Below are 72,089 nucleotides of genomic sequence, written 5' to 3'. Positions count from 1 at the left end.
CCCTGTACCTGGAGGTGGAAGTGAAATGGTCCTTTACCCCATGCCCTCCGCCTGCCGTTTTTCTGTGCAAAAAAAATTAGCCTAAGTGTAAGTTTAATCAGAAAACTGAGAAAATCTAGAAAGAAACGAAAACTGTCCAACAAAACGAAATAATAATACTTTAGTCATTAAGCAAATCAAGAACATTTACTTCCTCCTCAATGGCTGAAGATAATATGCTTGTCCATGTCCTGTGATCTGTCTTGTAGATACTGAAACTTCCACCAGGAAGAAGAAGTTAACTGCATGATGACCAGACCGTAGCCATGATATAAGCTGCCACAATTCCAAGAGCTGGCCTCAGAGAAATGGGAACGAAGCGACCCTGGAACTGAAGATTAACTCTACTTAAATCAGTCAACATGAGGCTGATCAGACCCCCACATGACCAATTTCAAGACGACTGTCAGAGCTGACTCTCCTGTTTCTGCCTGTAGCCCCCTCCTTCTGCCTATAAAAGCCCTTTCCCACAGATTCTCAGTAGGGTGTGGCCTTTGGAGAGAAGTCGGTGCCCCACCCCCGGTTGCAGGCAGTCAAAATAAAGCAAACTCTCCTTTCTACCAACATTGCCTCTTTATTGGCTTTTCAGCACCGAGCAGCCGGACCCTGCTTTCCATTACACAGGGACACTCTTATCACCAGGGACGGGGAATTCAGGCCTGGAAGTCTCTATGAACAAACCTTTTTCCTTCTGTAATGACTATGCCAGCCCAAACTCTGCTTAGGTTCTTCACTAATTGCACACCAAAAGCATACGTTTCCTCCTTCTACCAATTCCTCACAAATATTGGATCTTGGTCTAAAAATATAAACGCTGCCTGCTTTGGTCACTTCTGGGTCCATTCCTATGGCACGTCCATGCCTATGGTTACAATTTTTTTCTTTTCTCCTTTTAATCTGTCTTTGTTAGTTTTATTATCAGTCCAGCCTCAGGAACTCAAGAGGGGCAGAGGAGGAGATTTCCCTCCTGACAAATCCAAGTTGTCTTCTCTTCAGCCTCACTCTGTAGAACCTCTTAGGAAACTCAGTCCTCACGGGCCACTTTCAGACTCCTGACATCACCTTGCCAGTTGTGTTCTTCTGGCATCTCTTCTTTGCATTTCCATCTCACCCTTCAATATTTCGTCCAAATCGCTGTGACATTTCAGTGTCCATTGTCTGGATGTACACGGTTTATTAGTCATTCTCTAGGAAAGGACATCTTGGTCCTTTCCAAATTTTGGCAAATATGAATAAAACTAAGTAAGCATCGTGTGCAGGGTTTTCTCTGGACTAAAGGCTTACTGTCTTTCAGGTACATACAAAAGAGCACTATTGCTGCAACATAGTTAAGAGTATGTTTAGTTTTGCAAGAAGCCACCAGAATGTCTCCAAGCATGCATCCCGTTTTGCGTCCCCACCAGCAGTGAATGGACCCCCTGCCGCTCCACATCCTCCCAGTGTTTCAGGTTCTCAGAGTCCTGACTTGATCCACTCTTGTGAGCTTTCAGGGATATGTCCTTGTTCTGATTGGCATTTCCCTGTGATAAATGTTCTCCCATAGCCTTATTTGCAAACTCTGTCTTTCTGGTCAGGTGTCTGTTAAGGACTTTAGCCCATTTTTTAATACTTTTGTTTCTTTCTATTGTTGAGTTTAAGACTTCTTGGCACATATTAGATAACAATCAGATATACTAGGTATGTCTTTTGCACATATTTTCTGCCAATCTCTAGCTTGCCTTTGGGTAAATTTTAACTGTATTTTTTATGCTTCTCAATTATTAGTTGTTGTGTTTCTATTACAATAAAAGTGGGGTTAAACGTTCACTTCCTAAGCCATGGGAATTTTATGTGGGAACATGTCACAGGACATTCAAAGGCCTCTTTCAGATACTACAATGACAGAATGGGTAAACAGAGGGGGGGCTTCTTGAGAGATGCTCTTCTGGAAAAATAGAAATGTACCAACATACCCTCCTTCCTGTCTTGCTGATGAGAACTATGCTGCGTATCCAGAGAGACACAGATCCTTGAGGAGAGAGTGAGATTTCGTCAGTTAGAATGACCGTTTTCTAACAATAAATTTTACCCATGATGGAATTGAGTTTATGAATGATTTTTACTTGAATGAATTAATGGATTTAGCAATGGTTGAAAACAAAATCAATACCTTGAATTATTATTATTAATTTTAATTTATGTGGCCCCAGAGAACAGTTTGACAATTACAATTTCAGTAACACATTTCCATAATTCTGACTTATGCCTCTTAAAATTTTAGATACCACGTTGTTTCATAATAAATGTTTCACCTACATTCCTCACATTTGAAACTGGATTCCAAGTGGACCTAGAAGACGAAATGTGAGGACAGCGAATCTCTCTACATTCAGTAACATCTAAGGCAACAAATTTAATATCACACAAGGACACTGCTGATTTCCAAGTATAGTTCCTGCTTCTTCTTTGCTCAGTGATTCCAACAAAGATACAAAATGACCTAAACCATCTGGTCTCAATGTTCCTGAAGTCCACACCTCATTCTGAGCTTATACTCTCAAGATTTTATAAGGGAAAACACAGAGACCATCAGAAGGACCTGTCCACGTGGTCACCATGAAGCCCACCACCATCAGTCCTTCTCCCTCCGATCACAATGGTCAGACCCTCTTGCTGTGACCATCACTGGTAAACTGCGAAGCAATATGACTTAAATCCCACCACTTATTTTTACCATCACCCATTGGTCATCTCTAATGGATATTCCCTCCAGCATTATAATATGATCTGGTCTCCAGGCATAATGACCTCCTATTATCTCCACAAAGGAAAAATAACATTTTTTTAGTCCTGGTGACCTAACACATTTTTCCTAGGGTTAAATAGACCCTAACAACACATCCTCAACCACTGAAACATAACGACACCTGTTATATATCCTTCTATGTTAACATGAATTTGGATGGATCTCCTCTAATCCACCAGCTCAAGAAGGGCAGGGCAGATGCTGGGGCATCTGTACAAAGGCAGCCCCTTCTTCCACCTGGTGAATAATGGGCTCACCTGGTTCTAAGTTTTAGATACCAACCCTTCCGCTCCCCTATCCCACAGCCTATCAGCTCAATTTTCAGGTCCTGACAACAGGGTCCAGACTTGTCCTGTGATTCTTGCCCATATTAATTTGGTTGGCTCTCCTATTATCGACATTCAAGCAGGAAGATTCTTTAGTATTTTATTTACTCTGCAAATAGTATTGGAAAAGCTAGAAGAAGTATAGTACTCTGTTCATGAAATAGTATGGAGTAAATATCTTCTCATAGACAGCATCCTCAACATCAGTCAGTGTACAGGTGAGATCACTGGGCTGAGGGAGAGCTGACAGGTGTGACCTCGCAGGGCAGGAATGGAACCAGTGCTACATGTACAAGGGTGTCCGTCAGAGATGGGGCCTCACATTGGTCTTTCTGGTTCCCAGGAGAGATAACATCACTGATGACACTGATGACAACATTCAACACCCCTGGCAAACGCACTATAAATTTCAGACAGACCATCACCATCGCGATCCCCAATTTACATCCTTGCAGACTGAAATGCAGATGGTGAGGCCACATCCTCAGTGCTCACAGTGAGATGGGATGGAGCTGTGCTCTGCTCTCCATCACCACTTACTTACATGACCTCAGGCACAGTTCCAGGACTCACTGACCCAGGGACTCGGGAAAGCTGCTCTCAGGTGGACTTTTCAAGGGAACCTTCTTCCTGAAGTGGGGGCTTTCCTCTGACCATGACACCCTCATACTCTGAAAGCCATTCACTGTGAAGGTTTACTTCCAAGAATCCTGCGTGTTCTCTCACCGAGTACAGTGGGAACTGTGTTCCCTGACCTCCAATGTCACTGGCAGTGACAGAGTTAGAAAGGAACACTTCTAGAAGGAGTGAGTCTGTGCACTGTGACCAGGTCACCTGCCCAGGATATTGGAGTCCTGAGGAGCTTCCCGAAGCTGTCTGTTCTTAGTCTTTGGTAGTCTTGGGGATTCCTCAATGTCCACCCTCAAGGAAGGAGTCCTGAAGCTCACTGTGTTCCTGCAGACACTCAGTTGTGCACAGGAAAAAGGCAGGGCAGGCTACTGGCCAGGTCAGCAGTGCTAGGAACCATGACCATCTCAGCAGGAATGACTACCTTCTCCACAAAATACGCTGTGTGTTTAGTTGTTATGAATAAATCCACCTCCAGAGCAACTCTTGATCATATTTAAACTGTTTCAGGTGAAGAAATGTTCACCCAAGTTAAGGGAAACACGAAGTCCGTTGTGAATTATGATAAACATTAAATTTTACTTAACTATGTCTGAATTCAATGTGATTATTACATGTATGGTTTATCTCAAATATTTACGAATCCAGCAAATAAACATGAGGTATTGCAGAAAGGAAAAAACAAGAATCTGTGTCTGATATCTTGGAGGACCCTGAATGTCTGATGGGTATTTATGTGAAATATATATATCCATGGTATTAAAGTCTATTCCCCAAATCTGCCATTAATCTATGAGCACAGCTGATTTCCTGACTAGCCCTTCAGCATCATTTCATTCCTGGACAAACGGTCACCCAGGCATCAGGAGGGGGACCCCAGGTGGGGGCTGAGTTCTCTCAGGGCACGGTCAGCACCCTGCTCACAGGGGGAGCCCCAGCTACAGGGACCTCCCTTCACTACTTGATGCTTTTTATAAAAAGGTCCCTCCTATATGCAAATATCCCCTTAGACCACAAGGTAAAAACAAAGTACCAGTTCACTTAAATACGGATTTCTCCTCATGCTTGAAGACATTTTCTGGGCTTCAAGAATATCATCTGCAAGAAGATGAATCCACTGTGGTTCTTCCTCTTTCTGGTGTCAGCTCCCAGAGGTGAGTGTCTCAGGGATTCAGCCATGAACACACGGGGAAGCTGCATCTGAGCCCATGAGTCACCGTGGTTCTCTTTGTCCACAGGTGTCCTGACCCAGGGGCAGCTGCAGGAGTCGGGACCCAGCCTGGTGAAGCCCTCACAGACCCTCTCCCTCACCTGCACTGTCTCTGGATTCTCATTAACCAGCGATGGTGTAGGCTGGGTCCGACAGGCTCCAGGAAAGGGGCTGGAGTGGGTTGGTGTGATGGATTATAGTGGAAGCGCATATTATAACCCAACTCTGAAGTCCCGGCTCAGCATCACCAGGGACACCTCCAAGAGCCAAGTCTATTTATCACTGAGCAGCCTGACAACTGAAGACACCGCCGTGTATTACTGTGCGAAAGACACAGTGAGGGGAAGTCAGTGTGAGCCCAGACACAAACCTCCCTGCACGGAGGCCCGTAACCACCAGGGGGCGCTCAGGACCCACAAAGTACAGGGCTGAGGCCTGCAGCAGGTGCAGAGAGGGGCTGGGAGGCAATTCTTGTTAGAACCTCTGCTTTCCTCTTCCTGCCCAGGAGCTCCACCAGGGACCCTGTTCTGTATCCTAATGTTTCATTGTTGCGGATTATGTTGTGTCTAGAAAATTTTGTGTGCATGTACATATTTGCTTAATTTTTATTTTTATTATAGTTGTGTATATGTATATTCACATGCCCACACACATATAATACTCAAGAATTAAGGTTGTTTTTCATTTCTTTATTTATCTTTTTCTCAAAGGAGCTCAAAAGAACCCTGCGGCGCACCATAAGGTTCAATTTGAGCCTGAAGTTCGTGAAAAATGTAAATATCCTGAGAATGCACATGAGAATTTTAAACAGTATTAATTGTTGTTTTATTTTTGTACATGTGGAAGAAAGAGACACACCCTTCTGCATTCAGCAACCTGCACAAACATTTTGAATTCTGCAGCAGGCAGTGTTATAGACTCTGATGCCAGAGTGCTCCAATACTGCACATGCAATGATCCTCACTATTCACAGATTCCATATCTGCAAATTCACCTACTTCTAGCTTTTATGAGCACCCCAAAATAAACACTGTCATTTTGTGCTCATACACGGACAGTAACAATGTGGCCGGTTGTTTGAATCACCCAACACACACACACACACTCACACACACACACACACACACACACATTTTCACCTGAGGTCAGTCAAGGTGATGCACTCTTTTCTTGTTTCAACTCCCGTCATGTAATTGAGCACTTTTTGAGGTCAAATTAGTGCCATGCTTTTCACATTTCTGGGATTCTTGGCGATTGTTTAAGGTAGTCACAGGCCTAGGGATGAAAAACAGTCTTGTGTCCCTACGCACAAATGACTGTGAGTGGGCTTAGGGAAGATATACATGAGAGATCAGCTTCATTCAGTCATGAGTTATATGTCCATGGGTGGTGAAAATGATACTTATGTTTCCAATATAAACCTCATCCAAAACATGAAAACAAAACTCAGCGCTGCGTATGGGATGCACCCTTGGAAGCTTGGCTTAATTCCAAATACAGCAGGGCAAGTGGGGGCTTATGGCCAGGAAGAGGGTGGGGTGGAGTGGACTAGATATTATTAAGAGAAGAAATACAGGCTAAGGGGATTCTGGTTACATAGACTGACAAGGATTCTTGCTAAAAGGAGACCAGGGTGATCAGCTACCGTGTGGGTGATAGGAGGTTTGATGGATTTGATCAAATACTGAGGGTGATCAGAGCTCAAGGGTGGGGGATTCTCAGTATTCTCACTTAGCAGCGGTCTTGCCAAAACCTCACCATGCAAGTATAAACGCAGAAGCACACAGGTCAAGACTAGTTGAGAAGAGCATTACAAGGAGCCTGTTGGCTAAGGGGTGGTCAAGGGTCTTTGTCACACTTAAGAAGAGTAATAATGAACATACAAGTAAACCAGGGATGCACACAGACACACAGAGAAAAGACCATCTGAGGATTCAGTAAGAAGAGATCCATCTGCAAGCAAAGGAGAAACGCCTGAGAAGGACCCAAACCTGCTGACACTGTGACCTTAGACTTCTAGCCTCCAGGCCTGAGAGGAATACATTTCTGTTGTTTAATCCACCCAGTCTGTTATTCTGTAATGGCCACACTAGCCAACTAATACACCTATAATATAGACGCAGATAGACATATATGGAAATGTAAGTATCATATTGGAAAACAAACATCACCCATTCTTCAGAGGTGACATGAAGCTGTGTCCATCCTGGATCTCAGCCAGCACCCTCCTCCAGCGCCCTAGACAAGGACCAGCCGTGACCATCTTTATATGGAAAAATGCTTCCCACCTGCACATCACACCCAGGCTCAAGGGGAAAACACAGCACCTGTGCTACTCAGAGTCAGGGTTCTCATCTTCACTGACATAACTCTCTGAAAGTCAAAGCATTAATCAAAATGAACATGAAAACCTTCTGGTCACTCCTCCTCTTGCTGGCATCTCTCAGCTGTGAGCATCTCCTGGGTCTGAGGAAGGTGGAATTATGGGGTGACATCTGCGAAGTGGGTGTCTCATTGTTTCTCCTTCCCCCGGTGTCCTGTCCCAGGTGCTGGTGCAGGAATCGGGCCCAGGTCTATTGAACACCCCCACCCTCACCTGCTCAGTCTCTGGATTCTCCATCATAAACAGTGCTGACTGCTGGGACTGGATCCCTCAGCCCCCAGGGAAAGGGCTGGAGTGACTGGGGTGCTTTGGTTCTGGGAATAGCACAGCATACAACCTGTCTCTCCAAACATGACTCTCCACCTCCAGAGAAACCTCACGAATTCAGTTTTCCCTGCAGCTCAGCTCCGTGATGCCCTACGACACAGCCCTGTGTTACTGTCCCAGGAGGCTCAGTGAGAAGTCAGGGTGAGTCCAGACACGACCCTCCCTGCAGGGGCCTCTCGAACCACCAGGGGGCGCTCGGGTTCATCAGGACACAAGAGGACCAATTTCAGGGCAGGCGCAGATGTCATGGACGGGTTTTCTCTCAGAAGCTGTGGTTTCTCCGCTGGATCATTGCCGCCCTGCACGCTCCCTCCGTAATGATTCCAGGGAGAGACTTCCCTGGTGGTCCAGTGGGTGGTAAGTCTCTGAGCTCCCAATACAGGGGGCCCGGGTTCAATCCCTGGTCTGGAAAATAAATCCCGCATGCATGTCACAACTAAGAGTTCCCATGCCGCAACTAAGAAACAATGATTCCAGGGAACTTTCTTGTCCCTAAACTTCAGACTTTTTTCATGGAGTCAGGCTTGTCTGTCTTTCCCCATCTATCCTTGGACGAGCCGCACAGAAATATTTCTTCATGAGACGTTTATTTGAAGATTAGGTGACTACTTTCTGTTCTTAGTTGTCAAGTTTTTAATCGTTTAATGACATAAATAATTTTTACTGTTGAACTTTAAATCTGCTTTCCAGTGTCAGAGGGATTTCCAATTCCTCTCATCCTGAAAATCTTCCCAGTCCTGTTTGATGCAATGCCTTTCACTTGAATAGTATGAGTCATGTTTATATTCAGAAATTGATGTCCATATAGCACTGGAGTCATTCTCTCCCCAGAAGACATTTTGAAATGTCGGGGCACAGGTTGGGCTGTAACGTGTGGGCTGTGTTGCCTGTACCTTGTTATCTAGTGTGGAGATTGTTAATAGATAATTAGATAAAATAGAGACATCGATAAAAGGGAACAGAAACAGGTGTATCCCAATCATATGGAAAATAACCATAAAAACTGACTACATAACCCATTTTTAGGGAGTGGTAAAGGCTCGAGTGTGTAAAGATGATACAAGCACCCGTATGAAGTTATTTGTATAAACATATATATTCAAACAATTTTTGTAAATACTATTCTAGCTCACTCCTCAATCCCATGGTGAGTGTCTGGTTTTCTCTCTAAGAAATCAACAAATATATTCCAATTGGCTGCCATTGGCATTCCTTCCACAAGCGGATGAGGGGACTTTCGCTCTACAGCATCCCCAATATTTGAATTTCTTATTATTTTGTGCTTTAACTGTTGTAATAAGTGAGTAGCAATATCTCATCTTCGTGTTATTTTATATTTCCTTAATGAAGAATGCTGTTAAAACCTTTTATCTCTTCTTTGTGGAAGTATCTTCAGATTACTGGCACAGTGTTCATTATTTTCATTTTTTGTTGCTGTTGTTGAGCTGTGAATTAGCTGTATATTCATGATACAAGTCCTTTATAAATATGATATTAGAAAGCACATTCTCCAAGTCTGTGCTTTAATTCCCTTATCAGTGAAGTTATTGTTGCTGTTGCTGTTGTTGTTTTCAGGACAGAATTTTTAAAGCATACAGAAATATTACACATTTATTTTATGAATGATGTTTCGGATATTATACCTAAAAATTCATCATGGAACTCAAGGACACCCATAAATTCTGCCACGTCCCTACGCCAGGCCCCATTCAGGGATGGAGGGTTAAGTCCGCCTTCTTGAAGGGAGGATGACCGTGATGAGTTACCTGACGTTATCCCTTAAGGGAGATTTATCCTACCTTCTGCATTAGACATATTTATTCAATCTCTATATAAGTATGAATCAAGGTATTTCTTTCATACCTTGTGTTAAGGTTATATATTAAGGTATTTTCTTTGCTCCTCTAATTGTTACTGCTTCTCAGCCATGGAGAGCTCTTTCAGATTGTCTCCTGTATCCTCTTTATGGGCCCCCATCCATTTGTGTGAACACTTCCTTACCTTCTGGTGCTACAAGAATCTGCAGGATAATCATGCGTATTCTCTTCTCTGGCCCTAGAATTAGCCATGCCTCAGATGAGTTGTGGATCCTTTTCTGGAGAATAGTATTAGCAACCAAAAGAGTGGGTATTGGGATAATAATCCTGGTGTCCTGTCTACTGGGGGCATTTCCTCTAGATCCTGTAAGCTAACTGACCTTGGAAATATATCTGTGTGCACTACCGCACGTATACACACACACGTCTGCAACTATCTCTGTATCTCACCTTCGGACCTGTGTTAAGGTAAATGTGAGGTCACTCTTACATCTCCGATCCTAGTGCAACATCACATGGGTAAATCCAGCCTTTCCCCCTTGCTTGTCTGTTACTTTCCATCCAACAGTGAGAAGCCTGGCTCCACCGATGCCATCCAGCTACTAACTGTTCAATTCCACAGGAACAGTAGTAAAAGAATTCCTAGCCGGTCTCCTGATGGAAATACCATTATCCACCAGGCTCTAGTGCTTATGTGCAGTGGCTTAGAACTTAGCCTTCAGACTCCACTCATTTCCAAAGTCAAGTAGGTCAAAACCTATTTTCCCACCTTCTTCAGACATGTTAATTCATAGATTCACTATGACATTAGGTATCATCTATACAGTGTGCATCGTTCCATCCTTGAGTCTCTGACTTATAAATGAAATTTATATTTATATTCAATAAGGTTCACTCTTTCTGCTATTACTTTATATATTTTGACAAGTTCATAGTGCAATGTTTCCACCACTGCAATTTCATACAGAAGAATTTCATTATCCTTAAATATTGTCCACGTTTCACTTGTCAAAGACCTTCTCCGAAATTCCTGCTAAATGCTCATCTGCTTTCTTTATATATAGACTTGCCTTTCCCAAATGGGAAATAGGTGAAATTGAACGTTTTCAGACCGATTTTTTAATTAGCAATATGCATTTAGGATTCCCTCATGTCCTTTCATGGTATAATAGTTTAATATTTCAATTGCTGAATACAATTCCACAGCATGGATACATCACGCATTGTTTATCTACTAATTTATGGAAGAACGTATTTGTTGCTTCCATTTTTTCTCAATTGTAAATGAAGAGACCACAATAATTCATGGGCAGTCTATGATGGAGCTATAAGCTTCAAGTCAGTTAGGTAAATGTTAGGAGCATGACTTCTGGCATCTTATATTAAGCTCTGTCTTGGTGTGTAAGTGACTGCCCTGAGGAAGGGCTCTGATGTGGAGACCACTCAGGTGTCCCAGTCATCCTGCTGAAAGGAAGTCAGAGCCCAAGCAATGTCCACACGAGGTGGACACAAGGCCCAGCCCTCAGACCTGGCTGAGCCCCCAGCCTACAGTCAGGGTCACCCTCCCTTACACGTGCGTGTGCATCACGGGAACAGATCCTGCAGCTGAACGTGAGCCTCTCACAGTGACCCTGCATGGGGCAGGGTGGGCTTCTCCTACAGGCCCTCCCAAAGCAGACACGGTGAACAAAATAAAGAGCTGCTGTCTGTGGAAACTGTCAAGGGTTGTGGCAGGGTTTTGTGCGTCAGTCAACACCTGAAACATTATTCGTCATTTCCGCGTGCGATCCTATTTCACCATTTCATATGTGGTAAATATGTGGCATAGTTGGACTGGATGAGGCGACAAAGATCACACTCTAAGTGGAGATGCTATGCCACAGTGCAGATCCAAGTCCAGAGCCAAGGTCTTCCTCCCCATGATACAGGAGGACCTAAGAGCTCAGCCGGGAATCCTGGGCTGTCCCAGGTAGGAAGACACACCTGTGTGAATAGAGAGGTAACACCATCTGATTCACACTTTAGCAGGACCACGCTGACACTGGTGAGGTAGTTAGTTAGGAGACATTGGGACACTATTACACCTTAACCACACTCGACCTCAAGGCATCCATTTCTAGTTTAATCTTGTAGTAGTTTTTATTCCATTCAGCAGCCTATGTCAGGATTACCCTTCTTATTCTTTGTTATTCTGTGAGCATTTGTCTCTCTCCAAGATTTAAATTTGTTGCTGTCTTAGTTCTACAATTATCTGATATATTGGTGAGATTTTGATAATGTGCCACTTGTTCCATTTTGAGGTGGTTTTAAGAACATTAAATACGAAGCATTTTCTCAGGTTCTCATCTCTCTACATCTCCAAGACGATTATCAACTTTATTGTAACACCCAGAAACTGGAAACAATTCCAATATCACACATCAGCTTAATAAATAAGCCAATCATGCTATGATCATTCTTTAAATGCCACCTGTTATTAAAACCAAGGATTCTTGATACACACAAAAACGTGATAGTATTCACAACTATTTGTGCTGAGTAACATAAGCCATAACAATAAAAATACAGATAATATGATCGCACTTTTATAAATTCTAGGAAATGAAAAGTAACCTGATTTAACAAGGGAAGATCAATGGGTATGTGGGGACAGGATGTAAGGTAAGAAGGGACAGGAAGGAGGAAACCCAGAAACTAATGAAAATAATGAGAGGAATTGATGTGTTCTCTCCTGATAATGCTGATGCCTACGTCAGTATTTATCAGAGTGCTCATTCTGAGTTTGTGCGCTTTATTATATGTCAATCACCTCATTAAAGTAATTACAGATAAAGAAATGCATGACTTGCGAGGGAAGGAGTGACGGAAAGATATTGAAACATAAGAGACTCTTGAAAATACTTCTCATGAACCCTGACCCCCTCCATGTATTTTAGGTAAACACTAGAATAGAGCAAAGTCATAAAGATCCCATTACAGGAGGGGGATCTGCAAACCTCACCCAGCAAGTCCAACTCTGTCCTGGAATAGGTTCAAGGGAGCAGGCTGGCCCAGAGCACAGGGGCAGATGCTGGATCTAACGGTCACCCCATGTTTATTCCTGGACACTCCACAAACCCTCTATCCCTCTGGGTGTAGTTTACGCCTCTAATATGAGGGTAACAATGACACAGCTATATCACAGGATGTGTGTGCATATGTAAAATGACATATGGATCCTAAATGTTTACTCTGGAAGAATCACATAATGAAAGTTATATTTCCCAAATGCTATCAACACCACAAAATCCGAGACTCTCACACCTGCTCTGAGACCCTCCCCTTTGTGAGGACATTCAATGACATAGCCTCTTATATACTAGAAGGTCATGCAAATAGGGTCCTTCCTCTGCTGATATAAAGCAGCCCCAGCCCTGACCCTGCAGCTCTGGGAGAGGAGCTCCAGCCCGGGATTCCCAGGTGCTCCCATTCGGGGTTCAGGACAGAACACTCACCATGGAGTTTGGGCTGAGCTGGGTTGTCCTTGTTGCTATTTTACAAGGCAATTTATGGACAGCAAGAGATACTGAGGATGTGAATGGATGTGAGTGAGGGAATCAGTGGATGTGTGACAGTCTCCTGACCAGGATGTCTCTGTGTTTGCAGGTGTCCAGTGTGAGGTGCAACTGGTGGAGACTGGGAGAGGCCTGATGCAGCCAGGGGGGTCTCTGAGACTCTCTTGTGCAGCGTCTGGGTTCACCTTCAGTAGCTATCCCATGCGCTCGGTCCGCCAGGCTCCAGGGAAGGGGCTGGACAGGGTCTCATTTATTATTACTAGTGGTGGTAGCACATACTATGCAGACTCTGTGAAGGGCCGATTCACCATCTCCAGAGACAACTCCAAGAACACGCTGTATCTGCAAATGAACTACCTGAGATCTGAGGACACGCCTGTGTATTACGGTGTGAAAGATACACAGAGAGGGGAAGTCAGTGTGAACCCAGACACAAACCTCCTTGCAGGGAGACAGGAGGGGGGATGCAGGGGGCACTCAGGACATACAACTGTGTGTTTCAGCCCCGGGAGCAGGTGCAGATGGTAGTTAAGGGCTGCTTTCCTGTCAGGGTCTGGGGTTTCCTCTCCATATAGCAGTTTTCCCTGGGGAACCTCTCTGTACTCATCCATGGTTCTTTACGTACACATTCAGGCTCAGAATTACAAAGACTTTTCGAAATGGCGGGGTGGGGGGGGGGAATGTCATATATGTAAGGCAGAGCCTCAAAGTTAGATATTCAGGTTTTCGCTTGTCTAAATCTTGTCTAAATTGACCTGTTTCAAAACTATCCCAGTGAATGTATAAAGAGTTGAAAAGATTCTTCCCTCCTCATTATGATACCTCAGCTCTGCCCTACTGGTAGACCAGCTGTCCCTGCCAGGATGGTGGCTCTTGAATTGCCTGCTAACCTCTTGCATGAGAAATGTAAATGAGCTGAGAAGCACCCGATCCTCACTGGGTTACAGGGAATGATGCCAGTTAGAGGGGACGTGGGTAGGGGTGTTTCTACATGTGCTCCTTGCTTCCAGGTCCAAGAGAATCCCTATATGCTTAGATAATACCTGCATCCTGTTCTACTGTGCAATTTATTTTATGTCAAATATTCACTGTCAAAGCTATTACCAATAGACGCATATGTAGTCGGTAAGGAAAGTTTATAGTCAGGTGGATAATAACATGAATATTCAGAAGCTGCTGAAAAGAAATCTATTCTCCTTTCTTCACCACAGCATCGTAGGTGAACGCTAAAATGCAGGAAAGTCACACAGGTTCTCATTCCACGAAGAGCCCTGCAGCCTCACAGGCAGACCCACCTCTGTCCAGGAACCTTTGCACCGGCGGACAGGTCCCGAGTGGAGAAGCCCAGGCCTCGAAAGGAGGTCTCACTGTACCCTGTTGTGAGTTTTTCAGCACATCACCTGCCAATTCCAGGCTGCAGTTTAGCTTCACATCTGTAAGATTCAAGTAATCCGACACCTACATCACATGCTTGGTGTGCATATGTAGAAACAAAATAATAAAAGAGGCCCTGAGTGTTGGGCCTCAGGGTAGCCCACCCCAAAATATGCCTCCAAGTGCCTTAAGACAGAGCCAATGCAGAGGGACATTCTGACCTTCCTCCCTGTCACCCTGAAGCAAGAAATAAACCTCCCACGTGAAAGGTGCTCTCCCTGTACCTGGAGGTGGAAGTGAAATGGTCCTTAACCCCATGCCATCTGCCTGCCGTTTATCTGTGCCAAAAATGTAGCCTAAGAGTAAGTTTAATCAGAGAACTGAGAAAATCTAGAAAGAAACGAAAACTGTCCAACAAAACGAAATAATAATAGTTTAGTCATTAAGCAAATCAAGAACCTTTAGTTCCGCCTCCAGGGCTATAGACAATATTCTTGTCCATGTCCCTTGAGCTCTCTTGTAGATACTGAAACTCCTACCAGAAGGAAGAAGTTAACTGCATGATGAGCAGACTGTAGCCATGACATAATGACATAAGCTGCCACAATTCCAAGAACTGGCCTCAAAGAAATGGGAATGAAGCGACCCTTGAACTGAAGATTAACTCTACTTAAAACAATCAACATGAGGCTGATCAGACCACCACATGACCAATTTCAAGACGACTGTCAGAGTTGACTCTGCTGTTGCTGTCTGTAGCCCCCTCCTTCCGCCTATAAAAGCCCTTTCCCACAGATTCTCAGTGGGGGATGGCCTTTGGAGAGAAGTCTGTCCCCCACCCCCGGTTGCAGGCAGCCAAAATAAAGCAAACTTTCCTTTCTACCAACTTTGCCTCTTTATTGGCTTTTCAGCACCGAGCAACTGGACCCTGCTTTCCATTACACAGGGACACTCTTATCACCAGGGATGGGGAATTCAGGCCTGGAAGTCTCTATGAGCAAACCTTGTTCCTTCCTTAATGACTATGCCAGCCCAAACTCTGCTTAGGTTCTTCACTAATTGCACACCAAAAGCATACATTTCCTCCTTCTACCAATTCCTCACAAATATTGGATCTTGGTCTAAAAATATAAACGCTGCCTGCTTTGGTCACTTCTGGGTCCTTTTCTATGGCACGTCTATGCCTGTGCTTACAATTTTTTTCTTTTCTCCTTTTAATCTGTCTTTGTTAGTTTTATTATCAGTCCAGCCTCAGGAACTCAAGAGGGGCAGAGGAGGAGATTTCCCTCCTGACAAATCCAAGTTGTCTTCTCTTCAGCCTCACTCTGTACAACCTCTTAGGAAACTCAGTCCTCACGGGCCACTTTCAGACTCCTGACATCACCTTGCCAGTTGTGTTCTTCTGGCATCTCTTCGTTGCATTTCCATCTCACCCTTCAATATTTTTCCAAACCGCTGTGACATTTCAGTGTCCATTGTCTGGATGTACACAGTTTATTAGTCATTCCCTAGGATAGGTCATCTTGGTCCTTTCCAAATTTTGGCAAATATGAATAAAGCTAAGTAAGAATCGTGCGCAGGGTTTTCTCTGGACTAAAGCCTTATTGTCTTTCAGGTACATACAAAAGAACACTATTGCTGCAACACAGATAAGAGTATGTTTAGTTTTGCAAGAAGCCACCAGAAGAGCTCCCAGGATGCATCCCGTTTTGCATCCCCACCTGCAGTGAATGGACCCCCTGCCGCTCCACATCCTCCCAGTGTTTAAGGTTCTCAGAGTCCTGACTTGATCCACTCTTGTATGTTTTCAGGGATATGTCCTTGTTCTGATTGACATTTCCCTGTGATAAATGTTCTCCCATAGCCTTACTTGCAAACTCTTTCTCTTTTTGGTCAGGTGTCTGTTAAGGATTTTAGCCCATTTTTTAATAGTTTTGTTTCTTTCTTATTGTTGAGTTTAAGACTTCTTGGCACATATTAGATAACAATCAGATATACTAGATATATCTTTTGCAAATATTTTCTGCCAATCTCTAGCTTGCCTTTGGGTAAATTTTAAATGTATTTTTTATGCTTCTCAATTATTAGTTGTTGTGTTTCTATTACAATGAAAAGTGGAGTTAAACATTCACTTCCTAAGCCATGGGAACTTTATGTGGGAACATGTCACAGTACACTCAAAGGCCTCTTTCAGATACTACAAGGATGGAATGGGTAAACAGAGGGGGGACTTCTTCAGAGATGCTCTTCTGGAAAAATAGAAATGTACCAACATACCCTCCTTCCTGTCTTGCTGATGAGAACTGTGCCGCGTGTCCACAGAGACACAGATCCTTGAGGAGAGAGTGAGATTTCATCAGCTAGAATGACCGTTTACTAACAATACATTTTACCCGTGATGGATCTGAGTTTATGAATGATTGTTACTTGAATGATTCAATGGATTTAGCAATGGTTGAAAACAAAATCAATACCTTGAATTATTATTATTAATTTTAATTTATGTCGCCCCAGAGAAGAGTTTGACAATTACAATTTCAGTAACACAGTTCAATAATTTTGACTTATACCTCTTAAAATTTAGATACCACGTTGTTTCATAATAAATGTTTCATCTACATCCCTCACATTTAAAACTGGATTCCAAGTGGACCTAGAAGATGAAATGTGAGGACAGCGAATCTCTCTACTTTCACTAACATCTAAGGCAACAAATCTAATATCACACGAGGACACTGCTGATTTCCAAGTATAGTTCCTGCTTCTTCTTTGCTCATTGATTCTAACAAAGATACAAAATGACCTAAACCATTTGGTCTCAATGTTCCTGAAGTCCACACCTCATTCTGAGCTTATACTCTCAATATTTTATGAGGGAAATCACAGAGACCATCAGAAGGACCTGTCCACGTGGTCACCATGAAGCCCACCACCATCAATCCTTCTGACAATGGTCAGACCCTCTTGCTGTGACCATCACTGGTAACCTGCAAAGCAATATGACTTAAATCTCACCACTTCTTTTTACCATCACCCATTGGTCATCTCTAATGGGTATTCTCTCCAGCATTATAATATGATCTAGTCTCCAGACATAATGGCCTGCAATTATCTCCACAAAGGAAAAATATCTTCTTTTTCCTCCTGGTGACCTAACACATTTCTCCTATGGTTAAATAGACCCTAACAACACATCCGCAACCACTGAAATGTAAAGAAACCTGTTATATATCCTTCTATGTTAACATGAATTTGGATGGATCTCCTCAAATCCACCAGCTCAAGAAGGGGTGGTCAGATGCTGGGGCATCTGCATAAATGCAGGCCCTTCTTCCATGTGGTGAAATATAGGCTTACCTTGTTCTAGGTTTTAGATGCCATCCCTTCCACTCCCCTATCACACAGCATATCAGCTCAATTTTTAGGTCCTGACAACAGGGTCCAGACTTTTCCTGTGATTCTTGTCCATATTACTTTGGTTGGCTCTCCTATTATCGACATTCAATCAGGAAGATTCTTTAGTATTTTATTTACTCTGCAAATAGTATTGGAAAAGCGAGAAGAAGTATAGTACTCTGTTCATGAAATAGTATGGAGTAAATATCTTCTCATAGACAGCAGCCTCGACATCAGTCAGTGTACATGTGAGATCACTGGGCTGAGGGAGAGCTGACAGGTGTGACCTCTCAGGGCAGGAGTGGAGCCAGTGCTACATGTACAAGGGTGTCCGTCAGAGATGGGGACTCACATTGGTCTTTCTTTTTACCAGGAGTGATAACATCACTGAAGACACTGATGACAACATTCAACACCCGTGGCACACCCACTATAAATTTCAGACATACCATTACCACCGTGATCCCCGATTTACATCCTTGCAGACTGAAATGCAGATGGTGAGGCCACATCCTCAGTGCCCACAGTGAGATGGGATGGAGCTGTGCTCTGCTCTCCAGCACCACTTCTTTATATGACCTCAGGCACAGTTCCAGGACTCACTGACCCAGGGACTCGGGAAAGCTGCTCTCAGGTGGACTTTTCAAAGGAAACTGCTTGCTGAGGTGGGGGCTTTCCTCTGACCATGACACCCTCATACTCTGAAAGCCATTCACTGTGAAGGTTTACTTCCAAGAATCATGCGTGTTCTCTCACCCATTGCGGTGGGAACTGTGTTCCCTGAGCTCCAATGTCACTGGCAGTGACAGAGTTAGAAAGGAACACTTCTAGAAGGAGTGAGTCTGTGCACTGTGACCAGGTCACCTGCCCAGCATATTGGAGTCCTGAGGAGACTCCCGTAGCTGTCTGTTCTTAGTCCTTGGTAGCCATGGGGATTCCTCAATGTCCACCCTCAAGGAAGGAGCCCTGAAGCTCACGGTGTTCGTGCAGACACTCAGTTGTGCTCAGGAAAAAGGCAGGGCAGGCTACTGGCCAGGTCAGCAGTACTAGGAACCATGACCATCTCAGCAAGAATGACTGCCTTGTCCACAAAATACGCTGTGTGTTTAGTTGTTATGAATAAATCCAACTCCAGAGCAACTCTTGATCATATTTAAACTGTTTCAGGTGAAGAAATGTTCACCCTAGTTAAGGGAAACACGAAGTCCATTGTGAGTTATGATTAACATTAAATTTTACCTAACTTTGTCTGAATTCAATGTGATTATTACATGTATGATTTCTCTCAAATACTTGCATATCCAGGAAATAAACATGAGATAATGCAGAAAGGGCAAAAAATACTAGTTTGTTTCAGACAACTTGGAGGACCCTGAATGTTTGATGGGTATTTATGTGAAATATATACATCCATGGGATGAAAGTCTATTCCCCAAATCTGCATTAATCCTAGAGCACATCTGATTTCCTGACTAGCCCTTCAGCATCATTTCATTCCTGGGCAAAGAGTCCCCCAGGCTTCAGGAGGGGGACCCCAGGTGGGGGCTGAGTTCTCTGAGGGCACAGTCAGCACCCTGCTCACAGGGGGAGCCCCAGGTACAGGGACCTCCCTTCACTACTTGATGCTTTTTATAAAAAGGTCCCTCCTATATGCAAATATCCCCTTAGACCACAAGGTAAAAGCAAAGTACCAGTTCACTTAAATACGGGTTTCTCCTCATGCTTGAAGACATTTTCTGGGCTTGATGAATCTCATCTGCAAGAAGATGAATCCACTGTGGTTCTTCCTCTTTCTGGTGGCAGCTCCCAGAGGTGAGTGTCTCAGGGATTCAGCCATGAACACACGGGGAAGCTGCATCTGAGCCCATGAGTCACCGTGGTTCTCTCTGTCCACAGGTGTCCTGTCCCAGGGGCAGCTGCAGGAGTCGGGACCCAGCCTGGTGAAGCCCTCCCAGACCCTCTCCCTCACCTGCACTGTCTCCGGATTCTCATTAAGCAGTTATGCTGTAGCCTGGGTCCGACAGGCTCCAGGAAAGGGGCTGGAGTATGTTGGTGCTATTAACAGTGGTGGAAGCGCATGTTATAACCCAACTCTGAAGTCCCGGCTCAGCATCACCAGGGACACCTCCAAGAGCCAAGTCTATTTATCACTGAGCAGCCTGACAACTGAAGACACCGCCGTGTATTACTGTGCGAAAGACACAGTGAGGGGAAGTCAGTGTGAGCCCAGACACAAACCTCCCTGCACGGAGGCCCGTAACCACCAGGGGGCGCTCAGGACCCACAAAGTACAGGGCTGAGGCCTGCAGCAGGTGCAGAGAGGGGCTGGGAGGCAATTCTTGTTAGAACCTCTGCTTTCCTCTTCCTGCCCAGGAGCTCCACCAGGGACCCTGTTCTGTATCCTAATGTTTCATTGTTGCGGATTATGTTGTGTCTAGAAAATTTTGTGTGCATGTACATATTTGCTTAATTTTTATTTTTATTATAGTTGTGTATATATATTTATTCATATGCACACACACATATAATATTCAAGAATTAAGGTTGTTTTTCATTTCTTTACTTATCGTTTTCTCAACGGAGCTCAAACCAAACCTGGGGCTCACCATAAGGTTCACTTTGAGGCTGAAGTTCGTGAAACTTCTAAATATCCTGAGAATGCACATGAGAATTTTAAACAGTATTAATTGTTGTTTTATTTTTGTACATGTGGAAGAAAGAGACACACCCTTCTGCATTCAGCAACCTGCACAAACATTTTGAATTCTGCAGCAGGCAGTGTTATAGACTCTGATGCCAGAGTGCTCCAATACTGCACATGCAATGATCCTCACTATTCACAGATTCCATATCTGCAAATTCACCTACTTCTAGCTTTTATGAGCACCCCAAAATAAACACTGTCATTTTGTGCTCATACACGGACAGTAACAATGTGGCCGGTTGTTTGAATCACCCAACACACACACACACACACACACACACACACACACACACACACACATTCCCAGCTGAGGTCAGTCAAGGTGATGCTCTCTTTTCTTGTTTCAACTCCCGTCATGTAATTGAGCTCTTTCTGGGGTCAAATTAGTGCCATGCTTTTCACATTTCTGGGATTCTTGGCGAATGTTTAAGGTAGTCACAGGCATAGGGCTGAAGAACAGTCTAGTGTCCCTACGTACAAATGGCTGTGAGTGGACTTAGGGAAAATATACATGAGAGATCAGCTTCATTCAGTCATGAGTTATATGGCCATGGGTGGTGAAAATGATACTCATGTTTCCAATACAAAGCTCATCAAAAACATGAAGACAAAACTCGCTGCTGCATATGGGATGCAGCCTTGGAAGCTTGGCTTAATTCCAAATACAGCAGGGCAAGTGGGGGCTTAGGGCCAAGAAGAGGGTGGGGTGGAGTGGACTGGAAATTATTAAGAGAAGAAATAAAGGCTAAGGGGATTCTGGTTACATAGACTCACAAGGATTCTTGCTAAAGAGAGACCAGGGTGATCAGATACCGTGTGAGCGGTAGGAGGTTTGATGGATTTGATCAAATACTGAGGGTGATCAGAGCTCAAGGGTGGGGGATTCTCAGTATTCTCACTTAGCAGCGGTCTTGCCAAAACCTCACCATGCAAGTATAAACGCAGAAGCCCACAGGTCAAGACTAGTTGAGAAGAGCATTACAAGGAGCCTGTTGGCTAAGGGGTGGTCAAGGGTCTTTGTCACACTTAAGAAGAGTAATAATGAACATACAAGTAAACCAGGGATGCACACAGACACACAGAGAAAAGACAATCTGAGGATTCAGTAAGAAGAGGTCCATCTGCAAGCAAAGGAGAAACGCCTGAGAAGGACCCAAACCTGCTGACACTGTGACCTTAGACTTCTAGCCTCCAGGCCTGAGAGGAATACATTTCTGTTGTTTAATCCACCCAGTCTGTTATTCTGTAATGGCCACACTAGCCAACTAATACACCTATAATATAGACGCAGATAGACATATATGGAAATGTAAGTATCATATTGGAAAACAAACATCACCCATTCTTCAGAGGTGACATGAAGCTGTGTCCACCCTGGATCTCAGCCAGCACCCTCCTCCAGCGCCCTAGACAAGGACCAGCCGTGACCATCTTTATATGGAAAAATGCTTCCCACCTGCACATCACACCCAGGCTCAAGGGGAAAACACAGCACCTGTGCTACTCAGAGTCAGGGTTCTCATCTTCACTGACATAACTCTCTGAAAGTCAAAGCATTAATCAAAATGAACATGAAAACCTTCTGGTCATACCTCCTCTTGCTGGCATCTCTGAGCTGTGAGCATCTCCTGGGTCTGAGGAAGGTGGAATTATGGGGTGACATCTGCGAAGTGGGTGTCTCATTGTTTCTCCTTCCCCCGGTGCCCTGTCCCAGGTGCTGGTGCAGGAATCGGGCCCAGGACTATTGAACACCCCCTCCCTCACCTGCTCAGTCTCTGGATTCTCCATCATAAACAGTGCTGACTGCTGTGACTGGATCCCTCAGCCCCCAGGGAAAGGGCTGGAGTGACTGGGGTGCTTTGGTTCTGGGAATAGCACAGCCTACAACCTGTCTCCCCAAACGTGACTCTCCACCTCCAGAGACCCTCAAAAATTCAGTTTTCCCTGCAGCTCAGCTCCGTGATGCCCTACGACACAGCCCTGTGTTACTGTCCCAGGAGGCTCAGTGAGAAGTCAGGGTGAGTCCAGACACGACCCTCCCTGCAGGGGCCTCTCGAACCACCAGGGGGCGCTCGGGTTCATCAGGACACAAGAGGACCAATTTCAGGGCAGGCGCAGATGTCATGGACGGGTTTTCTCTCAGAAGCTGTGGTTTCTCCGCTGGATCATTGCCGCCCTGCACGCTCCCTTCGTAATGATTCCAGGGAGAGACTTCCCTGGTGGTCCAGTGGGTGGTAAGTCTCTGAGCTCCCAATACAGGGGGCCCGGGTTCAATCCCTGGTCTGGAAAATAAATCCCGCATGCATGTCACAACTAAGAGTTCCCATGCCGTAACTAAGAAACAATGATTCCAGGGAACTTTCTTGTCCCTAAACTTCAGACTTTTTTCATGGAGTCACGCTTGTCTGTCTTTCCCCATCTATATTTGGATGAGCCGCACAGAAATATTTCTTCATGAGACGTTTATTTGAAGATTAGGTGACTACTTTCTGTTCTTAGTTGTCAAGTTTTTAATCGTTTAATGACATAAATAATTTTTACTGTTGAACTTTAAATCTGCTTTCCACCGTCAGATGGATTTCCAATTCCTCTCATCCTGAAAATCTCCCCAGTCCTGTTTGATGCAATGCCTTTCACTTGAATAATATGAGTCATGTTTATATTCAGAAATTGATGTCCATATAGCACTGCAGTCATTCTCTCCTCAGAGGACATTTTGAAATGTCGGGACACAGGTTGGGCTGTAACGTGTGGGCTGTGTTGCCTGTACCTTGTTATCTAGTGTGGAGATTGTTAATAGATAATTAGATAAAATAGAGACATCGATAAAAGGGAACAGAAACAGGTGTATCCCAATCATATGGAAAATAACCATAAAAACTGACTACATAACCCATTTTTAGGGAGTGGTAAAGGCTCGAGTGTGTAAAGATGATACAAGCACCCGTATGAAGTTATTTGTATAAACATATATATTCAAACAATTTTTGTAAATACTATTCTAGCTCACTCCTCAATCCCATGGTGAGTGTCTGGTTTTCTCTCTAAGAAATCGACAAATATATTCCAATTGGCTGCCATTGGCATTCCTTCCACAAGCGGATGAGGGGACTTTCGCTCTACAGCATCCCCAATATTTGAATTTCTTATTATTTTGTGCTTTAACTGTTGTAATAGTGAGTAGCAATATCTCATCTTCGTGTTATTTTATATTTCCTTAATAAAGAAGGCTGTTAAAACCTTTTATCTCTTCTTTGTGGAAGTATCTTCAGATTACTGGCACAGTGTTCATTATTTTCATTTTTTGTTGCTGTTGTTGAGCTGTGAATTAGCTGTATATTCATGGTACAAGTCCTTTATAAATATGATATTAGAAAGCACATTCTCCAAGTCTGTGCTTTAATTCCCTTATCAGTGAAGTTATTGTTGCTGTTGCTGTTGTTGTTTTCAGGACAGAATTTTTAAAGCATACAGAAAAATTACACATTTATTTTATGAATGATGTTTCGGATATTATACCTAAAAATTCATCATGGAACTCAAGGACACCCATAAATTCTGCCACGTCCCTACGCCAGGCCACATTCAGGGATGGAGGGTTAAGTCCGCCTTCTTGAAGGGAGGATGACCGTGATGAGTTACCTGACGTTATCCCTTAAGGGAGATTTATCCTACCTTCTGCATTAGATATATTTATTCAATCTCTATATAAGTATGAATCAAGGTATTTCTTTCATACCTTGTGTTAAGGTTATATATTAAGGTATTTTCTTTGCTCCTCTAATTGTTACTGCTTCTCAGCCATGGAGAGCTCTTTCAGATTGTCTCCTGTATCCTCTTTATGGGCCCCCATCCATTTGTGTGAACACTTCCTTACCTTCTGGTGCTACAAGAATCTGCAGGATAATCATGCGTATTCTCTTCTCTGGCCCTAGAATTAGCCATGCCTCAGATGAGTTGTGGATCCTTTTCTGGAGAATAGTATTAGCAACCAAAAGAGTGGGTATTGGGATAATAATCCTGGTGTCCTGTCTACTGGGGGCATTTCCTCTAGATCCTGTAAGCTAACAGACCTTGGAAATATATCTGTGTGCACTACCGCACGTATACACACACACGTCTGCAACTATCTCTGTATCTCACCTTCGGACCTGTGTTAAGGTAAATGTGAGGTCACTCTTACATCTCCGATCCTAGTGCAACATCACATGGGTAAATCCAGCCTTTCCCCCTTGCTTGTCTGTTACTTTCCATCCAACAGTGAGAAGCCTGGCTCCACCGATGCCATCCAGCTACTAACTGTTCAATTCCACAGGAACAGTAGTAAAAGAATTCCTAGCCGGTCTCCTGATGGAAATACCATTATCCACCAGGCTCTAGTGCTTATGTGCAGTGGCTTAGAACTTAGCCTTCAGACTCCACTCATTTCCAAAGTCAAGTAGGTCAAAACCTATTTTCCCACCTTCTTCAGACATGTTAATTCATAGATTCACTATGACATTAGGTATCATCTATACAGTGTGCATCGTACCATCCTTGAGTCTCTGACTTATAAATGAAATTTATATTTATATTCAATAAGGTTCACTCTTTCTGCTATTACTTTATATATTTTGACAAGTTCATAGTGCAATGTTTCCACCACTGCAATTTCATACAGAAGAATTTCATTATCCTTAAATATTGTCCATGTTTCACTTATCAAAGACCTTCTCCGAAATTCCTCCTAAATGCTCATCTGCTTGCTTTATATATAGACTTGCCTTTACCAAAATGGGAAATAGGTGAAATTGAACGTTTTCAGACCGATTTGATAACTAGCAGTATGCATTTAGGATTCCCTCATGTCCTTTCATGGTATAATAGTTTAATATTTCAATTGCTGAATACAATTCCACAGCATGGATACATCACACATTGTTTATCTACTAATTTATGGAAAAACGTATTTGTTGCTTCCATTTTTTCTCAATTGTAAATGAAGAGACCACAATAATTCATGGGCAGTCTATGATGGAGCTATAAGCTTCAAGTCAGTTAGGTAAATGTTAGGAGCATGACTTCTGGCATCTTATATTAAGCTCTGTCTTGGTGTGTAAGTGACTGCCCTGAGGAAGGGCTCTGATGCGGAGACCACTCAGGTGTCCCAGTCATCCTGCTGAAAGGAAGTCAGAGCCCAAGCAATGTCCACACGAGGTGGACACAAGGCCCAGCCCTCAGACCTGGCTGAGCCCCCAGCCTACAGTCAGGGTCACCCTCCCTTACACGTGCGTGTGCATCACGGGAGCAGATCCTGCAGCTGAACGTGAGCCTCTCACAGTGACCCTGCATGGGGCAGGGTGGGCTTCTCCTACAGGCCCTCCCAAAGCAGACACGGTGAACAAAATAAAGAGCTGCTGTCTGTGGAAACTGTCAAGGGTTGTGGCAGGGTTTTGTGCGTCAGTCAACACCTGAAACATTATTCGTCATTTCCGCGTGCGATCCTATTTCACCATTTCATATGTGGTAAATATGTGGCATAGTTGGACTGGATGAGGCGACAAAGATCACACTCTAAGTGGAGATGCTATGCCACAGTGCAGATCCAAGTCCAGAGCCAAGGTCTTCCTCCCCATGATACAGGAGGACCTAAGAGCTCAGGCGGGAATCCTGGGCTGTCCCAGGTAGGAAGACACACCTGTGTGAATAGAGAGGTAACACCATCTGATTCACACTTTAGCAGGACCACGCTGACCCTGGTGAGGTAGTTAGTTAGGAGACATTGGGACACTATTAAACCTTAACCACACTCGACCTCAAGGCATCCATTTCTAGTTTAATCTTGTAGTAGTTTTTATTCCATTCAGCAGCCTATGTCAGGATTACCCTTCTTATTCTTTGTTATTCTGTGAGCATTTGTCTCTCGCCAAGATTTAAATTTGTTGCTGTCTTAGTTCTACAATTATCTGATATATTGGTGAGATTTTGATAATGTGCCACTTGTTCCATTTTGAGGTTGTTTTAAGAACATTAAATACGAAGCATTTTCTCAGGTTCTCATCTCTCTACATCTCCAAGACGATTATCAGCTTTATTGTAACACCCAGAAACTGGAAACAATTCCAATATCACACATCAGCTTAATAAATAAGCCAATCATGCTATGATCATTCTTTAAACGCCACCTGTTATTAAAACCAAGGATTCTTGATACACACAAAAACGTGATAGTATTCACACCTATTTGTGCTGAGGAAAATAAGCCATAACAATAAAAATACAGATAATATGATCGCACTTTTATAAATTCTAGAAAATGAAAAGTAACCTGAAGTAACAAGGGAAGATCAATGGGTATGTGGGGACAGGATGGAAGGTAAGAAGGGACAGGAAGGAGGAAACCCAGAAACTACTGAAAATAATGAGAGGAATTGATTTGTTCTCTCCTGATAATGCTGATGCCTACGTCAGTATTTATCAGAGTGCTCATTCTGAGTTTGTGCGCTTTATTATATGTCAATCACCTCATTAAAGTAATTACAGATAAAGAAATGCATGACTTGCGAGGGAAGGAGTGACGGAAAGATATTGAAACATAAGAGACTCTTGAAAATACTTCTCATGAACCCTGACCCCCTCCATGTATTTTAGGTAAACAGTAGAATAGAGCAAAGTCATAAGGATCCCATTACAGGAGGGGGATCTGCAAACCTCACCCTGCAAGTCCAACTCTGTCCTGGAATAGGTTCAAGGAAGCAGGCTGGCCCAGAGCACAGGGGCAGATGCTGGATCTAACGGTCACCCCACGTTTATTCCTGGACACTCCACAAACCTTCTATACCTCTGGGTGTAGTTTACACCTCTACTATGAGGGTAACAATGACAGCTACCTCACAGGATGTGTGTGCATATGTAAAATGACATATGGATCCTAAATGTTTACTCTGGAAGAATCACATAATGAAAGTTATATTTCCCAAATGCTACCAACACCACGAAATCCGAGACTCTCACACCTGCTCTGAGACCCTCCCCTTTGTGAGGACATTCAATGACATAGCCTCTTATATACTAGAAGGTCATGCAAATAGGGTCCTTCCTCTGCTGATATAAAGCAGCCCCAGTCCTGACCCTGCAGCTCTGGGAGAGGAGCTCCAGCCCGGGATTCCCAGGTGCTCCCATTCGGGGTTCAGGACAGAACACTCACCATGGAGTTTGGGCTGAGCTGGGTTGTCCTTGTTGCTATTTTACAAGGCAATTTATGGAGAGCAAGAGATACTGAGGATGTGAGTGGATGTGAGTGAGGGAATCAGTGGATGTGTGACAGTCTCCTGACCAGGATGTCTCTGTGTTTGCAGGTGTCCAGTGTGAGGTGCAGCTGGTGGAGTCTGGGAGAGTCCCGATGCAGCCAGGGGGGTCTCTGAGACTCTCTTGGGCAGCGTCTGGGTTCACCTTCAGTAGCTATCCCATGAGCTGGCTCCGCCAGGCTCCAGGGAAGGGGCTGGACAGGGTCTCAGTTATTAGTAGTACTGGTGGTAGCACATACTCTGCAGACTCTGTGAAGGGCCGATTCACCATCTCCAGAGACAACTCCAAGAACACGCTGTATCTGCAAAGGAACTACCTGAGATCTGAGGACACGCCTGTGTATTACGGTGTGAAAGATACACAGATAGGGGAAGTCAGTGTGAACCCAGACACAAACCTCCTTGCAGGGAGACAGGAGGGGGGATGCAGGGGGCACTGAGCACATACAACTGTGTGTTTCAGCCCCGGGAGCAGGTGCAGATGGTAGTTAAGGGCTGCTTTCCTGTCAGGGTCTGGGGTTTCCTCTCCATATAGCAGTTTTCCCTGGGGAACCTCTCTGTACTCATCCATGGTTCTTTACGTACACATTCAGGCTCAGAATTACAAAGACTTTTCGAAATGGGGGGGGCGGAAATGTCATATATGTAAGGCAGAAACTCAAAGTTAGATATTCAGGTTTTCGCTTGTCTAAATCTTGTCTAAATTGACCTGTTTCAAAACTATCCCAGCGGATGTATAAAGAGTTGAAAAGATTCTTCCTTCCTCATTATGATACCTCAGCCCTGCCCTACTGGTAGACCAGCTGTCCCTGCCAGGATGGTGGCTCTTGACTTGCCTGCTAACCTCTTGCATGAGAAATGTAAATGAGCTGAGCAGCACCCGATCCTCACTGGGTTACAGGGAATGATGCCAGTTAGAGGGGACGTGGGTAGGGGTGTTTCTACATGTGCTCCTTGCTTCCAGGTCCAACAGAATCCCTATACGCTTAGATAATACCTGCATCCTGTTCTACTGTGCAGTTTATTTTATGTAAAATATTCACTATCAAAGCTATTACCAATAGACGCATATGTAGTCGGTAAGGAAAGTTTATACTCAGGTGGATAATAACATGAATATTCAGAAGCTGCTGAAAAGAAATCTATTCTCCTTTCTTCACCACAGCATCGTAGGTGAACGCTAAAATGCAGGAAAGTCACACAGGTTCTCATTCCACGAAGAGTCCTGCAGCCTCACAGGCAGACCCACCTCTGTCCAGGAACCATTGCAGGGGCGGCCAGGTCCAGGGTGGAGAAGCCCGGGTCTCGAAAGGAGGTCTCACTGTGCCCTGTTGTGTGTTCTTCAGCACATCACCTGCCAATTCCAGGCTGCAGTTTAGCTTCACATCTGTAAGATTCAAGTAAACCGACACCTACATCACATGCTTGGTGTGCATATGTAGAAACAAAATAATAAAAGAGGCCCTGAGTGTTGGGCCTCAGGGTAGCCCACCACAAAATATGCCTCCAGGTGCCTTAAGACAGAGTCAATGCAGAGGGACATTTTGACCTTCCTCCCTGTCACCCTGAAGCAAGAAATAAACCTCCCACGTGAAAGGTGCTCTCCCTGTACCTGGAGGTGGAAGTGAAATGGTCCTTAACCCCATGTCATCTGCCTTCTGTTTATCTGTGCCAAAAATTTAGCCTAAGAGTAAGTTTAATCAGAGAACTGAGAAAATCTAGAAAGAAATGAAAACTGTCCAACAAAACGAAATAATAAGAGTTTAGTCATTAAGCAAATCAAGAACCTTTAGTTCCGCCTCCAGGGCTATAGACAATATTCTTGTCCATGTCCCTTGAGCTGTCTTGTAGATACTGAAACTCCTACCAGAAGGAAGAAGTTAACTGCATGATGAGCAGACTGTAGCCATGACATAATGACATAAGCTGCCACAATTCCAAGAACTGGCCTCAAAGAAATGGGAACGAAGCGACCCTTGAACTGAAGATTAACTCTACTTAAAACAATCAACATGAGGCTGATCAGACCACCACATGACCAATTTCAAGACGACTGTCAGAGTTGACTCTGCTGTTTCTGTCTGTAGCCCCCTCCTTCCGCCTATAAAAGCCCTTTCCCACAGATTCTCAGTGGGGGATGGCCTTTGGAGAGAAGTCTGTCCCCCACCCCCGGTTGCAGGCAGCCAAAATAAAGCAAACTTTCCTTTCTACCAACTTTGCCTCTTTATTGGCTTTTCAGCACCGAGCAACTGGACCCTGCTTTCCATTACACAGGGACACTCTTATCACCAGGGATGGGGAATTCAGGCCTGGAAGTCTCTATGAGCAAACCTTGTTCCTTCTTTAATGACTATGCCAGCCCAAACTCTGCTTAGGTTCTTCACTAATTGCACACCAAAAGCATACATTTCCTCCTTCTACCAATTCCTCACAAATATTGGATCTTGGCCTAAAAATATAAAGGCTGCCTGCTTTGGTCACTTCTGGGTCCTTTTCTATGGCACGTCTATGCCTGTGCTTACAATTTTTTTCTTTTCTCCTTTTAATCTGTCTTTGTTAGTTTTATTATCAGTCCAGCCTCAGGAACTCAAGAGGGGCAGAGGAGGAGATTTCCCTCCTGACAAATCCAAGTTGTCTTCTCTTCAGCCTCACTCTGTACAACCTCTTAGGAACCTCAGTCCTCACGGGCCACTTTCAGACTCCTGACATCACCTTGCCAGTTGTGTTCTTCTGGCATCTCTTCTTTGCATTTCCATCTCACCCTTCAATATTTTTCCAAACCGCTGTGACATTTCAGCGTCCATTGACTGGATGTACACAGTTTATTAGTCATTCCCTAGGATAGGTCATCTTGGTCCTTTCCAAATTTTGGCAAATATGAATAAAGCTAAGTAAGCATCGTGTGCAGGGTTTTCTCTGGACTAAAGCCTTATTGTCTTTCAGGTACATACAAAAGAGCACTATTGCTGCAACACAGATAAGAGTATGTTTAGTTTTGCAAGAAGCCACCAGAATAGCTCCCAGGGTGCATCCAGTTTTGCATCCCCACCTGCAGTGAATGGACCCCCTGCCGCTCCACATCCTCCCAGTGTTTAAGGTTCTCAGAGTCCTGAGTTGATCCACTCTTGTAAGTTTTCAGGGATATGTCCTTGTTGTGATTGACATTTCCCTGTGATATATGTTCTCTCATAGCCTTATTTGCAAACTCTGTCTTTCTGGGCAGGTGTCTGTTAAGGATTTTAGCCCATTTTTTAATACTTTTGTTTCTTTCTTACTGTTGAGTTTAAGACTCGTTGGTACATATTAGATAACAATCAGATATATTAGATATTTCTTTTGCAAATATTTTCTGCCAATCTCTAGCTTGCCTTTGGGTAAATTTTAAATGTATTTTGTATGCTTCTCAATTCTTAGTTGTTGTGTTTCTATTACAATGAAAAGTGGTGTTAAACGTTCACTTGCTAAGCCATGGGAACTTTATGTGGGAACATGTCAAAGGACACTCAAAGGCCTCTTTCAGATACTACAAGGATGGAATGGGTAAACAGAGGGGGGACTTCTTCAGAGATGCTCTTCTGGAGAAATAGAAATGTACCAACATACCCTCCTTCCTGTCTTGCTGATGAGAACTGTGCCGCGTGTCCACAGAGACACAGATCCTTGAGGAGAGAGTGAGATTTCATCAGTTAGAATGACCGTTTTCTAACAATACATTTTACCCGTGATGGGTCTGAGTTTATGAATGATTGTTACTTGAATGATTCAATGGATTTAGCAATGGCTGAAAACAAAATCAATACCTTGAATTATTATTATTAATTTTAATTTATGTTGCCCACCAGAAGAGTTTGCCAATTGCAATTTCAGTAACACATTTCCATAATTTTGAATTATATCTCTTAAAATTTAGATACCACGTTGTTTCATAATAAATGTTTCACCTACATCCCTCACATCTGAAACTGGATTCCAAGTGGACCTAGAAGGTGAAATGTGAGGACAGCGAATCTCTCTACATTCAGTAACATCTAAGGCAACAAATCTAATATCACACGAGGACACTGCTGATTTCCAGGTATAGTTCCTGCTTCTTCTTTGCCCAGTGATTCCAACAAACATACAAAATGACCTAAACCATCTGGTCTCAAAGTTCCTGAAGTCCACACCTCATTCTGAGCTTATACTCTCAAGATTTTATAAGGCAAAACACAGAGACCGTACGAAGGACCTGTCCACGTGGTCACCATGAAGCCCACCACCCTCAGTCCTTCTCCCTCCGATCACAATGGTCAGGCCCTCTTGCTGTGACCATCACTGGTAACCTGCAAAGCAATATGACTTAAATCTCACCACTTCTTTTTACCATCACCCATTGATCATCTCTAATGAGTATTCTCTCCAGCAGTATAATATGATCTGGTCTCCACACATAATGGCCTCCAATTATCTCCACATAGGAAATATAATTGTTTTTTAGTCCTGGTGACCTAACACATTTTTCCTAGGGTTAAATAGACCCTAACAACACATCCCCAACCACTGAAACATAAAGACACCTGTTATATATCCTTCTATGTTAACATGAATATGGATGGATCTCCTCTAATCCACCAGCTCGAGAAGGGCAGGCCAGATGCTGGGGCATCTGTACAAATGCAGGCCCTTCTTCCACCTGGTGAATAATGGGCTCACCTGATTCTAGGTTTTAGATGCCATCCCTTCCGCTCTCTTATCCCATAGCGTATCAGCTCAATTTTCAGGTCCTGACAACAGAGTCAGACTTCTCCTGTGATTCTTGCCCATATTACTTTGGTTGGCTCTCCTATTATCGACATTCAAGCAGGCAGATTCTTTAGTATTTAATTTACTCTGCAAATGTTATTAGAAAAGCCAGAAGAAGTATAGTACTCTGTTCATGAAATAGTATGGAGTAAATATCGTCTCATAGACAACAGGCTCGACATCAGTCAGTGTACAGGTGAAATCACTGGGCTGAGGGAGAGCTGACAGGTGTGACCTCGCAGGGCAGGAGTGGACCCAGTGCTACACGTACAAGGGTGTCCGTCAGAGATGGGGCCTCACATTGGTCTTTCTGGTTCCCAGGAGAGATAACATCACTGATGACACTGATGACAACATTCAACACCCCTGGCAAACCCACTATAAATTTCAGACAGACCATCACCACCGTGATCCCCGATTTACATCCTTGCAGACTGAAATGCAGATGGTGAGGCCACATCCTCAGTGCCCACAGTGAGATGGGATGGAGCTGTGCTCTGCTTTCCAGCACCACTTACTTATATGACCTCAGGCACAGTTCCAGGACTCACTGACCCAGGGACTCAGGAAAGCTGCTCTCAGGTGGGCTTTTCAAGGGAACCTGCTTGCTGAGGTGGGGGCTTTCCTCTGACTATGACGCCCTCATATTCTGCAAGCCATTCACTGTGAAGTTTTACTTCCAAGAATCATGCATGTTCTCTCATCCATTGCAGTGGGAACTGTGTTTCCTGACCTCCAACGTCACTGGCAGTGACAGAGTTAGATAGGAACACTTCTAGAAGAAGTGAGTCTGCGCACTGTGACTAGGTCACCTGCCCAGCATGTTGGAGTACTGAGGAGCTCCCCGTAGCTGTCTGTTCTTAGTCCTTGGAAGCCTTGGGGATTCCTCAATGTCCACCCTCAAGGAAGGAGCCCTGAAGCTCACGGTGTTCCTGCAGACACTCAGTTGTGCACAGGAAAAAGGCAGGGCAGGCTACTGGCCAAGTCAGCAGTGCTAGGAACCATGACCATCTCAGCAGGAATGACTACCTTCTCCACAAAATACGCTGTGTGTTTAGTTGCTATGAATAAATCCACCTCCAGAGCAACTCTTGAAAATATTTAAATGGTTTCAGGGGAAGAAATGTTCACCCAAGTTAAGGGAAACATGAAGTCCGTTGTGAATTATGATAAACATTAAATTTTACCTAACTTTGTCTGAATTCAATGTGATTATTACATGTATGGTTTGTCTCAAATATTTACGCATCCAGGAAATAAACATGAGGTATTGCAGAAAGGAAAAAACAAGAATCTGTGTCTGATATCTTGGAGGACCCTGAATGTCTGATGGGTATTTATGGGAAATATATATATCCATGTGATTAAAGTCTATTACCCAAATCTGCCATTAATCCTTGAGCACAGCTGCTTTACTGATTAGCCCTTCAGCATCATTTCATTCCTGGACAAAGGGTCCCCCAGGAATCAGGAGGGGGACCCCAGGTGGGGGCTGAGTTCCCCGAGGGCACAGCCAACACCCTCCTCACAGGGGGAGCCCCCGCTACAGGGACCTCCCTTCACTACTTGATGCTTTTTATAAAAAGGTCCCTCCTATATGCAAATATCCCCTTAGACCACAGGGTAAAAGCAAAGTACCTGTTCACTTAAATACGGGTTTCTCCTCATGCTTGAAGAGATTTTCTGGGCTTCATGAATCTCATCTGCAAGAAGATGAATCCACTGTGGTTCTTCCTCTTTCTGGTGGCAGCTCCCAGAGGTGAGTGTCTCAGGGATTCAGCCATGAACACACGGGGAAGCTGCATCTGAGCCCATGAGTCACCGTGGTTCTCTCTGTCCACAGGCGTCCTGTCCCAGGGGCAGCTGCAGGAGTCGGGACCCAGCCTGGTGAAGCCCTCCCAGACCCTCTCCCTCACCTGCACTGTCTCCGGATTCTCATTAACCAGCTATGCTGTAGCCTGGGTCCGACAGCCTCCAGGAAAGGGGCTGGAGTGGGTTGGTGTGATGGATTATGATGGAAGCGCATGTTATAACCCAACTCTGAAGTCCCGGCTCAGCATCACCAGGGACACCTCCAAGAGCCAAGTCTATTTATCCCTGAGCAGCCTGACAACTGAAGACACAACCCTGTATTACTGTGCGAAAGACACAGTGAGGGGAAGTCAGTGTGAGCCCGGACACAAACTACCCTGCACGGAGGCCCGTATCCACCAGGGGGCGCTCAGGACCCAACAAGTACAGGGCTGAGGCCTGCAGCAGGTGCAGAGAGGGGCTGGGAGGCAATTCTTGTTAGAACCTCTGCTTTCCTCTTCCTGCCCAGGAGCTCCACCAGAGACCCTGTTCTGTATCCTAATGTTTCATTGTTGTGGATTATGTTGTGTCTAGAAAATTTTCTGTGCATGTACATATTTGCTTAATTTTTATTTGTATTATAGTTGTGTATACATATATATATATATATTCATATGCACACACACATATGATACTCAAGAATGAAGGCTGTTTTTCATTTCTTTATCTTTTTCTCAAAGGAGCTCAAAACAACCCTGCAGCTCACCATAATCTTCACTTTGAGCCTTAAGTTCGTGAAACTTGTAAATATCCTGAGAATGCACATGAGATTTTTAAACAGTATTAATTGTCGTTTTGTTTTTGTACACGTGGAAGGAAGAGACATACCGTCCTGCTTTCAGGCAACCTGCACAAACATTTTGAAATCTGCAGCAGGCATTGTTATAGACTCTGATGCCAGAGTGCTCCAATACTGCACATGCAATGATCCTCATTATTCACAGATTACATATTTTGAAATTCAGCTACTTGCTAGTTTTTATTAGCACCCCAAAATTAATCCTGTCATTTTGTGATCATTCAAGGACATTTACAATGTGGCTGGTTCTTTGAATCACCCAACACACACACACACATTCCCATCTGAGGTCTGTCAAGGAGATAATCTCTTTTCTTCTTTTAACTCCCGTCATGTAAATGAGCAATTTCTGGGGTCAACATAGGGCCATGCTTTTCACATTTCTGTGATTTGGGGCAATTGTTTAAAGTAGTCCCATGCATAGTGCTGAAGAACAGTCTAGTGTCCCTACACACAAATGGCTGTGAGTGGACTTAGGAGAAAATATACATGACAGATCAGCTTCATTCAGGCATGAGTTATATGGCCATGGGCTGTGGGATTGATATTCATATTTCCAATATAAATCTCATCCAGAACATGAAGACAAAACTCACTGCTGCATATTTGATGTGGCTTTGGAAACTTGGCTTAATTCCAAATACATCATTGCAAGTGGGGGCTTGTGGCCCAGAAGAGGGTGGGGTGGAGTAGATTGGAAATTACTAATAGAAGAAATACAGGCTAAGAGAGACCTTAAACTGTATTTACATAGACTCAAAAGGATTCTTGCCAAAGGGAGGCCAGGGTGATCTGATACCGTGTGGGTGACAGGAGGTTTGAAGGATTTGATCAAATACTGAGGGTGATCAGAGCTCAAGGATGGGGGATTCTCATTATTCTCACTTAGCAGGGCTCTTGACAAAACCTGGTCATGCAAATATAAACACAGAAGCCCACAGGTCAAGACTAGCTGAGAAGAGAATTACGAGGAGCCTGTTGGCTAAGGGGTGGTCAAGGGTCTTTGTCACACTTAAGAAGAGTAATATTGAACACACAAAGAAACCAGGGATGCACACACACACACACACACACACACACACACACTCTCAGAGAAAAGACCAACTGAGGACTCAGTGAGAAGAGGTCCATCTGCAAGGAAAGGAGAAAGGCCTGAGAAGAACCCAAACCTGCTGACACCTTGAACTAAGACTTCTAGCATCCAGGTCTGAGAGAAACAAATTTCTGTTGTTTAAGCTGCACAAACTGTTTTCCTGTAATGACCACACTAGCTGATTATACACAACTGATATAGAAGCAGATAGACATATATGGAAATGTAAGTATCATATTGGAAAAGAAAAATCACCCATCCTCCTGGGGCGACTTGATGATCATCCCCAAAAAGACATATAAGTGCCCACCTTAGCATTCTTTAGAATTCATAATAGAGTGTAGAATGATTTCTGGATAAATTAATGTCAGAAATATTTCTTCATGAGACTTTTATTTGAAATTTAGGTCACTACCTACTCTTATTAGTTGTCCAGTTTTTAATTGTTTAATGACATCAGTGATTCTTCTGTTGAACTTCAAATCTACTTCCAGCTTCAGATGGATTTCCAAGTTCTCTCAGCGTGAAAAATCTCCCCAGTCCTGTTTGAAGCAATACTTTTCACTGGAATAGTATGAGTAATGTTTATATTTGGAATTTGATGTCCATAGAGCACTGGAGTCATTTTGTCCCCTAGAGGACATTTGGAAATATCTGGACACAGGTTGGGCTGTAACATTTGGGCTGTGCTGTCAGTACCTAGTTATCTAGTGGGTAGAGTCCATCCGTGCTGACACACATAGTACAATGCACACGACATTATGAGCCACATGCAAGTCCCCAGTAAAAATGGAGAGAATAACTCTTTTATCAAGGGAAAAGGGGAGTTGAAAGGGCTATAGGGAACTGAGTCCATGGTTTCTCTTTGGCTGAGTTCTTGCCAGAAAATTAGGGGTAAACTTTCTTCTTCTTGTTGGATTCTGAGATCGTCAAAGGGCATGAGAACCCCCCTTCTGTTAACCCAATTTTATTTGAGGTTTCTCTTCATTATTATTATTATTGTTGTCATTGTTTTTATTTTACTTTTTCCACTTTTTTTACAACTATCTTCTAATTTTAATCAGAGTTAAAGGTTGGAATAGACAATAACGTTTGGAACCAATTAAATATAATTGTACCATTTTCTCTCCGTGACTTGTTATAATTATCCCACCATGAGGTAATTAATGTTATTGCTGAGAAAAGATTATTTTTTACTTTCTAAATTTTATTGTTTTAATTAGCTTATTTTTATTGAAGTATAGTTGATTTATAATGGGTTAGTTTCAGGTGTACAGCAAAGTGATTCAGATATATATATAGATATAGATAGATAGATAGATAGATAGATAGATAGATAGATAGATATTCTTTTTCAGATACTCTTCCCATATAGCTTATTACAAAATATTGAGAATGGTACCCTGTGATATATAGTAGGTCCTTGATGATTATCTATTTTATACATAGTAGTGTGTTTATGTTAATCCCAAATTCCTAATTTATCCCTCCCTCCCACCTTTCCCCTTTGGTAGCCATAAATTTTATTTTGAAGTCTCTGAGTCTGTGTCTGTTTTATAAGTAAGTTCATTTATATCATTTTTTTAGAATCCATATATAAGTGATTTCACATGGTGTTTGTCTTTCTCCAACTGACTTACTAAACCTAGTATAATAATCTCTAAGTCTATCCACATTGCTGCAAATGGCATTATTTCATTCTTCTTTTATGTCTGAGTAATATTCCATTGTATGTATGCACCATATCTTCTTTATCCATTCATCTGTCAATGGACATTTAGGTTGCTTCCATGTCCTGGATATTGTAAATACTGCTGCAATAAACATTGGGGTGCATGTGTCTTTTCGAATTATAGTTTGCTCTGTGTATATTCACAGGAGTGGGATTGCTGTATCATATGGTAGCTCTATTTTTACTTCTTTAAGGAATGTATATACTGTCCTCCACAGTGGCTGTAGCTATTTACATTCCCACCAACAGTGTAGGAGGGTTCCTTTTCTACACACCACCTGCAGCATTTATTATTTGTAGCCGTTTTGATGATAGCTATTCTAACTGGTCTGAGGTGATGCCTCATTGTAGTTTTGATTTGCATTTCTCTAATAATTAGCGATGCTGAGCATTATTTCATGTGCATTTTGGCCATCTGTATATCTTCTTTGGAGAAATGTCTATTTAGGTCTTCTGCCCATTTTTTGATTGTATTGTTTGTTTTTCTGATATTGAGCCTTAGGAGCTGTTTGTATACTTTGGAGATTAATCCGTTGGTTTTTGCATTCTTTGCAAATATTTTCTTCCATTCTGTAGGTTTTCTTTTTATTTTTTTCAATTTCCTTTGCTGTGCAAAACTTTTAACTTTAATTAGGTCCCAATTGTTTATTTTTGGTTTTATTTCCATTACTCTAGGAGACAAATGCAAAAAGATATGGCAGTTATGTCAAAGGGTGTCTGCCAATGTTTTCCTCTAAGAGTTTCATAGTATCCATTTATACAATGGAAACTATAAAACTCTTAGTATCCATTTATATATATTTATAGTACACATTTAGATATTTAATCCCTTTTGAGTTTGTTTTTGTTTTTCATGTTACAGAATGTTCTAATTTCTTTCTTTTACATGAAGCTGCCAATTTCACATCACCACTTATCGAAGAGACTGTCTTTTCTCCATTGTATATTCTTGCTTCCTTTGTCGTTGATTAATTGACCATATGTGTGTGGGTTTATCTCTGGACTTTTTATCCTGTTCCATTGAACTATATTTCTGTTGTTATGCCAGTACCATACTGTTTTGATGACTGTAGTTCTGTAGTATAATCTAAAGTTAGGGAGCCTGATCCCTCCAGCTCCAATTATCTTTCTCAATATTTCTTTGGCTATTTGGGGTCTTTTGTGGTCCCATGGAAATTTTTTTTTAATCTCTTCTAGTTCTTTGATAAATGTTAGTGGTAATCTGTTTGGGATTGCATTTAATCTGTAGATTATGTTGGGTAGTATCCTCATTTGACAATATTGATTATTCCAATCAAAGAACATGGTATATCTTTCCATCTGTTTGTGTCATCTTTGATTTCTTTCATCACCATCTTATAAATTTCAGAGTACAGATCTTTCCCCTCCTTAGGTAGGTTTATTCCTAGATGTTTTATTCTTTTTTCATGCAATAGTAAATGGAATTGTTTCCTTAATTTCCCTTTCTGATCTTTGTTTTTAATGTGTAGAAATGCAACAGATTTCTGTGTATTAATTTAGTATCCTGCAACTTCAACCAAATTCATTGAGAGTTCTAGTAGTTTTCTGGTAGCATCTTTAGGATTTTCTATGTATAGTATCCTATCATCTGAAAACAGTGACAGTTTTACTTCTTTTCCAATTTGGATTTTTTTTATTTCTTTTTCTTCTCTGATTGCCATGGCTAGGACCTCCAAAACTATGTTGAATAAGAGTGGTGAGAGTGGTCATTCTTGTCTTGTTCCTGATCTTAGTGGAAATGCTTTCAGTTTTTCACCATTGAGAATGATGTTTGCTGTGGGTTTGTCATATATGGCCTTTATTATGTTGAGGTAGGTTCCCTCTTTGCCCATTTTCTGGAGTGTTTTTATCATAAATTGGTGTTGACATATACATGGAATCTAAAAAAAAAAAATGGTCATGAAGAACCTAGGGGCAAGACGGGAATAAAGACACAGACCTACTAGAGAATGACTTGAGAATACGGGGAGGGGGAAAGGTAAGCTAGGACAAAGTGAGAGAGTGGCATGGACATATATACACTACCAAACATAAAATAGATAGCTAGTGGGAAGCAGCTGCATAGCACAGGGAGATCAGCTCGGTGCTTTGTGACCACCTAGAGGGGTGGGATAGGGAGGGTGGGTGGGAGGGAGATGCAAGAGGGAAGAGATATGGGGACATATGTATATGTATAACTGATTCACTTTGTTATAAATCAGAAACTAACACACCATTGTAAAGCAATTATATTTAAATAAAGATGTTTTTAAAAATAAATAAATAAAATAAAATAAGTCGCTGTTGAATTTTGTCAAAAGCTTTTTCTGCATCTATAGAAATGATCATATGGTTTTTATTCCTTAATTTGTTAATATGGTGCATCACATTGATTGATTTGCACATATTGAAGAATACTTGCATTCCTGGGATAAACCCCACTTGATCATGGTGTATGATTCTTTTAATGTGTTGATGGATTCTGTTTGCTAGTATTTTGTTGAGGATTTTTGCATCTATGTTCGTTAGTGATATTGGTCTGTAATTTTCTTTTTTTGTGATATTTTTGTATGGTTTTGGTATCAGGGTGATGGTGGCCTCGCAGAACCAATTTGGAAGTGTTACTCCCTCTGCTGTTGGAAGAGTTTGAGAAGGATAGGTGTTAGCTCTTCTCAAAATGTTTGATAGAATTTGCCTGTGCAGCCATCTTGTCCTGGACTTTTGTTTGTTGGAAGATTTTTAATTACAGTTTCGATTTCATTACTTGTGTTAGGTCTGCTTATATTTTCTAATTTTTCTGGTCAGTCTTGGAAAATTGTACCGTTCCAAGAATTTGTCCATTTCTTCATGGTTGTCAAGTTTATTAGCATATAGTTGTTTGTAGTACTCTCTTATAGTCCTTTTAGTTTCTGTGGTGTCTGTTGTGATTTCTCCTGTCTCATTTCTAATTTTATTGATTTGTGACCTCTCCCTTGTTTTCTTGATGAGTCTGGCTAAATATTTATCAATTTTGTTTATCTCCTCAAAGAACCAACTTTTAGTTTCACTTATCTATGCTATTGTTTTCTTCATCTGTATTGCACATATTTCTGCTCTGATATTTATTGTTTCTTTCCTTCTACTTACTTTGGTTTTCTTTGTTCTTTAATTGCATTAAGTGCAAAGTTAGGTTGTTTACTTGAGATTTCTCTTGTTTCTTGAGGTAAGATTGTATTGCTATAAACTTCACTCTTAGAACTGCTTTTGCTGCATCCCATAGGTTTTTGGTCATCATGTTTTCATTGTCATTTTTTGTAGGGGTTTTTTAAAATTTATTTATTTATTTATTTATTTGTTTGTTTGTTTGTTTGTTTTTGGCTGTGTTGGGTCTTCATTTCTATGCGAGGGCTTTCTCTAGTTGTTGCAAGCGGGGGCCACTCCTCATTGTGGTGCACGGGCCTCTCACTGTCGTGGCCTCTCTTGTTGGCGGAGCACAGGCTCCAGACGCGCAGGCTCAGTAGTTGTGGCTCACGGGCCCAGTTGCTCCGCAGCATGTGGGATCTTCCCAGACCAGGGCTCGAACTCATGTCCCCTGCATTGGCAGGCAGATTCTCAACCACTGCACCACCAGGGAAGCCCTGTAGGTATTTTTTGATTTCCTCTTTCAGAAAACTATATGATACTGATGAAAGAAATCAAAGACGACACAAACAGATGGAGAGATATACTATGTTCTTGGACTGGAAGAATCAATATTGTCAAAATGACTATATTACCCCAAGCAATCTACAGATTTAATGTAATCCCTATTAAATTACTAAGAACATTTTTCAAAAATTAGAACAAAACATTTTACAATTGGTATGGAAACACAAAAGACTCTGAATAGCCAAAGCAATCTTTAGAGACAAAAAATGAGCTAGAGGAATTAGCTTCCTGACTTCAGACTATACTACAAATCTACAGTCATCAAAACAGTATGGTACTGAGCACAAAAACAGAAATATAAATCAATGGAACAGGATAGAAAGCCCAGAGATAAACCCTCACACCTATGTACACCTAATCTATGACAAAGTAGACAAGAATATACAATGGAGAAAAGACAGTCTCTTCAATAAGTGGTGTTGGGAAAACTGGACAGCTACAGGCAAAAGAATGAAAGTGGAACACTCCCTAACACTATATACAATAATAAATTCAAAATGGATTAAAGACCTAAATGTCAGGCCAGATACTATCAAACTCTTAGAGGAAAACACAGGCAGAACACACTTTGACATAAATCACAGCAAGATATTTTTTGATCCACATCCTAGAGTAATGAAAATTAACAAAAATAAGCAAATTGGACCTCTTTAAACTTAAAAGATTTTGCACAGCAAAGGAAACCATGAAAGAAACAAAAAGACAACCCAAAGAATGGGTTGAGAAAATACTTGCAAATGAAGCACCCGACAAGGAATTCAGCTCCAAAACATTCAAACAGCTTGTGCACCTCAATATCCAAAAAAAAAAAAAAAAAATACAAACGACCTAAATAAATAATGGGTGGAAGATCTACGTAAACATTTATCTAAAAAAGACATACAAATGACCAAAAGTCACATGAAAAAAAAATGCTCGACATCACTAATTATTAGAGAAATGCAGATCAAATCTACAATGAGGTATCACCTCACAAAGGTCAGAATGGTCGTCTTCGCAAATCTACAAACAATAAAGGCTGGAGAGGGTGTGGAGAAAAGGGAACACTCCTACACTCTTGGTGGGAATGTAAATTGATACAGTGACTAAGGAGAACAGGATGGAGGTTCCTTAAGGAATGAAAAATAGAATTACCATATGATCCCAGTCCTGGGCATATACCCAGAGAAAACCATAACTCAGAAAGATACATGCTCCCCAATATTCATTGCAGCACTATTTACAATAGCCAGGACATGGAAGCCACCTAAATGTCCATCAACAGAAGAATGGATAAAGAAGATGTGGTACATATATACAATGGAATATTGCTCAGCCATAAAAAGGAACAAAATAATGCCATTTGCAGCAACATGGGTGGACATAGAGATTGTCACAGTAAGTGAAGTAAGTCAGACAGAGAAAGCCAAGTATCACATGAAATCACTTATATGTGGAATCTAAAAAAAACAAAACAAAACAAAAAAACAGAAAAAACAAAAAACAGGGTACAAATGAATTTATTTACAAAACCAAAGTAGAATCATGGATGTAGAAACAAATTTATGGTTACCAGGGAATAAGTGGGGGAGGGATAAATTGTGAGATTGGGATTGACATATACACACTATTATATATAAAATAGATAACTAATATGAACCTGATGTATAGCACAGGGAACTCTACTCAATAGTCTGTAATGGCCTATATGGGAAAAGAATCAAAAAAAAAAAAAAAGAAAAGAGTGGATATATATATATGTATAACTGATTCACTTGGCTGTACACCTGAAACTAATATAACATTGCAAATCAACTATACTCCAATAAAAATTAAACAAAAAATAGTGTAATTACTAATTCCAATTAGCAGCTATTCAAAAATGAAAGAAAAAGCTAAGTTGCCATTATGGATATATAACCATCTGAGTCCTTAGAAAAATATAATGATAAATATATGTAAGTATATAATAATAGTAATAATAACAACAACAATAAAGTCATAATAGATTTTGAGCTCTTAGTCGAACATTTTGGATGGAAACTGTCCACTCTCTAAGGTCATCAGCTGGTTCTGAAGGTCTTACATCAGCAGTTTTCTAGCAAAGATCAGAGCTTCTATAACATCCATGAGAATCTTCAGTTCGCGGGGCTCACCTGGGGAGCCTTCCAATTGTGTGGAATTATGAATTGATTCTTTAGTTACTGTGATCAGTTCAGTGCTTTTTTTCCCCCAAAAATACACATGTTGAAACCCAATGCCCAACATGATGGTATTGGGAGAAGTGCCCTTGGGGAAGGGCTTAGGTCGGGAGGGTGGAGACCTTCTGAACGGAATCAGTGCCTTGTAAAGAGGACAGGGAAAGCTCCCTGCCCCATCGCACCAGGTGAGGTATCAGGGAAAAGTCAGCCATCTAGGTAGCAGTTTCTCTCCAGGAATCATGTCTTCCAGACCCTGATCTTGGACTTCTCAGACTACAGAAATATGAGAAATAAATGTCTATGGTTATAACCCACCCAGTCTATGGTACTTTGTTTGTGGAGCCAAATGGACTAAGACAGCTGTGAAACAAATATCCAAACGTCCACACTCAGGAGGTTCACAGCTGTGTTTGTTGTTAAAAGTACCTGATATGGTCCCTCAATGAGGTTCAGGGGCAGTTTTGCTCTGATGTCTCTTTCAATAGATAAAATTAACTGGTTGAATATCCTAGAAGGCTATTGATTAGATGTAGTGAGCAGGCAGCCTTTGTCTTGGTGCCAGGAGTGGGTGTTATACATGAATCCTTTCCATTATCTTGTGTGTCCAAATGCAATAGGGCAGGGATAGTATTGCAGGGACATGTCTCTAAATGCATGGTTCTTCCAGTTACCACCTCACAGGGTGAAAATTGATTTTTCTTTGAGGTAGTTGATAATGATGTCACTAGTGCTAAGGGGAGGACCTTTGGCCAAGTTTTGGAAATTTTGGATAATTTTAATTTAGGGAGCTACTTTTTCAACCTTTCCAGAAGACTGTGGATGGTGATGACTGTGTAGTACTGAGTCATAGTGACACCTTACAGGGTTGTTTTATAAAGATTCCTGTAAGGTGAGCACCTCAGTCACTTGGTATGAATGTTGCTACACCACAAGTGGAACACACATTCAAGAATCGTTCTATGAACTCTAAGGGCTGTAGCCTTCTGGCAAGGAATTACTTCAAGAAAGCCAGAAATTAGACATAAAATAAATAAAATATATTCAAATTCCAGACTCTGGAAGCTGAGTTAAATCCATCTCAGTGTTCAAAGGGCCCTAGAGGATTGTTTCTGTGTGCCTCCCTTACAGTTTCACAGGATTTCATTGTTGGCTGCTTACACAGAACTGAAAAATTACCTTAGTTGTGTTTTTTTATGATTTTTGTGGGGGTTTTTTTGTTTATTTGTTTGTTTTTAGTTTCCACATGTGTTGATTTAAGATAGTCACCGATTTGCCTGTACTGAATTCACACTCCTTCGGATGGGACATGTACCCACCATCCCTGACTCAGGAGGGAACTGGAACCCACTGTCATCTGATTGAAACAGCTAACCTGGTGTCAGGACTCTCTGGAGCTCGGGTTCTATTGTCCCATCTCAGAAAGAATTCAGCCAGAGGCAAAGCGATAGGCAAAGTCTGAGTTAATTAGCATAGGATGCTTGTGAGAGATACAAGCGGGAAGCCAAGCCCAGAAAACAGAGAGGGCCACATTTTTATAATCAATGAAAAAGTGGGAGGGGAGAAGAAAACCTTCTTTGTCATTGTTGGGTAGACATCAAGTCTTACATCACCAATTCCTCCTTTAACCCTATATGGTCTAACCCGGAAGGTCATGACACTATTTAAATCATATGTATATTAGCAGAAGGGTGGCAACATATACTAAAATATGGTAATTCATCTCAGGTTTCTGTATAATGTCCCCTCTCACCTATATTTCTGTCCTGGCTACATGCAGAAATGCTACTCTTCAAGGGTTATTAACTCCCTGCCTTCATGTAACAAGATTCAGACCACATATCTATTGTCTTGTGTTTTAACTATCAGGATTTGTGGCTTGAGTGTGTCTGACACTTGGATGCACCTGGTCTTCCTTCTAGGTAGAGTAGATTGTTGCTTGGTTACTGGATTCTTTTCTTGAGTGGTCATTAGCTTACAGAAGTCTCCCAAACTCCTATAATTCCCTTTCTGTCTTTAATCCCCTCATGAGATTTCTAAACTAATTGTTCAATTATCCTACTCTATGCCTATCAGTACCATGTAGAGAAGATTAATAGAGAAGTTTAACTTATATTTATTTGAAAACATCTGATGTCACAAAGTGTGAGATTGCAGATTATCTGAATGAAGTAGCTAACTAGAATTTTTCTATTATTTTTAATATAAAATCAATTTCTTATTTAAGACTGTATATCTTATGACTTTCTTAGCTTCCTCCAGAAAATTTTTTTTTTTTTTTTTTTTTTTGCCACACTGCGTGGCTTGTGGGATCTTAGTTCCCCAACCAGGAATCAAACCCGGGCCCTCGGCAGTGAGAGTGCAGGGTCCTAACCACTGAACCACCAGGGAATTCCCAGAGATTTATCTTTCAGGGTCTAGAAAGTTGAGAACCAGATTAAGGCCACTCTTGGGTAAATGATCTGCTACAGCATTATCTACAGCTTTCATAGTATCTAATTTTGCACTGCCTTCCCCTTTATATGCCAAGTCTCTAGGGTGTAGGCCTGTCTAAAAGTTCCTTACCTTGTTGTGCATCTGATGATGCTTCCAGCAGATGTGAGACGACCCCCTGCTTTGTTTTCAAAACAACCCAATACCTTGCACTACTCCCAAAACCTATGTGTTTACTCTCTGGTCTTCGCCAATTGACAAGCTCTAGTAACTGCAGTAACTTCTGTCATTTGGGTGGATTTTACATCAGATAGAGGAATATCTTCTAAAGCAAAGATTTTGCTAGTAATACTAATTCCTGGTTAATAATCTCAGTTTTAATTTTGAGGTATGGTCCATGAAAACATTACACCAGGTCAAGGTTATCAACGAGAGAGCCTAACACATGTAAGGAATGTACAGAATTTTCCCTGCTGAAGATGAAACCATTGTGAGCACCATCTTGGTGTTCAGCCATGTCTCATGACTGTCTAATGCAACAAACACCGACTTTGAGCTCAGTGGAACTTAGTGATTTTCAAATCACTTTTTATCTTAATGGCTTTAGATAATTATGTGAGGCTATTTCAGCAGATAGTGTAGGAAGACAAATTGAACTGAGTAAACAATGAGGCAAATCACAAACTAATGAAACAAGAGCCCAGATGTGAGTGTTTCCAGGCTTGGGGGATTCAACAGTTCATGTACCCAGAGAGGGGGTTTGAACAATCTTCTGCATGGAACACGCGCATGTCAGCTCCACCCCCAGTTGACCCACATCCCGTATGGAGGTGGTGACCGCAATTCCCAAGGCCACATGCAGACGTGGAAAGGGACTGGGAGAAGGGGGATGACGCCTCTGAAATTAACTCCTCAGGAGCCAGGGATGCCCCAGAAGACATTCTCCTGCCTTGTGACTAGAACTTTGTCACCAGGGACATGACCATCACCTGTTGTACTCTTTGAATTCCAGCCTTTTGGGGAGAGGCTTGGAATCTGAGACTTTTATGTGAGAGTCTTGCTGTGTCCTTCATCCCTGTCTTCCTATGTTCAGTTATGTCTGTCCAGGATCCTCTTACACTTAGTGACATTAGATTCCTTCTTTTACTAACAGGTCAAAGATGACCTCTGCTGATACTTCTGGTTTGTGCATCAACAGGTAACACGTTTGGAAATTGTCATTTCCATCCTTAAAGCAAGAAAATTCTGAATAAACTGAACACCAATAATCTCCCTGAACCTAACAGAGTCCTGACATTTCAGGGGAAACCCCCACCCCAAAACTAGAGAGGTGGGCACGTCCAGAATCCAGGTGAGATCTGCCCGCTTGGAAGACAAGCTGCTGGGGGAGCACCTACTGTTGAATAACTATGAATGTCGGCAGGACCAGGGTGGACCAGTGTGAGGATGAGCATTTCTGGGGTCCACACCCCATAATTTGTGGGATTTAACCCCAGAAACATCCAGGTCCTCACAGTAAGGATCCATATTTATCCCTTCATGACATCTGTTAGAGGGAAGCAAAGACTAACAACTGAGAAATATCGAAACATACCCAGAACTTCCACCAGGCAGACCCTCCAGAGGAAGAACTATTCCACAAGCTTCTCCTAGGAGGTGAGTAGGAATTCTTATCCTCTCCAGACCCAGGGAGGGGGCACAACTATCAGGTTAAGAGACTAAAAAGGAATAGACAGGGGACACTGCAGCCTGGGAGGGAGTAGCGGCAGGGGATGAGCCACAACACTGGAGACCCTTATGGAGGTCACAGCCCAGACCCAGTTCCACTGAACCACAGGTATTAAACCTTAACAATGTAGAAAGCCCCCTCCCCACACATGACCTCCACCCCAGGGTCCTAGCAGTGGATTAACACTGAAAGATCCACAATGTGCAGACTCTCTCTGGGGAGGGGAACTAGTGATGCACCGAGACCACATCCAGGACATCAGAGCACTGGGGCTTCGGTACCTACAGCTGGGAGACCAGGCTCAGAGCACCTCACTCCTGCACCTCAGGCTCCATTCTCTCTTGTACCCTGATGGTCATGGCCAAAACCTCTCTCCTGCTCTTGGGTATTTGATATGTTCAGGAATATCTATGAAGACTTCACCAGAGACTCAGAACCAGAAAGAGAAGCAGGTTTGTCACAGGGACCTGGTGAAGTGGACGTGGTTGACTAAGTAGTGGGCCTGTCTCCCCATTGGATGCCAGGTCCTGAGGTCCTCGGGGCAGTTGGTCAGGAGGGAAGGTGACCAGCAGGATGGAGCCCGAGGATGGATGTACCTGTGGCCATCCTGGTGAAGAGGTGCCCTGCCAGGGTACAACTCACACAGCTGACCTAGCTCACCTGCCCAGTGCTGCCCCCTCAGACAGGTGACCCTACAGAGCAGCATCACCTGAGTCAGGTGACAGGGGCTCTGCCTTCTCCTCCTTTGACTTCTCAGCGGTCTCCCCTCCACAGGTGGGGTCACTAGGGGACCCCCAGCTGCACTGCTTTGAGTTGTCAAGGGGGTGACTGCACTGGTTTCTGACAATGTGGGGCAAGCCTGGTCCCTTCTTCTGGGGCCCCTGCAGGGTTCCAGGTGCTGCAAAAACAGGCAAACCCAATATGTGTGCACCTGTCTTTGTTTACTTGCATTTGGTCTGTTTGTCAAATCAAGTCACACACCTAGGCTTAGTGCCAGTGGGGGGTGGGCGGCGCTGCGCCTGTGCTAGATTCAGGGAAGAAAGACAGATTTGGGGTCATTGCTGCCAATATCAGGCTGTGTGTGTGTGTGTGTTATTGGAATAGTAGAGGGGGAGTGGGCATTGAGCCCCATGCTTTCTATGCGCGGCTATTCCCTGACATAATATTAGACCACAGGAGCCTCCAGGAGATGAGAGGCCCCCAAACTCCTTGAGAGTGTCTGGACTCACTATAAGTGTCAACTGCGTCCGTGCATCCACAGATCCAGGGAAGGGGCTCCCTGGTGTTTTCATAAAACGCTTGTTTGGGGTCTCCCTACCGAGTATGTGGATTTATTGAGGCTATTTCTAGAGATGATTAAAAATAATATGTTGTCTCTAAAAGAATATTCTGAAGGCAGAAAACAGCCATTTAATACTGGACTAGACACGCTGGAAGGTAACTGCCCTGTGAGCCCAGGCGGGATCCTCCCCTGCAGGGTATGCGCTGGGCTGCAGGGGGCGCTCAGGACCACCCAGCACAGGGCTGCAGCCCAGGCGCGGGCGCAGAGGGGACGGGGGAGGGGTTTGCTCTCAGAGGCTGAGTCTCCTCTTTTCAATTAAAACAATAATTAGGCTCACACCCGGCTTGAGATGGCGGCGGCGGCGGCGGCGGGGGACTCCGACTCCTGGGACGCGGACACGTTCTCCGTGGAAGACCCGGTGCGGAAGGTGGGGGGCGGCGGCACCGCCGGCGGGGACCGCTGGGAAGACGAGGACGAGGACGAGGACGTCAAGTTAGAAGAACCTGAAGAACCTAGAGTGCTAACACCAGAACAATTAGCAGATAAACTGCGGCTAAAGAAATTACAGGAAGAGTCAGACCTCGAATTAGAGAAAGAAACGTTTGGTGTTAATAATACAGTTTATGGAATAGATGCTATGAACCCATCTTCAAGAGATGCCTTCACAGAGTTTGGAAAGTTACTAAAGGATAGAATTACACAATATGAAAAATCAGTATATTATGCCAGTTTTTTGGAAGCCTTAGTTCGAGATGCGTGTATTTCATTGGAAATTGATGACTTGAAAAAGATTACCAATTCATTGACTGTACTTTGCAGTGGAAAACAGAAGCAAGAAAAGCAAAGCCAAAAAGAAGAAAGGTGTGGTTCCCAGAGGGGGATTAAAGGCTACCATGAAAGACGATCTGGCAGGTTATGGTGGTTATGATGGAGGATATGTACAAGACTATGAAGACTTCATGTGACATTTTATCTTCTCCTGGTGTCTTCTTTCTCTTGCCCACAATCCCTTCAACATGTAGCACAACTTCCTTTCCTTTCAGTTCTGCCAAATGCTACAATCAGAAGTGCAGTATCTTTTGTGCTGGTTATTTAACCCCTTGACACTTAGGTGCTAATGTGCAAATGAGGGAACTTGGATCTTGCTGCCAAGGGGTTAAAATTGGGAACCTCCATTGCTACTAAATCATAGTTTAAAAAAACAGACCTAATAATGTTGTTGTTGTTGCTATCTGATTCCATAGCAGCAGTCACTAAATTGGAAACAAAAGTTGCAACATGACAAAAAATTGTGTAGTATTTACCAGCACCATTCAGTAATACAGCCTTAACCATACCTCCTTGAACTACTTCATAACTTGTCAAGAAAAGCAGTCTGCTGCAAGGGCATGGGGTGTGCACCTAGTATTAAAATTGCTTTGCCTTCAAATTGAGCTTGAGAATATTAAAAATACATTGTGAAGAAGACTGCTTATCTCAGAGTGAAGATACGGCGGCTGAAAAGCACTAGTTTGATACTTAAAAATTAAATGACCAAAACCTCCAACTCTGAAGCTGAAGAAGATAAACCTCTCCATTATTGCATTACCAAGTTGTGGAATCTCTTGGACGCATAGACTGTCTAGTTTCTATTTATCAGACTATTCTACTGATGGAGTGCTTCAGATGGGGGAGGGAAACTCCTTACCTGCTTTGTTTGTCTGATTTAAGTGTCTGAGAAACAAATCTTTGTTCTCCGAGGCTGCAGTGGATCAGCTTTAATAGGGTTTTGGCATTTCCTTTCCTTTATAAAATGTGTTCAGCAAACTGCACCAGTTAACTACAGTTTGGTAAATTGTTATGTTAACAATTATGACATCTGCAATGTTTTATAAAGCAACTAGTTTAATAAAGTCACTATTGTGAGTACTTAAATTTTGTGTTACCTCCCAAGAGATATTTTTGGAGAGTACAGAACAAAGCTCTTGGGACTAGAGTTCTCTGTATATTTATAAAGCTTAATAAGTGCTTGATGAGTAGATGTAGTTTTAAAACAAAAATGATTTGCGAGGTCCTTAATAGTGTCACCCTAGAGCAACAACGGTACGGAGCTGCCTTCCTCTTCTTATTTATTGGGGGAAATTGTTTGGTTGTTTAGATACTAAGGCCTAATTAAGTACCTAGAAGAACTATTTATTTGGAGTAATTGAGCTTATAACTCAGGTTGTAGCTGTAAGCAGAGATTGGGTGATCTTCTCTGTTATATATTTTCTTTTAAGCAATTTAACCAAATCTGTGGCTGGAGTCTTATTTTGAAACTGCCACAGAATCAAAAGTAGGGACAGAGCAAAAAATGTTTCAAATTTCTCTTACACAGGAAGTAGGAGCCTCAATCAAAGCTCTGTAGATGACTAAGTGGAAGACAGGACCATCTAAATGATTTGAGGAATTAACCAAAAGCAGTGACTACACAGCAATAATTACAGCCAATAAAGATTGTTTTAAGGCAGACAAGGGCTAAGATTTCCTTAGCAGTAATAATGACATACACTGAATTTAAAATCTATTTTATTATAGAGGTCAGTTTCTAATAAATGGAAATGTATCATCTGTTCCTTAACTATGTAAATAATATTAAATTCCTTTGAAACTGGAAAAAAAAAAACCCAATAATCAGTAGGACAAGGACTGCTGAAGTGTTTAATATTGGGTCCTATTGAAAACACTTACCTAACTCAATAAGACAATGAGAAGTAGGGCTTCAAGATATGTATGTATGTATCTGTGTGTATGTTTGTTTGTTTGTTTGTTTACCCAGTGGTTGCAGAGTTTGCGGACACACTGATTCCAGAAATAGGATATTCAGACATGAAAGCCCAGAACAGGTTCAGGCGTCTGTGTCTTTCAAAGGCTGGTTCACAATGAGGACCTTGCCCTATGTGGGCTGGTCCCTCAGTGGGAGGAGCTCTGCCTGCACAGGGTTTAGGAACATGGCGGGGGATGCATGTCCTCACACAAGGGTGAGGATGTGGACCCTCAGCCTCCCACTAAGCATGGTTTAGGGGCTGACTGAAGTCAGGTGGGCAGTGAAGATACCAGGCCAGCTCGCCACCACCCCAACAGAGACCTGAGAGGGCAGGAAGGCAGCCTGAAGATGACCCAGGAGATAAGCCCAGGCCATCCTGGGGGACCCACGGGGACAGGCATGGAGCCCACTGTGAGGGGGCCCAGGGAGCAGACCACACTCGGGACAGGCCGAGTCTCTCGACTGTCAAGACCAGGGCCCAGGGCCGGCGGCCCCGCTGGGTTAGGCTCTGACTTGCCAGGGTCTCTGCTGAGGGGCTCCTACAGGGAGGGAGGTCAGCAGTGAGCTCACCTTTGCCCCCTCCTCAGCCCGCCCGCTGCACGGTCCCTGCTGGCCCTTTGGGAGAGCCCCGCTGCAGAATGTCCTGGAAGCCGCCGGCCCATGAGCCACGCACAGCAGGAGACGCTCTGTGAGAGCCAAGCCAAGGGACCCTGGGGCCCTGGAGCACAGGGGCTGCGAGGACCCGGCCTGAAGCCTGCCCAGAGAGCGGGACTGGGCATCACTGGGGGGTCGGCACTGCAGGGGGGGCTGCTGTCCCCTGACAGCCAGGGAGGCTGAGTGCCTTCCGAGTCCAGAAACCGTGAGTGACCCACGGGGAGAGCAGAGACTCAGATGCCCGTTTCCTCATTCCTGGGTGACCTCTGGTCCCTTCTACAGCGGACGCCTTGCACGTGTGTGGGGGGTCTGTGTGTCAGTGTCTGTGTGTGAGTGAGAGTGTGCTCCAGGGCCGAGTGTGAGTGTGCTCCAGGACCAAGTGTGTGTGCTCCAGGGCCGAGTGTGTGTGCTCCAGGGCCGAGTGTGTGTGCTCCAGGACCGAGTGTGTGAGTGCTCCGGGGCCAAGTGTGTGTGCTCCGGGGCCGAGTGTGAGTGTGCTCCAGGGCCGAGTGTGAGTGCTCCAGGGCCGAGTGTGTGTGTGCTCCAGGGCTGAGTGTGTGAGTGCTCCAGGGCCGAGTGTGAGTGTGCCCCAGGGCCGAGTGTGTGTGTGCTCCAGGGCCGAGTGTGTGTGTGCTCCAGGGCCGAGTATGTGTGTGCTCCAGGTCCGAGTGTGAGTGTGCTCCGGGGCCGAGTGTATGTGCTCCAGGGCCGAGTGAGTGTGTGCTCCAGGGCCGAGTGTGAGTGCTCCAGGGCCGAGTGAGTGTGTGCTCCAGGGCCGAGTGTGAGTGCTCCAGGGCCAAGTGTGTGTGTGCTCCGGGGCCGAGTGTGTGTGTGCTCTGGGGCCGAGTGTGTGTGTGCTCCAGGGCCGATTGAGTGTGCTCCAGGGCTGAGTGTGTGTATGCTCCAGGGCCGAGTGTGTGTGCGCTCCGGGGCCGAGTGTGTGTGTGCTCCAGGGCCAAGTGTGTGTGCTCCAGGCCCGAGTGTGTGTGCTCCGGGGCCGAGTGAGTGTGCTCCAAGGCCGAGTGTGAGTGTGCTCCAGGTCCGAGTGTGAGTGTGCTCCGGGGCCGAGTGTGTGTGCTCCAGGGCCGAGTGTGAGTGTGCTCCAGGGCCGAGTGTGAGTGCTCCAGGGCCGAGTGTGTGTGTGCTCCAGGGCTGAGTGTGTGAGTGCTCCAGGGCCGATTGTGTGTGTGCTCCAGGGCCTAGTGTGTGTGTGCTCCAGGGCTGAGTGTGTGAGTGCTCCAGGGCCGAGTGTGAGTGTGCCCCAGGGCCGAGTGTGTGTGTGCTCCAGGGCCAAGTGTGAGTGCTCCAGGGCCGAGTATGTGTGTGCTCCGGGGCCAAGTGTGTGTGCTCCGGGGCGGAGTGTGGGTGTGCTCCAGGGCCGAGTGTGTATCTGGCCTCTAGGTGGAGTGTTTTGGCACCCCCATTGGAGGCTGCCCTGGCATCCACGGCCTTGAGGCTCTGCAGACTTGGCGCTCGCCTCTTGGGTGCACTCTCTCCTCTCTTTCTTCACAATTCCTAGGGGTAGAAGCCTTTAAAACCTTCAAAGGGCTTCTAAAACTCCGAGATGGAAGGCTCTGGAAACACTTACCCAGCTCCCCCATGGCTCCAGGAAGTCAGACCCCCGGGGACCAGTGGGACGGGCTGGCCGAAGCCTGGGCCCACATGGGAGGAAATATTCCAGAGGGGATCCCACCACTCCCTGCAAAACCACTCCTCAAAATCGGGGCGGGCTCCCCTGGCCCAGGGCCCCCGCTCAGCACCTCCTCCTGGACTTGGCTGCCCTTCCTCACAGGTGCCAACCCGGTGCCCACCACGGGGGCCCAGCGCTGCAGTCCAGAAGGAAAGCCCACCCTGCCCAGGGGCCCCCAGCACAGGCCGCACTGCTCAGCACAGGCCGAGGGGACAGGCGTGGACGCTGGGGAGAGCCACAGCAAGCAGCTGCAATTGCCCAGGACAGCTGCAGCCCCTCAAGGCCAGAGGTCAGGGGTCCTCAGCTCGAGGAGCCCTGCTGGTCACCTTGTGGCTCCAGAGGTGACCTGAAGGAGATGAGGGGAGAAGTACGCTCTCCCCAGACCCCCGTGGTGGTGCCAATGGGAAGCCCAAGGAGCAGCCGTCCACCAGACCCGGCGGGAGTGGCCAGATGCTTCTGCTGTTCCCTCAGTCACACCGTTGGCCACAGACCGCAGGACCTGGAGAGCCGTCCGTCCAGACCCAGCAGAGGCTCCGTCACCCACACTCCGAGCCTGAACGCACCGTGAACCCTGCCCTGGACTCCACGCACCTCTGCCCACTGTCCTGCTCCATCCCCGGCCAGAGCCAGCTCTAACCATCTGCCCGCACTACCATCTTCACATCACAGCCTCCATTCTTCCATGGAGACCTGGCTCGGTGGGCAGCTGGCAGGCGACCTTGGGCTGGGTCCTTTGCTGCCTGTGCCCAGCCTGTGGAATAATTAATCACCATAGCAATCACGGCTCCATGGGGATTCATGGTGAGGACCCAACGAAGTGACCCACAGGCACTGGGCGTGGTGTCCAGCCTGCACCGAGCACTCGGCCACGCAAGCCATTCTTGTTAAATTACTGCCACCACATTCCTCCACCCTGAGCAGCCTTCATCTGCTGCACCTGACATAACCGCCCCAACCCAAAGCTCCGGAAGGTGTGCACCCACCCCGCAAGAGGGGCCGTGCCTGTGGAGCCAAAGCCCAACCTTGCGATTCACCCCAGCAGTCGTGCCCCTCTAGCAGGACACAGGAGGACACAGCACACATCTTCAAGCTGGGGTCGACCTGCTCCTCTGGTCTTGCTCCACTGCGGTCCACAAGGCGGTGCTTCACCAGGCAGCCAGCACCCAGCAGCCTGTCCATCCACCTGTGTCTGCAGTGCTGTCCCTGAGACTCCGCCCCCGCTCCTGGGCTCTCCCGCCGCCCCCCCCACCACGCACACTCCCACCAGGCGGGCTCTGCCCCTGGTGCCCTGGACACAGTGCATACTGGGAGGACCAAGCAGGCACAGAGCAGAGTTTTCAGCACAGCACACTGACAGTGTCAATGACATCGCCCGGAGCGTTCCTTCTCTAGCAATAAAACTTAACCAAAGCGACTCAGGAAGAAGTGGGAATCGTAACTAGAGCACCAACCCTCAGGAAAGCATCAGAGTATCGGTGTGTGACTGCCTGCACAGGCCACTCCGGGCTCAGGTGGCTTTGGGGTGAGCTTTCAGACTGTCACAAAACTGGCCTCGGCCATATGTATGAACCCTGCTCCAACGCCCCCAAAAGGAGAAACACGGGCTGGTTTACGGATCGGCCAATAGCCGGAAGTCATAAACACAATTCTAGGAAGCTGAATTCTGTCCGGTTCATTGAACAGACTCTGACCAGACGTTAAGAGCCACGTCTAGCTCATCCCAGCATTCAGGCAAATGATGGCCTGCAAGCTTCCCAACGGAAAGTCCCCATCAGACAGAAGCCCTGCGGGCCCACGTGGGTGCCATGGGGGTCGCCCCTCTCCTCTCCACACCTGAGGCGACCCTGAAAAGTTGATGAGATAAATTTTGTATTTAAGACAGGGCAGGAAAACTTAAGCATGGTGTGTTCCCTACGCATACTAGGCCCTCCCAGAACGTGTGCATCTGCGTCACACCTTAGCCAGAGCTCCTCACAGGTGGGCGTGCCTGCCCCCCCACCCCGGGAAGATGGGTTTTTCCTTTCTTCTAACGCGAGAATAACGTTCCTTCCCAGCTCCGTAGGGGTCACGGTGACCCGCTGCCCACTTTGTACGTGCTTCCCTGGGCTGTGCCTCCTTGGTGACCTTTATGTAAAATACCACATGTCATTGTGATGTACGATCCTTTGTCTCGAAAATGTGCGTGGCTGTGTCTTCCACTCCGAGCAGGCAGAACCGTGCTCAGAGCTTCTGAGAATCTGCTTCCCCAGTTAGACTCCTCAGCTGGCTTGAATAAAGTTCCCTTTCTTCTTCTTAACTTGATAGTTCTCTGAATTTTCATTGACAAAGTCCAGAGAACAACTCGGAGGCCCCCCAGCTCTGAGCTCCACGGCCCGTCCGGGAGACGCCTGGGCTCTGCTCCCCAAGGCCCCCCCAGCCAGGTGGGCAGAGGGGGCGGCTCACACCCTAGAGACGGCAGGCGGGATGATGACCCCGTGTCCGTGCCTCGAGGACAGCTGGTGACACAGAACTCCCAGGGAGAGCCCGGAGCAGCAGTGGCCGTGGCAGCAAAGTCAGGCTCAGTCAGGCCCGGTTCAGGCCGGAGCCTCCCGGCGGGCCGCCTGCTCCCAACACCGCCCGCTGCGGGCGTGAGTGCCGAGCCCCAACCTCACGGCACCACCTCCGAACCCCAGGAGAAAGCTGGCGACCCCGTGCACCCAAGAGGAGGTTGCTTCCAAAGGGTCAGCCTGCCGGGCTGGGTTCCCGGTCCGTCCCCTACCTGCAGCTCCACACGATGCGCGGGCGTCCCGAGTGCCTGCGGGCAGCAAACACAGGAGCCCACGTGGACGGACGCTGGGCCGCATCCAGCACACCCAGGGCCTGGCTCCACCGCCCCCGCCCCCTCGCAGCCTCACAGCACGCCGACCCCCAGGTCTCACCGCGGGCAGAGCCCTAACTCACCGCTGGCCCGTCTCCGCGCGGCTCCCAGGGGCAGCAGCTGCACTTCGCCCTCTGACTGCTTGACTCGCCCACCAGTGGCCACGCTGCTTTCCCGCCTGGAGCTCCCCAGCTGCCCCACGGACAGGCAGAGGCAGAAGAGCGGGCGCCCAGCTCCTCTCGATGCAGGTGGCTGCTCGGTAAGCACAGACGCTGGGAGGACCTGCACTGCACACCCACAGGGGTTGCCTGTCAGTGGTCCCGGCCATGACTTTCCCCCAGAAGCGCTGCAGGCTCAGCCTTGCCAGCCCGCAGCTGCCCGCCCCCCCCCCCCAGCTGCAGAGAGAGACTCGGAGCCCTCTGTGACGGCGGAGTCCTGACCCGTCCCTGCATCCTTGCCGGCCGGCGGACACAGCGGCCTCATGGCATCGGCACGGCCACCCTTCCTGGTCCCTCGCCGGAGCCCCTGGAGCCCCACTCCTGCTCCTCCTGTGACACACGGGTCACCTCTGCTCACAGTGGATGGACCCAGCTCTCCCCTGCTGTCAATAGCGACAGAACACAGGCTGTTTCCACCACTTTCATGTTACAGGCCCATGGATAGTAACTGCAGGGACGGCTGGCCGGGACAGTGAACGCGGAGCCCATGCGGTTGAGACCCCTCACGGGCCGGCCCTCAGGCCCCGACTCACCTGGACATCCGGCCTCCTGGGGGGCAGGTGCCCGCGGCAGGGGCCGTGAGGGTCCCCGAGGAGGAAGAGCACCTCTCACTCGGAGCTGGGGAACAGCACTGCGGAAGGCTGGTCTCCAGAGACACCCCAACCCACCACGGAAACACCCGCGTCACGCCCGGGGAGGGCCGCCCGCGGCAGGTGCCGAGAGGTGGAGGCGGGAGCACTCCTCGCGCCACAGGCGGGAGACGGCCTCTCGCAGCGAGTCAGCCGCCCCCGGGCCCCAGTCGACCCACAGATGTCACAGGTTTGACCCCAAACCATCGGCGGCTTCCAGCAGATGCGAGACGAGGGCAAGGGTAGGCCAGACCCCCACTGGTCACGCCGGGGACAGAGGAACTCTGAGGGGGACCCCGAGAGCAGGAGGGACACAACCAGAGCACCCCTGAGCCAGGCAGACCGACGGCCACACGGACCTCGGTGGACAGCAGGGTCGCCTGGGCTGGAGAGGGGGTGCCATGGAGGTTTGGGTCAGACCCCGCCCCCTGCTCACCCCCAAAACCCACTGGAAACGCAGGGTGCCCTCCTCAGAGCCGGCCCGAGCCAGCAAGGGCAGCCCTGGACACACGGCCAGGGGCGGGAGGATTTTGAGGGGGCGCGTGTCACCGTGATGATACGGTTATGATGGTTACTGCTACACCCACAGTGACACAGCCCCTGTCCTAAAGCCCCACCCGCACACGCTCACAGGAAGTGGAGCTTGGCGCTGCGCCCCCGGCACCTGACCGGGAAGTCTCCCCCACGGGGTCAGAAGACAGAGATGAAGGACACCGAGCAAGACGGGGTGGGGGGTGCGAGGGAGGGCTCGGCCTCACGTCGTGCGGGCGTGGACGCGCAGACCCGGCCCAAGACCACGGGAGGGGCACGGGAGGGGCACGGGAGGGGCACGGGAGGGCGGGCGTGAGGACAAACTCCTGCACACTCTCCCTCCTCAACGGTTACCACCTGCAGACACTGCCTGTGTAAGGGGGTTTAAACTGATGTAAATGTATTCTTAAAACTCAACGCCTAACGGTGCTGGAAATCGCACCACGTCCGGGACCTGCAGCTTCTGCCCCCTTCGGGGCTGGGGCCTGGGGCTCGGCCCACCACCAGGGGACGTGGGAAGGGCCTGGGGCTTGGCACCGCCTGCTGAGACCCCTGAGCAGAGGCGCCGCCGAGGCCCCTCATGTGGGGTCACCAAGGTCCAGAGGAGGCAGCAGTTCCAGAGAGCAACCCCCGGGGACTGAGACCCTCAGGGACGCCGGCAGGGCAGGGGTCCCAGTAAAGGGCCAGCCCTCCAGCCCCGGCCCCGGCCCCAGGCCCGGGCACCCCCAGCAGGTGGTGCTGGCACCCTCCCGACGCCCCGTGGTGCTGAGGTGGGACCAGGTACAGAGCAGCGTCCACATTCCAGAGGGGACACTGCAGAACTCCCCAGAGCTTTCAGGCCTGATGGCGATCAGTCACCCCTAATCACCCCGGAATGGATGCCCAGAGGCCACCGACTCGGCCGTGCTCCAAGGCCTGGAGCTGGGAGGGATCAGGAGGGATGCGTGGACTCGGGGAAGGAGGGCCCTGGGCCGCCGCAGTGAATGTCACCCTGCCAGGGGCTCTGGACGCCCTGGTGGTCAGGGCAGGGAGAAGTGAGGCCCGAGAGGAGAGGCCACTGAGCACCCCTACACACCTGCTCTAGGTCCTGCTGCAACCAAAAGGCCTGAAGCTGCTCAGAGTTGCATCTGGGGACAGGCAGTCACACCTCGGACCCGGAGCCCCAGGGTTGGCGGCAGCAGGAATGACCCCTGTTTTGCTCCTGGCCTTCCTGGCGGTGGGGGGAGGCACCTGTTGGCTCCAGGGGTACCAAGGGTCCCAAGGTGACCCGTACACCGTGTGAGGACAATTTGTCAACCCAGGAGGCCGTCACAATGGGTTTGACTTCCAAACCGGACGCTGACACCAGCTCACACAGCGGTGCCCTGCCTTGGAGCCTCAGAACAGAGCTGGGCGTGGTCACTGACCACTGACGGGAGAGGCCTCCCACGTGCTCCCAGCAGGACACGTGCAGCGCCAAGCCCGTCCCACAGCTTCCTGGGGCTCTGCTTCCACCTGACGGTCCCCCAGCCCGGCCCCCGGCAGCAGGGATTGGGAGCGGGTCTGTGGCACTGTGGTATTACTACGGCTGTGGGTATAGCTATTATACCCACAGCATCACAGCGTCCATCAGAAACCCCGCCCCGGGAGCCCGAGCCACGGCCCTGTCCCCAGGATTTTGAATGGGGCCACATCACCATGGGTACTATGGTGACCACAGGGAAACAGCCTGTAACAAACCCACTGGGGCGGAAACACAGGGCAGGCCCCCAGCACCGCGCCACCCTGACACCACGGGCGGACTAGTCACCATGTCCTGGCTCCCGTCCAAGCCCATCAGACCATGAAGCCACCCAGGTCTGAGCCAGATGCGCTCCAAGGGCTGCGACCCTGCTGGCCCTCACGACACCAAGAAGGTCTCAAGGCCACTGTCCTCTGGCATCCGGCCAACAGCTTGGGAGCTTCCTCCCTGAGGCACCTGGGGGTCACAGCTGGAGGCACAAAGACCCCACTCTGCAAGGACCCTGTGAGCCCCCAAGTCTGGGCAGGGGTGTCACAAGGGAGGGGCTGGCCCGGTGGGCTGGCACTGCCCCTGCCACTTGGAGACTGGGCCTCCTGGCCTCACCTGTGCCCACAGCACTGTGCCCCCAACCTACCCCACACCACCCCGCACCCCACTGCAGCCCACTCCCCACATGTTGCCCCGAGCCGGCTGGGCGCCCTGCCCTGTGGATGCAGGAATATGGGCCAGGTCTCTCCCCTTCAGGGGCAGCTGATTGAATTTGGTTTTGGAGCCATTTCTTCCAGGAGGGTGGACCCACCTGCCCATGTCCCTGGGACTGGCCCGGCTAGATTGTCTACCCAGAGCCCAGCAGTCCTCGTGGCCTGGCACCTCCCCCTGCGGCCCACCCAGGACCCTCGCTGCACACGGGCACACAAGAAGCCCTCCGGAAGTGGTCACCTCCCAGACACCCTCCCCCGCCCGTCCTCAGCCAGATTCAGGCGCAGACCCCGAGCCTGCGTGAGACCACCTGCAGGAGACGGGCCAGCCCCCAGGGCAGCCCCTCAGCCCAGCCCACCTGGACCCCTAAAAGGACTTGGGCTGCCCTCACTCCCGTGCGCCCACTCCACGGAGGCTTGCTTCTGCCCACGCCTTCGGGGGGGGGGCACCACGTCCTTCCTGGGGAGACGGTGCAGACCACCCCCGACCACGCTTGCGGAGGGTGCGGGTGGGAGGATGTGCTGGGCACCAGTGGGGACAGCCCCGCTGGATACCTGCACCCGGGGCCTCCAGCAGGGAAGGGCCTGTGGCCACAAGCAGGGGCTTTTTGCCGAGATCCCTACTACTGTGATACTACGGTGGATACCACAGTGACAGGTGGGGCAGCAAAAACCTGCTGGTCGGGACAGCCGGGCCTCAAGGCCCACGGGTCACAGCCCAGAACTTCGGTGTCCAGGGCCACTCCTGGCTGGCTTGGCCCACGGGCTTGTGTCCAGGCACGGCAGCCGGAGGCTTCAAAGGGCTCTAGGCAACTACACTGACCCGCAGAGCCACAAGCCCAGAGCCCAGCCAGCTGGCAGAAACCCCCTGGCTATCAACACCTGCACCCGAAGGAACCAGGAAGGACAGAGCCCACACCGGGCAAACCATCAGGTCAAGTTCCCAGTGGGCAGGACCCCTAGATACCCTCCTGACTCTGCTGGGAGCTCGGAGAAGCTGACGGGAGTGGGCGCTGGAGCTGGGCCTGTACTCAGTTGCATAGGAGCTCGCCAGTGAGCGAGGTGGGTGGGGTTCACGGCAGGTGGGAGCACCTCACAGCCTGCTGCCAGTCCCGAGGCAGCTGGGTCCATTTCCTGGCCCGGCCCAAGGTGGGTCCAGGGGCCTCTCCCTGGGAGCGGGGCTGTGCAGGCTCCTAGCGTAGCCGAGTGTCTCCAGAGATCATGGCCAGGAGGTGCGCTGCACCAGAAGCCTGCCCAGAGTGAGCAGCCTCTGGGGAAAGCCCCTCGGAGGAGCCGGCCCACCTACGTTTCCCTCTGAGCCCACAGCATGGCTGTCCGCCTGCCCGCCCCCCACCCAGGCCCTGCCAGGGTGCTTAAGCTGGGCTGGCCTCCCCACCTGCCAGGTTCCTGGTGAGGACGCTGTCCAGGGCCGCCCCTGCTCTGGGCCTCTGCTGCGCTTCCTGAGGTCCCCCAGCCCATCCTCTGCAGGCTCTACGTCCAGGCTTCCCTTCCCAGGGACTTTGTCCCCAGTACGGGGCCTCCAGCCTGCCCTGCTGGGCAGACCTTCCTGGGAGGGCGGCTGCAGGGATTTTTGCCACCGTGGGGGTGTGTCTCCATGTCCCCTACGTGACTTACAGACGTGGCAGCGAAGCTGGAGCCCAAACCCTCCAGAAGGGCAGCCTGAGTCAGGCCATGTCACAGGCCCAGCCTGCTGGCCCTCAGGTGGCAGCAGGGGCACTAGGGACTGTCCCTCCCCCAGTGCCTATCTAGAGCCACGACCTTCCCCCTACTGCCCAGCCCCGAGGCCCCCCTCTGCCCAGGCTGGGGGCACCCTGCTCCCCTGCCCACTGCCCCACCTCTGCTCCTCCGATCCAGACAGCTCCCCCCGAGCTCTCCCCAGCTAGATGGCCACCCAAGCCCTGAGCCCCACCGTGAGCCCCTCCAGCCCACCCCAGGCTCCCACAGGCAGAAGGGTTCTCACTGGCCAGCCCGAGGCCCTGAGCAGCAAAACCTGCACCTCCATGTCCAGCTGCCCCAGCTCCCTCCTGATGTCCACCTTGAGCCCACGCAGGCGTCCTGAGCGTCACCTCTGCCCTCCCAGCCCACCCCAGGGGGCTGCAGGCTGCAGCCTCCAATGCCCACCCCAGTAACAGGGCACACGTCCGGTCCCAGGGCAGCTCCTGGCTCCTCTGATGCCCTGGTGGCCTCTGGTGTGTCCAGACGCCTGGACCCCCCCTGTCCTGAGGAAGGTCCTCCCACTGGCCTCCGGGCCTCAGGCCCTGGTCGTGTCACAGCCAGCTGGTTGCCACCCCCAGCACCACCCATGCACTCGGGGTGCCCCCCCGCCCCACCCCAGGCCTGGCAGCTTGCCCCTTTGCGTCTGGGGCCCTGAAGGCCACTGACCTCCGGCCTCTGACCCTGGAGGGATGGCATCCCTCAAGCTGGAGGCCTGTGCTCCACAGGGGACCCCAGACTGAAGTCACACAGGCTGTGGACAGGCGTGGCCATTGTGGCCTGAGGGGCAGTGCCGTGGCCCGGTCGGAGGAAACCAGGAGGGTGCGGCCGGGGTACCCACAGGCGAAGGCTGAGGGGCCAGTGCCCGTGAGCCAGCACAGAGCTGGGGTTCGGACCTCCCAGGGAGCCAGCTCAGGGGGTAGCCCGGCACCGTCCGCAGTGAGAAACTGAGGCAGGGCCGGGCCTACCCAGCCAGCGAGGAAGGAGGCTGGCAGCCCGGGCAGGCAGGTGGGGCCGGGGCCCTGGCGGGACGGGTGGGCTGCTGTGTGCGTCCCGCCCCAGGGCCGGGTCCCAGCCTCCTCTTCCTCCCCCTCCGCCCATCTGCCTGCTCCTCCTTCCCTCCAGATGCACCCGGGCGCCCTCCGTGGGGAGGGGACGTCACGGAGGATATGGTAGGAGGGCCCCTCGTGGTGAGACTGCAGCGCTGGGAGCCACTGCGGCTGGCGCCTCGGGGAGCTGAGGCCCGGCGGGGACCGTGCCGGCCCCCTCCCCGCCGACCCCAGGGCGCCTTCCTGCCGCCAAGGCCCAGCTCCCCTCACCCAGCACCTGGCAGGGCGGGTGTGGGCGGAGTGGAGTGGCCGGGGCCGCTGGGGCGGGTAGGGGAGCCCAGTGGCAGGTGCTCCCCCGACCCAGGAGCAGGCTCGGGGTGGGGGGGAGACGCACGGAACTCTCTCACGGCGGGAGCAACCCCACGGTGTGCCAGGCCAGACCCGGAAGCCCCGCGTCAGCCCTCTGCCCCCCTGCCCTCAGGACCCCTCCCTCGGCCGGCGTGGTGACCGGCCAGCCGGGCGGCGCACCCCTGGCTTCAGGTCGGACCCCACGCCCCAAGGAGGCTCGGGCAGACGCTCGGGTCCAGGATGGCCACGCCGTGCACCTGAAGGGGGGACGTCCCGTGGCCGCAGGCTGGGCTGGGGACAGGGGCATCTGCCTCAGAGCCCGCCCCCCATGGGCTCGTCCCGACGTGGACCAGGCTGAAAGCACCCAGGGACTCCACGGGTCACCACCCTGCAGCAGACAATACCGGCGGGGCACTGAGCGCCCCACAGCCAGGGGGTTTCTGCTCCTGTCTGCGCCACGGTGGTATAGCAGTAGCTGGTACCACGGCGACACTCTCAGGGCCAGAAACCCCCGCCCCCAAGTGGCCCGTTAGCGAGGAGCCTGCCCTCTGGATGTGGGGCACAGCCCTGCCCCCCGGCCAGCAGACACCCACACACCCTCACCCTGCAATCGCGGGGGGCAGCAACAGCCTGAGGAAGGGTCCTGGGCCCAGAGGCGGGCTGCCCGAGACGAGACGCGGCCGGCGGGTCCCCCAGCAGCTTCCCGCCGCAGGGCCCCTGGCGGAATGGAGCTTGCGCAGGCCTGACGACACCGTGAGAGAAGCTGTGGCCAAACCGGCCCCCAGGCCTCCGGGGACCCAGCCCCGGGCCAGAGGTCAGGGGGCGGAGCGCAGCCGGCCAGGCGCTGTCCTCGGGCCCTGGGGCGACCGCAGCACATGCCCCCCGGTGCCCCGTTTCGTGGTGAGGTCGGGGAGCTGGGCTAGTCCATGGGGTCCAGGCCCCGTCCCCGCCCTCCCTCCCGCTGTGGCTCCAGAGCCCCTGGCCAGAGCTGCCGAGTGTCACATCCTGCCACCACTGACCCCTCACAGACACCCCAGGAGACCCAGAGCCGGACTGGCCCCATGCGTCCACCAGGACCACAGCCCTCCCACGCTCTGCCCGCTGCCCGGGGCTGGCAAGGGCGCAGGCTCACGGGGAGCAGACTTGGAGGACACCACCGTGGGCTGGAGCCCAGCCAGCACTCAGGCCCCTTTTCAGAAAGTGGTCCCGGGAAGACCACCCCAGACAGAGACCGTCCCGCCCCCGGGCCTCCCCTGGGTGGGGACCTTCCTCCAGGCGGCGTCCTCCACAGAAGCCCCACGACACGGCCCCTCCCAGGTCCTCACGGGCCTCTGTCCCAGCTCTGGGGACTCAGCCATGCCAGGCAGCCGGGGTACCCCAGCCCATAGCGGGACCCCCAGAAGCCTGAGCCCACCGTGGGTCAGGGCAGGGTGGACCCTACATTCACAGGTGTGCCCACCTACCTGCGCCCCCCATCACCCCCGGGCCTGTCTCCAGGAGGGTCTGGAGCCCCCCTCATGGTGGGTCTGAGCGCGGCACTCACCGAGCTCCGCTCCTAGGCAAAGGCCGCGAGCCGGGCCCCGACGGCCAGCGCTGGTCACCGGTGGGAAGGCAGCCTGTCCCCTGTGCGGCAGCCCACGGCCACCCGGCTGCCCGGCACGCAGGAAGCAGATAAGCTCCAGGCCAGCTCAGGTGTCTGACCACAGAGCCCTTTCCTGCCCCCCGCTTCCTGCCCTGCCGCACCTGCGATACACACAGACCTGGGAGGTTCTCAGATAGTTTCAACATAGAGCTGGGATTGCCCTGCATAGATTGCCCTGTTTTCCTTCACTGATTCATTTATTCATCATCCCAGGGTGCCTGAGCGGGGCCTGGGGTGTGGCTGCAGCCGGGCACAGGCCACGCTGCAGTCTGCGCACTGGTGCAGCACAAGACCATGAGCGGAGGTGCAGGGCATGGCTTGGAGTGTGGGTCTCCCTGCCTGATCTGGTCTGGGGTCAGTCAGGGTGACTTCCTGGGGGAGGCGGCACTTTTAGCTACAGTTGGAGAGAAGGAGTATCTAGGACTTGGTGACAGGACAGAGGGATGCACAAGGACACGCCAGAGCTCTGCCTGCACAGACGGGCCCTGGGGAGGATGAGGAAACTCAGCTGGCAGCGCCAGAGTTTCACAGCTCCAAGACCCTACGCTCAGCCAGAAAGAGCCCCCAGCAGGGCAGGGGCTCCTCAGACCCGAACAAGCCAGTGCTCCTGACCCTGGGTGGTGGAAAGGGCCCGAGGGAGGACTGGGACCGCAGGGGGGACGCCTAAGCTTCCCCACACCCGCTCCGGGTCTCTAAGATCCGCACCGGAAAGATTGAATGCACCAGGATCACCCAGAATCTCGTTGAAATGCAAAAACGGATGCAGCATTCGGGCGGGGGCAGCCTGGGCGACCCTGAGCCACTGGTCCACAGTGAAGGGGACTCCAGAGAGCCCTGGTTGCACCTGGACAAGGACACACTGCTTGGACAGCGAGCGTGCCAGGAAGGCGGCTGTGGAGGGCACCATTCCCCACCCACCCCAGCCAGCCGCCGGGAGGTCCCCGCCGCCCCCGGAAGACGCGGCCCCCACCCAGACTTCACACCCCACAGCAAAGCCCCGAAAGCTCCCTCCCTGGCCACGCAACCATTCACCTGGAGCCGCACGCCGACCTCCCAGAAGTCCAGGCAGTGACCCCCACCCGGAGGAGCCAGGGCACTCGGCTGCCCCTTCCCTCCTGTCCAAGAGCCCCACCCTCCCTGGAAGCCACGGCCTCAGAGCGACACTCACAGTCACTCTCACACGCATATGCACGTGCACGCACTCACACACGTGCACGCACACACGCTCACACGCACATGCCAGTCGCCCGCCCCCTCCCTGGGCCCTGGAGGGTTGCTGCTCTGCTCTCCTCTCCGTCTGTCACCCGCGTGCATGCCCTCAGGTCCTGGCCCCGTCTCACCAGCCCTGTCCTCCTCTCCCTCCGGCCTGCCCCAGGCCAACCTCTGGACCCCTCAGCACCCACCGCTCTGTCCCCAGAATCGCTGTTTACATCATCCGACCCTCGCCCGCCCACTCCCCTCTCCCCAGCTCCCTCCCTACAGCACCCGTGACCCTCAGCCCTTCACCTTTACCCTCGCCACCCCTCGCGTCCTCACTGTTCTCTCCCTGAACCCCCTCCACTGCTGCTCCCCTCCCTACACCGGTCCTGGGGTCTCCCTGCCCAGCAAGGCCAACGCTACTCTCCACTCCCCCCCACTCAGCGTGGTCCACACCAGGGGTCCTCACTCCACCTACAGCTCCTGCCCCATCTGTCTCTGGGGCAGACTCTCCTAGTGCCCACCCGATACCCATCCTCCCCTCGTCCTTCCCAACGCAGCCCAGACTCCTTGGCAGCTAAGGGCAGCCACATGACCCTCGTCTTGATAGTGAGATGCAACTGGGGTCCAAGGGTAGGGCTTCCAGAGTGTGGTTTGCTGTCTGCTCGTCCTGGGATGCAGATGCAGTGTCTGGAGATGAGCAGCCCCTTTGCCCACCAACTAAAGACAGCAGACCTAAAATATAGACACAACCTTGGTCCGCGATGGTGTTTTGAGATTCCTCTGTTGTCACACAGGAGGAATAAGCTCTATCTGGGTTCGCCAGAGTAGCAGGGTTCCTGCTTTGCCCACCCCGAATGAATCCCACTGAAGAGCTTCCCAGCCACCATCCCCACAGCAATTATACTTTACGTCCTATCCACCCTCCCCAGTCCCAGGCGGCTGTGCCTGTTCGCCCGGCCTAGGCCCTCTTCTAGTTGACCAGAATAATAGAAAAAGTTTCCCCACCCCTATCACCTCAGCCACCAACCTGCTTGCGCGTGTGCGGGGCCCCAGGGAGGTCGCCCTTGCAGGCAGCCAACAAGGCCACAGCCACACCAGGCAAAAGATAACGTGATTCTGTAAGAGAGAGTACAGTAAGTCCCCTACATACGAACCTTCAAGCTGTGATCTTTCAAAGGCGGGAATGTGCGTTCTCATGTCCCATCACGTAAGTTAGTTCACGAGACTGGCATACGATGTCACGTGCGTGCACCCTCTAGAAGTGGTTGTGCTTTTGTGTACTTTACTGTACAGCACTGTATAGAGTACAGTAGTACAGTATCTTTATTTCAAGCCCAGGATGTCTGGAAGCAAGCGTAAAGGCAGCAGTATGTAGCCAATTGTGTTAGTTGGGTACCAAGGCTAACTTTGTTGGACTTAACAAACAAATTGGACTTACAAATGTGCTCTCAGAACGGAACTCGTTCATATGTAGGGGACTTACTGTCCTTGGGGATGCACACACCTATCACCGTAACACAGAAACAAGGGTGGGCATCTATTTGAACTTATAGATTATGTGGTGTTTGTTTCTTTTTTGTTAAATGAATGTTATTACTTAATCAAAACACTAGGACTGGGCTTCCCTGGTGGCGCAGTGGTTGAGAGTCTGCCTGCTAGTGCAGGGGACGCGGGTTCGGGCCCTGGTCTGGGAGGATCCCACGTGCCGCGGAGCGGCTGGGCCCGTGAGCCACAACTACTGAGCCTGCGCGTCTGGAGCCTGTGCCCCGCAGCGGGAGGGGCCGCGATAGTGAGAGGCCCGCGCACCGCGATGAAGAGCGGTCCCCGCACCGCGATGAAGAGTGGCCCCCACTTGCCTCAACTAGAGAAAGCCCTCGCATGAACCGAAGACCCAACACAGCCAAAAATAAAAAAAATAAAATAAATAAATAAAGTAGCTATAAAAAAGAAAAGTGCTAAAAAAAAAAAAAAAAAAAACACTAGGACTAGTGCCAATTAGTGGTAATAGCAGGACTAATTAAACAAATGGTATGTATAAAAAAATAACAGTATTTTTATCACGTCTCTTGCGACCTCTGATGTACCAGTTTATTGTAACGGTTTTTTTAACTCTCTAGAGCTTTATTTACATTTTGCAGGCTATATTAGTGTATGTTCTTAAGATACCTAAACGCAAGACTTCTTCAAAGGAGAAAGTAAATACGATAGGGTTAATTAGACGGATATTATGTACATTTAATAAAAATAACAAAGACGTGTCTCTGTCCCACGCTGACAATTTCACCCTCTCTGTTCCCTTTTCCCACAACATTTCTGTGCTGCCAGCCCCAGGGGACCCCCTTCTCTCTCTGCAGCACTAAGACTGCGGTGGGCAGCCACCAGACCCACGACGACTTGATCCTCCGCTGGTACACAGCTCAGCTGCCCCGATGCCCAGGGCGTCCAGTGTGCTGACGACGTCTAGCCTCCTGGCCAAAGCGTCTGAGTGCGCAGCCCTCAGGTCCCGACTGACTGGCATGGCAGGCCCTTGGAGCTGCAGAAGTGGTTTCCAGCTCTTTGTGTCCAAGGCTAGCATTGGTGCCGACTGCCCATCGGCCAGGTCCTTTGCATTTATAAACGCTTCGTGTTGGCTCCCTCTGTCTGCATGCCCACGGGACATCTTCCCGAATTAGACCCCTAGAGTTTCTCAGAACAAATGGGTCTAAAGCACAGAGGTCCCTTGAACCTCTGAAATCCAGGTTGGATCCCAAATAAGTCATGGTTTTGGTAAAAGATTCTGGGACGTTCAAGTACGTGAGCTGCAGACAATTGACCCCTCCTGCTTCCTGCTCGGTCCCGGCCTCCATGGCGTCTGCTCTCTGACCCCATCCCCCGTGGCAGGTGCCCTCTGTCCCCTCTACTCCCTCTCTCGTCCCCGATGCTGACCAGGCCATGCCTAGGACAGCACGTGCCCTCTTTCCTCTCTGCAGGCATCCCTGGTCCTCTGGCTCTAATGCCATTTACAGGCTGATGAGTCCCAAGGAGAGAGCTCCAGCCCCGAGCCTGGTGGACTGGACACCACACAGCTGCCCCTGTGCTCCCGGGCAGGCGGGGCAGAGCTCGCCATTCCCGCTGCCGGCCGCCTGCTGAGGACCCGCACGGCCGTCTGCAAACAGCCTGCCTGCCCACCCCACGCCTCCCCTGCACCCAGCTCCTCGCGACAGCACAATGGGCCTTCCAAATCACTCACCTGGTCCCCGGCCTCGGGTCCCTGCAGCCCCTGCTTTCTCAGAGAAAACCCCACAGACCCTCCTAAGGCCCATCACGTGTCCTGCCCACACCGGCCACACTGCTCTCACCTCTCCCAGAAAAGATCCTCCCGGGAGTGTGACACTGGACACTGGTCACACCACCTGCCAATTGCAGGGAGAGGCAGCCAGGAATCCAGAACCAGTATTCTGAGATGCAGCTCAAAACAACGTTTCAGAAATTGCTTAAAATCCCCAGGAAAAAAAACAACCAGAGCAACCAATGTCCAACGTCCAATCCTAACCAAATCCTAAACCAGAGCAACAACCAATGTCCAATCCTAAACAAATGAATTTTACTGGAGTTACTTGACTTCAAAATAAGCAAAGCAAGCACCTACACAGAATCAGACCATGTGTAAGAGGGGAACATTCTGGCTCCACTTCTTTTAAAAAAGAAGTTTATCAATGCCTATAAAACCCTGTTGGAGAGAAAATATAATCCAAGACATTTACGCCCAAAAAACTAGCAACTAGCATTCAAATATATTTTCCACAGGCATGAACTTGGGAGATTGTCCCCTTCCCAATTGAATAAACTATATATATGTTTAGTTATAATAAAATATAATTTTATCTTCAATAGTCTATATTGTACATATTGAATATACATGAATACGTGTATATATACACATACATTCAATATTCAGTATGTATAATGTAGACTATTGAAAATTAAAATTATTTGTTTGAATAAAGACAAACATTATCCAACCAAGACAAAAATGGAAAGACTCTGACACAAAAGAAATAACCATTTCAAGTCCAACTTAAGAGCCGGCACTGTGGTGTAGGGAAGGGAGAGGGACGCTCGTGGCCTGGGCACATGAACCTGCCGCCTCCACGCACGGCAGCCAGGTCTGGGTGAGCAGGCGCGTTATAGCCTCTAGAGCAAGTGCTCACAACAGCACAGAAGGAGCAAAGCCAGCGGGAAAGGGGAAGAGAGGCCCAGATGTGGGGAGAGCTTGATAAGGCCTCTCGACAGTGGTGCAGACAGAGCCCGGGGGCCACGGCCATCCCCAGGACCACTGCGTCCGAGCCTGAAGGAGCAGCAGGGTGTCCTGGGCTGGGTTCCCCAGAGCCCCCCACTCCTTGCCAGGGAGTGAGGCCAGAATGCGGGACCAGCCTGGCCTTGAGGTCCACACCCCAGCCATGAGCAGCCTGTGCTCGGCATGGCACCTCCGGCTGCCAAGCAGGCCAGAGAAGGTGAGGAGGTGCGCTGAGTCACAGAAACCCCTGGGGGGCTCGAGACCTCCTCCAGGCCCACCTCCCCACACAGCAGTTTCCCCTTTTGTTCTCAGAATTTGTGCAAAAGCAAAATGTAGAATTTTTTAATGGAAACATGCATTTTTTATGAAATTAGGAAAGCTGATATAACCCACAGAATCCAAAATGTATATTAAGGAGCAAATATCACCTGACACCTGTCAGAATGGCTATCATCAAAAAAGACCACAAATAACAAGCGTTGGCGAGGGCGCGGAGAAAAGGGAGCCCTCGCGCACTGTCGGTGGGAATGTAAACTGGTGCAGCCACTGTAGAAAACAGTATGGATGTTCCTCGAAAAACTAAAAATAGAACTACCATATGACCCAGCAACCACATTTCTGGGTATTCATACAAAGAAAACAAAACTAACTTGAAAAGAGATCTGCACCCCAGTGTTCATAGCAGCATTGTTCACAATAGCCAAGACATGGAAACAACCTAAATGTCCTAAATCAACCTAAATCAACACATGAATGGATAAAGAAGATGTGGTACATGTATATACAGTGAAATATTACTCAGCCATAAAAACAACCCTTATCTTTTGTGACAGCATGGATGGACCTAGAGGGTTTTATGTGAAGTGAAATAAGTCAGAGAGAGA

At 48.0% G+C, this 72,089-nt stretch overlaps 1 protein-coding gene and 4 gene segments (V, D, J or C); all 5 read left to right on the top strand.

Annotated features, from left to right (window-relative positions):
• The window catches only part of LOC118905417, a 2,195-nt gene extending 1,699 nt beyond the window's left edge, over positions 1-496 (top strand). The window contains 1 exon segment of the V gene segment in view: positions 477-496. Within this exon segment, the coding sequence occupies positions 477-496 (20 nt within the window).
• A 4,370-nt stretch (positions 497-4,866) lies between these two features.
• LOC118905416 lies at positions 4,867-5,419 on the top strand. The segment is given in 2 exon segments: positions 4,867-4,931; positions 5,016-5,419. Coding segments are annotated over 2 exon segments (450 nt in total).
• Positions 5,420-19,567: 14,148 nt separating this feature from the next.
• Positions 19,568-20,138, top strand: LOC118905415. The segment is given in 2 exon segments: positions 19,568-19,650; positions 19,735-20,138. Coding segments are annotated over 2 exon segments (471 nt in total).
• Positions 20,139-34,299: 14,161 nt separating this feature from the next.
• LOC118905413 lies at positions 34,300-34,857 on the top strand. The segment is given in 2 exon segments: positions 34,300-34,369; positions 34,454-34,857. Coding segments are annotated over 2 exon segments (471 nt in total).
• Positions 34,858-49,730: 14,873 nt separating this feature from the next.
• On the top strand, positions 49,731-50,465 carry LOC118905283 (eukaryotic translation initiation factor 3 subunit J-like). Its single transcript, XM_036871891.1, is given in 2 exon segments — positions 49,731-50,239; positions 50,241-50,465. Coding segments are annotated over 2 exon segments (615 nt in total). The 5' UTR covers positions 49,731-49,742; the 3' UTR covers positions 50,359-50,465.
• The last annotated feature ends 21,624 nt before the right edge of the window (positions 50,466-72,089 follow it).

The sequence above is a fragment of the Balaenoptera musculus genome, chromosome 12 (genome assembly GCF_009873245.2).
Source record: "Balaenoptera musculus isolate JJ_BM4_2016_0621 chromosome 12, mBalMus1.pri.v3, whole genome shotgun sequence".
Taxonomy (NCBI): Eukaryota; Metazoa; Chordata; class Mammalia; order Artiodactyla; family Balaenopteridae; genus Balaenoptera; species Balaenoptera musculus.
The sequence above is the reverse complement of the archived record's forward strand: the minus strand, read 5'-3'. Positions and strand labels throughout refer to the sequence as shown.